The sequence below is a fragment of the Chelon labrosus genome (assembly GCF_963514085.1).
Source record: "Chelon labrosus genome assembly, chromosome: 1".
NCBI classification, from domain to species: domain Eukaryota; kingdom Metazoa; phylum Chordata; class Actinopteri; order Mugiliformes; family Mugilidae; genus Chelon; species Chelon labrosus.
The window spans coordinates 18,291,566-18,363,654 of NC_140337.1; the positions used below are offsets into that span (position 1 = coordinate 18,291,566).

General features: G+C 44.5%; 1 protein-coding gene across 3 annotated transcripts; it reads right to left on the bottom strand.

Annotated features, from left to right (window-relative positions):
• Positions 1-15,741: 15,741 nt before the first annotated feature.
• On the bottom strand, positions 15,742-39,685 carry serpinh2 (serine (or cysteine) peptidase inhibitor, clade H, member 2). 3 transcript variants are annotated; one of them, XM_084551749.1, is made up of 5 exons: positions 39,630-39,685; positions 37,966-38,606; positions 33,004-33,096; positions 32,203-32,435; positions 18,792-20,102 (listed from the first exon to the last, which is right to left on the bottom strand). In XM_084551749.1, the coding sequence occupies exons 2-5, from the start codon at positions 38,597-38,599 to the stop codon at positions 19,797-19,799; spliced, it is 1,266 nt and encodes a 421-aa protein (XP_084407875.1). In that variant the 5' UTR covers positions 38,600-38,606; positions 39,630-39,685; the 3' UTR covers positions 18,792-19,796. The 3 variants fall into 3 exon arrangements, with proteins under 3 accessions (XP_084407876.1, XP_084407875.1, XP_084407874.1); XM_084551750.1 differs by lacking the exons at positions 18,792-20,102; positions 39,630-39,685 and adding an exon at positions 15,742-15,831 and having other exon boundaries at positions 37,966-38,646; XM_084551748.1 differs by lacking the exon at positions 39,630-39,685 and having other exon boundaries at positions 37,966-38,646.
• Between the last annotated feature and the right edge of the window lie 32,404 nt (positions 39,686-72,089).

The window sequence follows — 72,089 nt, forward strand, 5'->3', positions numbered from 1 at the left end:
TTCCCCTTTAATGTCCACATATGAGGACAAAGGGTCTCAGGAGATTAAACATTGGAGTTAATCCACCCTTGTTTTTTCCCTTCATCACACTCAGTGTCTTCTCAAACATACTAATTATTTTAACCACACCATTTTACACCATAAGCCACTAACTCCTGTGGTTAATCCACAGGATGGTAGAAGCGGTAACAAAGAGCTCAGCTATGGTGACATTTAAAGGTGCATATACTGAGGCCCTATGTAGGTGTAAAAGCAGCTCGGCCATTCTGAGAGACTATCCTCTCTAACAGTGCTTCTGCTGTCAGATCACCGCAGCCGCACTCAGAAAAATAATTACACCAAATGTTTTGTTTGAGCCAGTGTGCCTTGATGTATTATCAAAGGAATACGAGAGGGACGGGGCAGAGAAGAAGACGATGAGGATGATGCCAAAATGAAGGCACACATAAAAGAAGAAGAGAAGAAGAAAAAGTCGTGCAACAGGGCAGAAAATGATCGTAACAATGAGAGTTCAGAACATAATTATTTAAGGTTAAACATTTTTGCCTTGGCCTGTGGAGCTGTCAATTGAAATGAAAAGAGCTGGGGTAATGAAAACAGTGATGGGTCCTTTTTATTCTACCCACTCAGTCTTCGGGTATTGTGACTCTGATGTCTGAACACCCAGAGTGAGCGGGAGGGAGCTGCAGTGGTGATGATGCTTTATCAGAACAAGAGGGGAAAAAAAAAAAACTAATCCAAGTGGAGAGCCAACTTGTGAAAGGACATTCTGACATGGAAAGGTTATCTGTTAATAGTGCGTCACTGACTTATCTATGAAGTAGAGGATTGCTTGAGTAAAGGACTTTGCTGTAGAGGTTTGCTGCTTCAAAGATGTTTGAAATATTCAGGCTGGACCTTATTCAGTATTTGGGCAGTTCAAGCAAAGGCCTCTGTGGTGAGACGTAGGCACCTTGTTGAAGAGGCCTCTGATCCCCTCACTGGTGCTGTGGTGGATGGAGTTGCCCCAGATGATGTAGATGACAATGTGATGCCGCAGAGGTGCTACCTGTCCAGGCTCAAGCTCTTCACATGCTTCAGCATAGACAGGCCGGACATGTTTCACTGCAGCAGCAGCAGCAGCAGGAAGCAGCCCAGGGCATAACATAAACACAAAGTGAGCACATAAGGTGTTGACCTACCCACTAGCTGGTAAACCTCAACAGTAATAAATGCCCTCCGTCTCCATCCATCTCAAACTGCTCTTTTTTTTTTATAAACTCTCTTATATAGTGTTGCAGGCTATCTGGTAATCTACAGGTATTCTGTGCTGTACCTCTAGTGACAAATGGCAACCGTCCAGCGCTACTCCACACTTCACATAAAGGAAACATTGATAGAGTGGAGTGTGCTCCTGCCCCACTGCCTGCTTTGACTCCTCCGTGCGCATATACTGAGACTTCACCCAGCATTCTTTACTGATGGACATCTAAATATATTATTTAAAAAAAAAAAAAAAAAAAAAAAAAGCCCAGCTTCATTCTCCTGCACACACCAAGGTAACAGTGGGGAATTTGAGCATTAGCCAGTGTCATCAGTCATGCAGTGCCTAAATTTCACATCCAAGCAGGAGCTGTTGGGCAGAGCTGGCCCTACAGTGTTAAATGGATTGTTTAGCTGGCAAGCCAACTCGGAGCTGTAAAGCACAGTGGATAACGCCTCAATATTCTCAGTTTGCTCATAATTCATCATGCTGTGCTTTTATGGTGCCTTTCTAACAGCCAATATTCTGTGCCGGCCTAAACTATGTGCTCTGCCACACTGCTTGATACTGCAAGCCACACTTTGCATGCACTTTGAAGGCTGTATTTCAAAAAAAGCAACCAAATACAAAGATGGTATGTTATTTCCTGAAACTATGAAATTAAAGAACATTTTATTCAAGGTGCTTTTGAGTAAGACAAGGCAAGAGACAAAATTGTGATTGCTCATAATTTTGGGGGAAATTTGGATTTCAGGAAATCAGAAAAAAATAACGCATCAGCAGTGAGTGGGGGCGCTGGCATTTACAGCGGCTCTGTGGAACAAGATGTTGAGCATCTAGGCTGTGTGCTGAGTTTTAATGCACATACTGCTGCCTGATGTAGGCTAGTCGTATCAGCCCGTGTGGGTAATGTGTGGGTCTCACTGCAAACAAATCTCAGACCACCCTCTGTAACCGGCTAGATGGGATTGTTTTGAAACCCAGTGTGAAGCACAAACTAACAAACCCTGGGAGGGAGGGGGACACGGCTTAGGAACAGCCTAGGTGTGAAAGCACCCCAAGTCAAACACTGCAGCCTTTGCAACACCCAAAATGTGGGAGAAAAACTTGTCTTGCATAATATTCTACCTAGACTGATGAAGAATGTTTGCATTTTTATTTGTTTTATAATTAAGGCATTATACATTTTTTTGCAATTAAGGATATTTAGAATCTGTACGGTAAAAGCTAAGTGTCAAAAAGACACGGTTACATTGTTTATAGAGCTGCAGCCTGTGTGCCTCGGGTGTCTGCAGGATGCTCTCAATCAGTTTTGATCCCTGGCAACACTTCCCCCTCTGGCTTTTGCAGCTTCTGACTGATGTGCCCAAAGCACAGCTCCTCCAGAAGCCCACTTCTCGCAGGAAGCAGGTTTATCCCTCATCCTCGCCCATTTTCCAGTCGTTTAGCAGCTCTTTGGTGTTGAAGTCACGGAGGAAAGAGAAGACAAAGAGGGGTAGGAAATCAAAATCGGACCAAGGCGGGTAAGGAAAGGCCAAAGTGATGCAGGAAACAGGAAGCAATGAAAGGTTAAAATAAAAGCACGGGTTGTTTAGAAATGGAAGGGGAGAGAGAGAGAGAGATGATGGAGGTACAAAGGGGTAGACAAAAAAAAAAAAAACGATGAAGAATGTGGATAGTTGAAGGTGAGAGGTGGCAGCCCAGTGCCTCATTAAATAAAAACTCTAAAGAGTCAGAGTCGGGAAGCAGATGCTAGAGCTTCAATGGTGTTTTGAACAGAGAATCACAGATCAAAAGATAAAGTCTGTGTGACCTTTTAGACAGCATCCCCAGAGAGAGACGAATGGAAAGACAAAGGCACCAACACACACTCTCCCTCTCTGTCTCTCTGCTGGCTTCTTATCCCTGCTGGCCTCCTCGGGGCTGTGCTGTAGCTCTTCCTCAGGGATGCACCATGTTACCTTCCTACATGCATGATCTGTTCCAAAATAATACAAGACGTTACACACCGCACGGCCGCGTCAAGCTTTTCACTGGATTACACTTAGGTGTGAGATAACGCAGATCGCGCAGAACAAAGGGCCGTGTTTCTTTCAAAATACTGAAGATGCTGTAAAGTCATGTAGATGTGTATCACCTCAGGAGAGCACTGATCTCTGAGGTTTTTATACCTACAAAGCGCAAGAGCAAGGAGCTGCATGAAAAATCTGGAGAGCATCGAGAGAGCGGCACTCTTTTAGGTTTATTTTGTGTCTATAAAACTCAAGAAAAAACCAGCTGTTAAAGATACACAGGAAATAAAATACATAGCTCGCTCTGTGCGCCGAGTTCAAATGGATTTCAATCTGCAACCCTCAGTGGGAGAACTCAAAACACTTCACCGGCAATGGACGGAGGACGAAAACGAAGAGAAAGCTCAACTCCAAAGCACTCTGCATATGCAGTATGGACCACAAGGTGAAAAACAACATCACGTAGTAACGGAAATGAAACAAGTGGGCCAGGAACAAAGACACAGGGGGACATTGTGGACGCTCATAACGGATAACGAGTGCACCGGTCTGACCGCCGCAGCGTCACAGTTCACTTCAGATATCAGTCCTAACTGAGGCATCAGCATAAGAAGACGGCTGGACGTGGTCAAACTTTTTTTTTTTCTCCCCTACCCAAAGACGCCACACATCCATTAGCCTTTAAACAGACGAGGTAAACAAGACGAGGACAGGAAACGACGGAGAAAAATAATGAGTGGGCTCGGAGCGCGGAAGGTGAGCACGACGGCTGAAGTGCACGTAATGGAAACCTCTAGGCAACATGCTATTTTTCCAAGCACCTGTCTCCGCCGAACGTAAACATATTTTAATGCGCGGACGCCGGCGTCCACGGATCCGTGCGCATGCCGCTGACCTTTGCGAGCCTGAAGTGAATGGACGAAGACAGGGTGATTGAGCCTCAGTCCCACTCAGAGCCAGGTAAGTGCTTTGCATGATTGCCACCGCTCACTCTGACATGGGAGTGAAATCAGTATACCCAGGAGCTAAAACGCAACTTGTGTTCTCAATTTACATACGTACTTATGCTGCAATCCTCCCATCTGAAGTCACAGGGGGGTAAATCGCTGTGACTGCTTTGCTAGCGAATGTGGAAAGTTCAGAATACATGTTCAAAATAAATAAATAAATAAAAATGTTTACCCCCGCGGGGCAGATTTGACAGTCAAAGAATTTTAAATCCCTTAAAATGCATTTGATTGTTGGTGTATTGACTGAAAACGATATTGCAAAATGAGAATTTGCAGGAGGCTGAGGGAATGAAAGGGATTTCTGTCAGGATTATCCAATCTTTGTCTGATTATCCAGGAAACATGGAGCTGTGTCAGGTAGAGGAGGTTGTAATTGTGGGAGAGCGGTTTCTGTTTACGACCAGTGTGGGTGTCTGCACATGCCTTTGTGCGCCTATGCATGACTGTGTGTGTTGCTTCCTTTTTTTTTTTTTTTGCACTGATTGAGATAATTAGCATGAGAATTGAACCATCACAACGCACCAGTATGCTGTATGATTACCTCTGTGCGTTGCTCGATTCGACTAGTCCGTTAGCGTTTACCTTCCCGGCTTCGCCAACAACAGAGAGCGTTTCTTTGGCTGCTACATTAAAGAACAACTCCAGATTGTGCCGTAGAGGTGTTTACCGTGGTGTGTGCGCTTTCAAAATGACGTTTCGTCAAAGAGGATGCCGTCATAACATTTATTGTCGTGCACCTTCTTCTAGTGGAAAATGTTTTTTTCACCAACAGGGCAATTTTTAGGTAGCTTTAGTGAAAGATTAAAAGGGCTGCTGTTAAAATAGACTGTCGCCAACATGTGGGATCTTTTAAAGGACTGAAAGAAAACCAGAAATGCCATAAAAAGGGTCTGGAGCAACACAGGGAAGAGTGAAATAGAGCTGAGATTCTGTTTTAAGATTGCACTTTTGGTATTTCGAGCGCCACAACACATTGTGGATGTGTCATGTCAGGCAGGCTATTATCACCACTACTCCTCTCAGTCCCTACCTCAAAACCAAATGTGACCCACCTCATGAAGTCCTATCTCCATTTTAAATCAAAGCCACAGACTCACGTCGTTAAGTGAAGGTTTTCCCACTGACTGAACAGTATATAGAGATGGATGAACCCTGCCTGAATTCACCCATAGGATTTCATTGTGGTGGCTCTGGCAGTTGCCACCTTGGCAGTGCCCGACTCCCTGCTAATTCAAAAAATGGGAAACGTGATGGAGTGTGAGTGGAGCCGAGGCGGGCATGTGGGGCTGAGCCAGACGGCAAACAACCTGTGAGGGCACCCACCCGTCACTCAAAGCGTCTGCTAGGTTAGTTATGTATAACTTTTAAGGCTGTGCAAATATTCCTCCCCTGTACGGTTGTTGTCCACTACTAAAGACGGACAAACGCTCTGTAACCCTTTTAGGTGTCCTGGAGATCAGGTTTGAAGCTCCAACTGTCAGCTCCCACAGTGACTACATCCTGAATTATGTATTAACATATCATGAATAAGGTAATAAGCTGCTTTTTGTACCACTTTACAGGTCTAAATACGTTTATTTCTGCTTGAAAGTTGGGTGTTTTAACATTTAGGTCTACGGGGATTCGTGCAATTGTGGAGCCAGCCTCAAGTGGACATATGAGGAAGGCATTTATGCGTTAGCATCATTTCAGCTCTAGTCAAGTCTCCTTTTAGTTTCTTCTCTCAAGTGTGTTATTCTGCATCAGTCAGTTGCTGGTTTCGTCTTTTAACTTTGTTTCTATTATTTTATTCTGTTTTTATTGCCTTGGCTAACCTGTCCATATGATTGTTATGTCTTTTTTTGTACTCTTGTTGTGTTCATGTGTCCCTCTCTTACTAAATTTTGTGGTTATCATGAAAAATATTTCATATTTACCGTGTTATTCGTTTTAAATAGTCTTGATTTGTACATATGTGTCATGTCCATGTGTAACTACACTCCTTTGCCTCATATAGGATGCATTTTGGAATGATTTCTGCGGCCTGCAGTAGAAACCTGCAGCAGACCAGCAGATAAAGAGCTACAGGACGGATCTGAGCTTCAGGGGAAGTAAGTAAAAATATTAAGAGATGATGAGGTGTGTCTAATGTTGCTAACATCATTTTTATGAAAGCCAAAACTTTACAACAAATGCCTTGTGTTTGACAGTGAACTGTCTCTTCCAATGATTTCCCCACCTGTGAGCCCGGCGAGGTATTAGCACATGCTAGCGGGGTAGCCGTCCTTGATGCTCTTTTCCCAGTAGGCGCTGGGGGCAACCGAGGGGGGCACGCAAACAGGTCATCTTGCTCGGCTCTGGGTGGGGCCGCACCGCGCTGTGCCAAACTGCACAGCCGCATCAAACATCTCCTCTGTGATTACCGTCCCTGACACATGGACATAGTAAGCCAGCTGCTCTGCCACCTGTCCATGTATAAAAGAAGCAGAGAGGACGGGAGAAATGAATCAGAGGCAGTGTTAGGGAAAAAAATAACACAAGGATAAAAAGGAGGTTGGGGGGGGGTTTGAGGAATTAAAGACAAGATAGAAAGGACATGGGATGAGTATTGAATGAGAAAGTGGAAAGAAGAAAGAGGAAAGAAATGGAAATGAGAGCTGAGAGAATGAGAAGGCAAAAGAGAAATGAAAGAGTGGGGGGGGGGGACACAAAGAGCAGGACCATAATGCAAAACTTCCAAAAGGAGCAATGCATGCATACACATCCTGAAATACATAATTAAATTGCGGCATTCAGTGATTTTCTTTTGTGATCTCTCAAAAGCAGGAAACCACCGCGGCCATGAAATGGGAGACATTTTTATTAATTCCTGTGGGTCTCTTTAGATGCAGCTCACTTGGTATTCAGGGACATCATTACCAAAATCTACAAAAGCTCTTATCAGTTATAATACTGCATAGCGTCCGCGCCCGCGTGTGCAGGGATGTGCGCGCGTGTCTTTGACGAGGCTTGGCAGCAATCTCTGCTTCACATCTTTCGGGCTTCTGAGGAGAATGGGCAGTCCGGCTTTCTCTACAGTGTTTTTGACATTTCCATTAGTCAGGATGAAAGCTAAACAGGTATCAGACAAGCCGGACAAGGCTGCATAAAGAGCCTGAACAAAAGCATTCGAACAGCCCTCTCTGATGGGGCCATGCGGATACATGCACACCAAACTGACTACACAAGGCTAATTAAAAAAAATAAATACAGTTTAACAGTGTCTCGTCCATTCGTACATTTGACCACTACTTCCTCTATCAAAATGTGTTCGCTGCTTGAACCTACTCATAGGAATTGAGAAGCCCCTACTGGGATTTTCAATGTCAGAACATTCATTATGGGGCTCGATGGGGCACAACTCTTTCATTAAGGGCTCCGCAACACATCTCACTGGGGTACAGTCATTATCTGTTGGTGCCGCACTACACGGCAGCTCCATTTGAGTGGGATGGGGTGGGGGATGTGACCTACGTCTGTGAGGGCTTGGAGGGTTCTTCTCGCCGAAATGAATGGGAATGAGACGTCCTTGATGGAGTTACACAGGAATGGGAATGATCCACAGAGCTAACACCATCATCTGCACAATTTCAAGTCTCATAACAAGAGAGAGAAAGTTGCCCATTCAATCACCATGGAGCCGTACACGCCACGGCGAACCGTCACGAACAAGTTTGCGCAGTTACACCCGAAGACATGTATCCCCCAATTATAACCGTGTATTTTATAATTGGAGAAGGTTACGTTCTAACTCCATGAAGCCCACCTGGACACATTCCTCAGCGGCAATATAAACACAAGACGCAGGTGGTGCCTAACCTACCTCCAATATTACCCAAATGATATCACTATGCAGATTATACAGGGAGCTGTCTTGTTGAATAACGCTGCCAGGCAGCTACAGGAAATGTGCATGCGCCAGTAGGTGTGTGCGCCGTCGCTGACCACGCTCGGCAGCTGTTCCTTTCAAGGGTAAGGAGAGCGCGCACGCATCCACACACACACGCGAACGCATAAACACTGCAGAGGAGGGATTATGGGTCAGCGCATGTAAATGCCAGCCGCGTGTTCCCTGGCAGACAGCGGTAATTAATTCTATTAATTCAATTGATGAGGGGACAGTGACTGTGCAGGTTCACTGAGCACACGCCAACTACCTCAACCTGGTCTCCATATTCTCCAAATGTGGCATTTTTTCCTGCTTTCTATTGCATTGAAATGGGTTTGCTCTTTTTTTTGTAAGTTAGAAAAGTACCTGTAAGGGAAGAGGGGCTTCAGAGGAAGGTTTTCATTCGCAGAAACTTCAGTAATCAGATTTGTCTGGGCCTTTAAGTGTTAGACTAAAAACACCATGTCAGAAGATAAACCTAGGTTTAGAGATCAGGGTCAACCCAGTTAGCAAGAAACCTAATTATATGACCATTTATAGCTTAACCAGGACTCTTAAAGGTATTTCAACAGAGCACATTGACTGGGCAAAAGCACCGTCTCGTCTTCTCCCGCTTATCCGGATCCGGGTCGCAGAGGAAGCAGCCTCAGCAGGGAAGTCCGGACAGCCCTCTCCAAAGCCACATCCACCAGCTCCTCCGGAGGAATCCCCAGGCGTTCCCAGGCCAGACGAGAGATATAATCCCTCCATCGTGTCCTGGGTCGGCCCTCGGGTCTCCTCCGGAGGCGCCTGGGAGGCATCCCCTTACCAGACGCCCAAGCCATCTCTACTCTGAGCTCCTCCCGTATGTCCAAGCTCCTTACCCCATCTCTAAGGCTGGGCCCGGCCACCCACGGAGGAAACTCATTTCGGCCGCTTTGTGTGAAAGCACTGTAATAATTATATTTTCTTATTTTAAATGATGAACTTTGAGATTTTTCTGCTGACATATTAATGCGATGCTTTATCCACAGCACTAATACCGTGATAACTTGTTCAACTCCACTTGAAGTTTTATTTCCAGAGCTTCACAGCAGGGCGTTCGTACATTTACTATAAATTCTTCATCCACTCCCTGACCCGATGACCTGTTGACAAGCCGAAATCAAGCCAGAGCTACAAAAGGACTCTCCCATGCAGGAATTTATTTCGGTGTCAAAAATCCAACACGTGTTGTACAGATGAAGCAAAAAAAAGTGGAGGGGGAGAAAAAAATAAGTTGAGTGAAAACAGGCAACGTTTTCTCATTTAATCTCTCAAAGTCATGTCACATTTGAGAATAAGATCAGAATAAATAGAGGAGTTTTAATGGAGTACGCTGGTGATATTCCTGTATTAAAAAAACACATTTAGTGCTAAAAGCTTAAACAAGCATCTGGTGACTCACAAAACCCAACCTGCGTTCAGTGCTCATGAAGCACGCTGGGGGAGTTAGTCTGATTGACGCAGCAGGTGAGTCTGTTTTCTCTGGCTTTGGATGATGAGAGCTGCTGGTCCATGTTCACAAACACCGACTGGGTCGAGGTAAAACATAAGAATAACTCAAGTCTCAAAAAGAGTGGCACGCTACAGTAGTTTGATGTTCGTCTGAAATGTAGATTATGGCGTTCTAATCCCACAGTGTCAGTGTTGGTGGTCGGGGGGTCGTGATCCTCAATCTTTCAATGATGACAGAGTTTCTATTAAACAGCTGATGGTTTTACCAAACCTTTCGAGCTCCTGTGGTCAACATCACTTTTACCTAATGTTTAAGGACACAGTGACATAGTGTATAGCTCACACTGTCAGAATAATCTACTCTCTGTGCTCTCTCTCTCTCTGTTTTTTTGCATCATTATCGCTTTTTACGGTGTAAATGAAAAACTAACCCTTGAGAAAAACACAGCTTACTTATACATGACACCAACTCTTCCGCAAATTCTTTAATTAGTGTTTTGCCTGATGGCGAAACCTGACCCCTGAAAAAATTTCCAAATCTTAATGAAAATAAAGTTTGAATTTTGATGCTCGGTACCTCTCACCTTCCGGCCGTGTGACTTAATAAGTAATCTTATCTCAGCGGTGTTGTTTTTTTTGTTTTTTTTTATACTTTTAAATTAGACTTGCAAATCAAGCATGTCGAGACTTTTCGCTAAGGTAAGACCCTGTCTTTCTTTCTAAAGACCCAGAGGTCACTCACACTGTTATCACTTGCTAGCTTGAACTATTTGAATTAGCTGTAAGTCGATATGAGCCAGGCAATAACATCCCAAGTACAGTTGGTTCAAACTGCCGTAGCTAAACTCCTGAGTGTCGGAGCGGGCTTTGGAGCTTTATAATGGTTACCTGTTAAAGAATTTTAATAAGTTGATGCATATATGCATGATGAAGCTCCAGCTTTTATAAAACATCTGTTGTACTCTAATGTCAGCATCATGACAGTTGCTTGGAGCGCTGGACAAACATCTTTTTTGTAGTTCCTAGATCCAAAAAAGGTTCGAAAAGGCAACTGGACTTGTAGTTTTTTTGAGAAGACTCATCCGAGTAGCTTCTTCAGTTCTAGGGGACTAGTAGGAAGTTTGAGGTTTAAATAGGAACTCCTACTGAAACTTGCTTGTTATGTAAACAACCAGAAACCGGTGCATCTAATTTCCATTAACAGTTGTGTACGAGGAGGGGGGCCTATGTAAACCTCAAACGTCCCACCAGTCCCCTAGAACTGAAGAAGCTACTTGGATAAGTTGTGAAACGTCTTCTCAAAAAAACTCTACAAGTCCAGTTGCCTTTTCAAACCTTTTTTGGATTTGCCATGACCTGGATGACTGAGAACCTTCACAGATGTAGTTCCTGGAGCTAGACTCAAAGACTCAATAGTGTCATTTGTTGTAGACCACAACTAATCACTTCTTGATCTACCAGGTGTATGTTGTGTTTAGACACACACACACACACACACACACACAGAGTCAGTAAATCCTTGTGCCTAGCCATCATTATCATTCACCTGGAGAACGAACTTGCTAGCAGCCACCGTGAGAGACTTCAGGCCATCACAAAGGTTGTAGCCCTTCATCTACAAACTAGAGATCAGACAAAAGGTCAAGAAACTAAACGTAGACAAGGAAAAAAGAAAATAAGAAGCAGCCTTGTCTTATTTCAAAGTCTCTTTGCAGTTTTCTAAATGACTATATGGTATTATGTTGGCGCTTATAGTTGCATGCACCTCGGCTCGTGGCAAACTCCCATCTTCCCTTCCGACTCCAAATCCTGGGATTGACAGCTGGGGCCTGTGGGGAGCACGATGAATAATTTGTGGGCAGAAAGAGCTGCAGGCAGGCGGAAAAATCTTAGACAAAAGTAATAAAATGGTGGAGTCAACAGCTTCATGAACTATTTATCTTTCTGGAACCGATATGTCCTCCTTCAGTCTCTTTCTGTACGGCTCCACTCCATCCACCTTACTTGTCAAAGCCTGCAGCGGTCCAAGCTTTATTGAAACTTTGATTCAGTTTCCCAAGTTGTCACTTTCTAAAGACTGCGCGCAATAAAGGAGACAGGTTATTGGGGAGAGGAACAGAGAAAGGGACTAATGAAAAAAGAAGCCTTTACTGGAAATAAAAGGCCAGGAAACAGCGCACTGCGGTGTGAGTGAGCTTGGAAAGACACAAACTTTGACAATGATCAATAACATTAATATGGGCTGCTACAGACAGTCTGCTTGAGGCAGATTAACTATCTGCTGGTGAAAAAGACAATAGACAATGGTGACAGTGTAAAGCTATTGTAGGATATTTAGCTGTCGAAAGGTGTTTGCGGGCTTGTGATTTGAAAGGATGATCCCGTATAAATTATAGTTCGAATATTTCATATTTCTGACACATGGGAAAACGTTAACAGATGCAGATTCCTTTTGTAAATATTAAGAAAGTGGACCGCCTCTGCTGGTCATGTTAGCACAACCCCAACTTTAAGCCAAGACTGCCAGTTCCATCTGACCGTCATTGTTTACAGTCTGGTAGCAACATAAGACGTAAGAATGTTGCTGGAGCTGAGCTTAAGTGTACAACAGTGCTTTTTTTTTTTTTTTTTTTAAGGTAAACAAACTCTTCAACTTTCTTACCAGCGGGGTAGTACAGAGCGTTGTGCTTCGTTTGCTCTCCACACAACTCTTTACCTGCAATACGTCTACAAATGGGAACCAAAATGTTTCTTCTACCAAAAAACTTTTCTCTTTAGTTCAGACTTTGAGGATCCATGTATACAGAGATTAGTCCACGTAGTATCTTACATTACAAAACCACATGAAAACAAGACGACTAAACCTAGCGCCGTGTGGGGGGGGAGGTGTGTGTCGTTATCCTCAAAATCAGCAAGAAAAATATATTATTTCCATGCAAGTCTGCATGCATTCAGCACTGTGCTTTGTCACAACAATAGTAACACCAAAATGGTTTCTCAGTCTAGATATAAACATAATTAACACGGAAAGAGAACAGGATTCAAGGATGCTGCTTAAGCACTGTGTATTGTACATAGCTTTCACTTGATGGAGTGAATATCTGACTAAATTACACACATTTATAACAACAACGGGGTGGCACAGTGGTGTGGTGGTTTGCACCGATGCCTCACAGCAAGAAGGTTCTAGGTTCATATCCATCGGCCGACTGCAGCCGATAGTTTGCATGTTCTCCCTGTATCTCTGAGTACTCCAGGCTTCCTCCCACCGTCCAAAGACATGCTTGTTAGGTTAACTGGTGATTCTAAATTGGCCGTAGGTGTGAATGTGAATGGTTGTATGTTAGCCCTGAGATAGACTGGAGACCTATCCAGGGTGTACCCCACCTCTTGCCCAATGACAGGTGGGATAGGCCCACGACCCTCCAGAGGACAAGCGGTTAAAGAAAATGAATGAATAATGACAATGACATTTTGACTTGGGGGGGGGGGGAGCTCACATTTAATATATTGAATCAGCTGAAGTCATATAACTCATTGACATATTACACCATTATTGTACTATTGGACATTATCATATTACTAAAGTATTACATAATATTATAAAAATGGTCTTTCATATTGATCAGTATGATCATTCATTCATGCATTCATTCATTTTCTGTAACTGCTTGTCCTCTGCAGGGTCGTGGGGGGGGGGGGGGTGGAGCCTATCCCAGCTGTCATAGGGCGAGAGGCGGGGTACACCCTGGACAGGTCTCCAGTCCATCACAGGGCTAACACACAGAGACAGACAACCATTCACACTCACACCTACGGCCAATTTAGAATCACCAATGAACCTAACGAGCATGTCTTTGGACGGTGGGAGGAAGCCTGGATTCGAACCCAGAACCTTTTTTGCTGAGAGGCATCAGTGCTACCCACCACACAAGTATACACGATTATTATAATGTGCATAATTAGTATAATAACATTAAACCTATGAAATAATTAATTAGCAACGTACAAGTTTTTAAATGTATTGTTTTCCTTCTGTTTTAATCACTTACAAATATCTTCTACCAGACAACTCAACAGTGTATGTATGTGTGTGATACACGTGAGACGTAACACACACAACTATATGCAAAACCTCCTATAAACTCAATGCAGTGTTAATACCCCTACGTTCTCTCTTATGTACTGTAAATGATCAGTATCCACCGTCTTGTTTCCCCGTCCTGTGTTTAGGTGTAAGGTTCCATGTTTTGAAAGAAAAAAGAAAAAACACAATTCAGCCTCAAATCAGTTCCAGTGACTGTCTCGCTTCAGACAGCATGAAAAACCAGCTTTCTTTAGTCGAATGCACTCATTTAGTCAAGTGGATTTTTTTCCTGCGATGACACATGCCACAGTCTGCTGTGAGAAAAGGTGCAATGTTGCATGCTGGTTATTATTTTACACTAACAATGACAAGTAGAGAGGAGAATTAAGTGATATGTGAGGTACACTTGTGCTTTTTCTTGACTGATTTGGGATTTTGGTTTCATTTAATTTCAGTTACAGCTTGATGAGATTGCATAATTCAGATGTATTAAGTGAAACATATATAAGTCTGAAAGTCTGTGTGTGACTTTATTTAAAATACTGAATCTTATCTTATAGGGGGAAAAAATAACAAAAATTAACATATTTTTACTGGATGCTGGTTTGTTGTTGTGTTTACTGTGTATAATTAGCTGTTAGCTAACGTTAGCTAAAGTTAGCAAACGCTAAACTATGATTAGCTGCCTCCTATATAGTCTTAACACTGCTAAACTCAAAAACAAATACTTAAATTATCAACTTTTATTTATTTATATTTTCTTTATTTAATTAATTGTGAACAACATGTTGCATTTTTATGTCCACAATGTTAGCCTCCTACCGAATGCTAATGCTAATTTGCGGAACAAACCGCTCCAAACATACAGATACGAGCTTCTTGGCGACAAATACGACGAAACCGAATCACAATAAAAATATAACAAGGTGACGAGTGAAGAAAACACATCACTTACCTGTTTAAAATGCCCCATCGTGTCCGGCTACATCACAACAACGGAACTTTCCCCCTGATTTGACAGGTGTGCTGAGGATGGCTTGATTCCATTAAGTGTCCCAGTGAGCCATGGCAGTGAACCAGCGCGCACAAAAGAAGGACCTTCACTAAATGGAACGCGGCCATAACTGCTTCCCCCTACTATGACAGCTCAACATGTCTGCGCTGGAAGGAGTCCAGGATTTCCCACTAGCACAAACGTTTCATGTGTCAAAATGCACTCTATATGAACCCTGAGACCCAGATTTAGGTTGGCAGGCTGGTGCCCTGTCCCTTTATTAAATGCATTTTCACAAATACTCTAGTTAAATTGTTGTAGGTGTCTATCATCAGGTTTGAGGCAGAGATTTAACATTTATTTATATCAGCCTTAGAAGATTTTCACATTTGTCACTAGTCTGTATTATTAGACATATTTTTTTTTGTACTGGCTCTCGGTTTGCATTCAGGATGTCTCATTTTTGTATTCCTGAATGCTCTTGCTGGGTTCGTTTTAGCTCAGATTTGATCTTTTATGTCCATCCCATTACACATGTGCATCCCAGTGGGAACAGAAATGGTCTGAAGCCATTCTCCAAGCTGAAAACATCTGCTTCCATGTATGGCATCTATGCCTCTCAGCTACGGCCCATCACAAGCTTTTAACGACAGCATGGCAAAAAAAAATAAAAAAATAAAAATGGAGGGACTCTTGTAGCATCTTTATCAGCAAGTTGACCCCGAGTTAAGCAGTCACTTCTGATTTCCTCTAATGGGTAAGTAGTGCACTGTACCTCCGATGACTCTGCTCTGAGTGCTCTTTCGCTCTCTCTCTCTCGTTTCTACCACTCGGATTGTCCAAGACTTGAACCCATCACTGGGATGCGGCGGAGAAGACAGTAAGTTCACGGTCTCACTTTAACATCATGGTTTATTTAAAAACGGCAATGAAACATTAAGTTCCCTTAAAACCTTTTTTTTTTTTTTTTTTCCTCCATGTGAGAGTCTACCTTCGGAGATGGTGTCAAGTCGTCACAGACTGCTCATAACGCGGCTCGCCTCGATTGCCTGTCCAAAATATTGCTGATTTCTATTTCCAGAGTGCTCCTGGGAGGAATGCACTGAAAAAAGAAACATAAATAGTCAGCAAATGTGTTTTTTTAAAGAAAAAAAAAGAAAAAAACAGCTCTCCTCAAAATACAGCTGGATTTACTTTAGAATCAGAATCAGAAAAGACTTTATTGCCAAGTATGTTTGGACAGTAAAAGTCTCATTTCTTAAACAACCATGTCTAAAGACACATCCTGTGGACGCAGAAAAGATGTTAGTCTGTTTGAGAAGGGTCAAATCATTGGCATGCATCAAGCAGAGAAAACATCTGAGGAGATTGAATAAATCACTAAAATTGGGTTAAGAACTGTCCAACGCATTATTCAAAACTGGAAGGATAGTGGGGAACCATCGTCTTCCAGGAAGAAATGTGGTCGGAAAAAAATCCTGATTGTTCCTGATTGGCGATCACTTAAACGTTTGGTGAAATCAAATTAAGAAAAACAACAGTAGAACTCAGGGCTATGTTTAATAGTGAAGTAAGATCATTTCCACACGTACAATGTGAAGGGAACTCAAGGGATTGGGACTGAACAGCTGTGTAGCCTTAAGAAAACCACTGATCAGTGAGGCTAACCAGAAAAAAGGCTTCAATTTGCTCGGGAGCATAAAGATTGGACTCTGGAGCAATGGAAGAAAGTCGTGTGGTCTGAAGAGTCCAGATTTACCCTGTTCCAGAGTGATGGGGGCATCAGGGTAAGAAGAGAGGCAGATGAAGTGATGCACCCATCATGCCTAGCGCCTACTGTACAAGCCTGTGGGGGCAGTGCTATGATCTGGGGTTGCTGCAGTTGCTCAGGTCTAGGTTCAGCAACATTATGTGCCCAAAGAATGAGGTCAGCTGACTACCTGAATATACTGAATGACCAGGTTATTCTATCAGTGGATTGTTTTCTTACCTGATGTTCACGGGTCATTCCAAGATGACAATGCCAGGATGCCACCAAATCAGGAGTGGTTCAGGGAGCATGAGACATCATTTTCACACATGGATTGGCCACCACAGAGTCCAGACCTTAACCCCATTGAGAATCTTTGGGATGAGCTGGAGAAGGCTTTGTACAGTGGTCAGACTCTCCCATCATCAATACAAGATCTTGGTGAAAAATAAATGCAACACTGGGTGGAAATAAATCTTGTGTCTGACCTTATTTTTTGGCCAGGCACTGTACAACCACAGGAACATTTACAGTGGGATGGTTGTGGGTTTGATGTGTTCATGGGGGGCGGGCTGGCATTGCTCAGCAGGCGCACTTCAGATGCGAAGAAACTGTTCGCCATGCGAGTGGTCCTGCACTCCCATGGATCGCAGCCGCCTGCCAGAGGGGAGTCTGCTAAATAATCCGTGTCCAGGGTGAGAGGGATCAGCCACAATCTCAGCCGCAGAGTCCTGGAAGCGTACAGCTCGTCGAGAGATCGCCTTCTCTGCAGAGCGAGCGGCACGCTGCAGTCTGCTCTCGTCCTCAGCAGAGGCTGCAGCGTACCAGGTGGTGATGGACTCAGCGATGGCAGTGTAGAAGTGCACCATAAATGTCTTCAGCTGCCGCAGGAGTATATTAAGCATATGTATATTATAAGTTGGTTAGTCTAAAAACATATTTCAGCTACTATTTTGCAGATTGGTGCATTCTAAAAACTTTGGCTTGGGACGTATCTCGGGTTAATGAGAACTTAAATAAAGTTTCAAACTATCAACCAAAGAAAACTGAATTCAGGATTGTGCCATAGCTTTAAAGCTGTGACCGCTTGCAATCCAAAGAAAAAGCACCATGATGGAGTCCCCCTCATACGGCTGATTTATTTCCATTTCATTGCAGCAAACTGAACACTGCGTTGTGGTCACTCTATAGTACCGACAGAATTGTTCAATTGTTGCTGAAGTGCTTTTATGAAAATAAATTGTTAGCCTTTAAAAAGATAGATCTATTCCAGCTAAAAACAAAAAGAAAGAAAGATTGCCAAGCATTTTGCCGAGCTAGGGTACAAAGAAACTTGTGGTATTTATTGGTGCAATGTCCTTTTAAAACATATTTTATAGCATTGGTGTACGGTACAGTACCTTCCCTTGTGCAGGTATAATATAGCCGCTCCACACCACAGAGAAGTTCTTTTCTTACCTTTTTCTTGTAAGTTATATGATGTCTGGCTACCTGTGAGCAGATAGTGGACATGCATGTGTTTGCCAGTGTTTTGAGCTGAATAAAATGTGAAGGTGAGCCAGCGGGGGAGCCGGTGTTAGAATAAGCAGGATTGATGTGCTCACAGCGGACGGCCGCGGATCCATCATCGGCTCGTCTAAATCGGGAGCGCGGTTTTGTTCAGCGAGGAGTGTACCCGCAGCATAGTGCCCTTTGCGGGTCCACGCTGCACAGGGGGACGCTGCAGAGGGCTGCCACTGAAGCGGGGTTTATTTACACACCAACCCACACCTGAGCAGCGCGCGAGCCGCGACAACGTGACAGTTGCCGAGCAGACCTGTGCGAGGGAGGGGGGCTAATTTAGGAGCTAAGCTGGAACACCGGAGAACACGTTTTGTTGAATGCTGTGAATCAGACGTACCAGCTGTGTGTCTAGACGTTGTTGTTTAGCACCGTAACAGGACAGATGTAGCGCGCGTTTACGCTTTTACCTTCAGGAAAATACACTGAAAATACACTTTTTTTTTTTGCCGATGTCTTACTAGAATCTCAACACGTTCGAATAACGCCGTCATATTCCAAGAGTTTTGAATGGCAAAACGTTAAAACCTCCCTTTTGTGTTTTATTTCTCAATCGTTCATTGATGAAAATGGAAGAAACGCGTTTTACCTGTGGCTATTGACTGCTGTCACGAACGTCCAATAACCGATGCTAGTTCAAGGCTTTACATCTACTTCCACACACCCTTGAGGCTTGGTGTCAGCCGGGTCAATTCAGGGTAGAAGTAAAAAAAGATATATAAATAGCCTCCTGTCAAAGAAAGATTGAGCTGTGGCGGTCCCCACGTATTATTTATTAATAGGACATGTTTGATTGATTTCTAGTATCAAGAGCAGGTCAAGGTATTGATACCCCAAGCTCAAGAGGATAAAAGTAAAAAGCACCAGTCCCTCATTATGGTCGTAAATATATATAAAAAAGTCTAATATACAAATGGAAATCAAATAGCTGTAATGCCTCTAAACGCCAGGTTGTTACATGTAAGTCAAGCGATGTCAGTCATGTTCGTTTCCAGCGGCATAACGGTGTCATCGATCCCCCGATGGCATTAAGAGATTAAAAGGTTCCCCGTCCCCTCCGTGTTGTTGACAAGCGCTGTAACGCATTGCAGCCATTAGCATTAAGCTGGCTCATCAATAAGCACTCGCCTGATCCATCAGTCTTCCTCAGATGTAGCCCAGGGGACCCCGTCACAGAGAGGCCCCAGCCAGCTCAGACTTGTGGCCACACGGGCACCCTTGATCCGACGGTCGACCGCTCGCCCCGGTGTTTGCCTGACGAGGAGGGGTGTGTGTGTGGGGGGGGGTTCGGGTGTCGCTGCGAGCTTCTGTTTGTTAAAGTCCTTTGTCGAGGCTGCTGCGCTGGTGTTGTGTCAGTGCAACCACTGCTTCTGCTTGTCAGCATGTTCGTCAGCGCGCTCGTCTTGTTTGTCATCCCGTGTTGACTTGATCATTGAGGCCTTCAATGTGAGCGCGGGTGAGCCTCTCAAAAGTTCCAGCCGCATCCGCCACCGCCGCCAGTAATGTCTCGTACAGTGTTTTCATTTATATGTGCCATGTAGGTGTTGCCGTGCGTGCGCGAGCGAGTGTGTAAGTGTCGGGTACCGCGGTGTCAGTGTCAGTCAGCGCGAGACTATGCGGTGTCAATGTATGACAGCCAGCCGCAGTCTGATGTGATAGTGCGCTACAGTGAATGACAATGTCTTGACTGAGGAACCAGAGTGTAGTCTTTGTGAAAGGGAGAGAGGCGAGAAGAAAAGGACAGGCGGCGGAGGACGCTACAGCTCGTCGTGCAAAGCTTCTCCCTCCGCGTGGTCCAGAGCTCCCATCAGCAGCAGGGCCCCGGTGGCGTTGTCCCTCACGAAGAGGACGAAGGGGTGGTCGGCGTAGAACAGCTTGGCGTTTTCCACGTGCTGGTCCTCCAGATCCGCGTCCCCTTTCCCCGCCTCGGCGGCCAGCTCCAGGGAGGCCCAGTGGACGACGCCACCGAGGTGCAGCTTCCCTTTGCTCTTGTCCGACACTCCAGAGAAATCCGCCACCTTCTGGTCCCAGGCGTCGGTCAGTCCCAGAGCGGACAGCTGTTTCTGGAGTTGGGAGAAAAAAAAACAAAAAAAAAACAGAGTGAGGGAATTTAAGGACTCGCCTCCGGGCCGCTCTACGCGGGGAAAACGTCCTGCGAGTGTGCGCGGCCGAGCAGCTGCCGGGACGCTGATCAATTATGCACGCGAGGAGACCAAACAACAAGTGGGAGGGAAAGCATATTTTAAAATTTCATGATGACATTCAGAAGTTGGAGGCAAACACTGCCCTTCCCCGAACCTCGCCGCAGGATTCAGGCAAACAGAAACATTCCCTCTCAAACAGTCAATCAGCAACTTTCTTCTAAAGGAGATATGTTTTTCAAAAAAAAAAAAAAAAAAAAAGAAATACCAGTATGTTTATTTACTCTGTGTGCCCACAAATTCGAGACGGTATGGAGGCTGACAGTTGCCCTTGTTGTGAGCTGGCAGAACAAAGTGGGCGACAGGCAGGGAGGAGACGGAAGGAGGAAGCAGAGGATGAATAATTTAAGAGTGATGCCCCGTGACCTCGGCACCTCCTTTGTTTTGGCTCTGATATGAATTCCACAGAAAGTCGTCGTCATGACAGGTAGTTTATCCTCCCGTGGCAGAGGGCCACTCACAGTGACAGGCTTCTCCAGGGGCCAGATGAGAGCATGTGTGGGTGTGAACGCGCGGCTGTGTGGGCTTGCGTGCGGATGTGGGAAAGGGCCGCGGCTAGAAACGACGACGAGTGGGTGACAATGCCGTTTCCTGGCGTTGTTTAAACCTTAAGCTGACTAAACTCTTTATTGGCAACGGCTTTTAGCGGCAGACAACTACAGTAAATCATTTGGATGCATTGTTTGGGTACGTGTAAACGCTCTGCGGGTTGCCACCTCACTGATTTCGGCTCTTCTTTAAAAACCACATTCTTATAGCTCTGTATAATTCAGCCTGGATCTTAAAACCACACGTCTGCCTCGGCCTGAAAGTTGAGATGTGCACACAAGAGGATGTTGCACAGTATCATGTCCGCTTCTGTCTAAACATGAAATAAGTAGATGTATATACAGATGTAGTCACCTGTCACTCTCATTCCCAGTGTTTTCATGCAAAGCTCCTGCACCACCACCACCACCGCCGCCACCGCAGAGACACACAGCACCTCCTCCTCTAATGCACTTCTATTGTCCTCATCCATTATTCCTCCACTCTTCCTCCACTCGCTACCTCTACATCACTGTCTTCCTCCGCTGCTCTGCCACTTCCCTGGCATCCCCATCCCTCATCTGCCCCACATGCCTCTTCCATTCTGTTCCTAACTCAGTCTTTTTCTTCCCCACCTCATTCTTATCTTTTTTTTATTTTTTTTTAATCCAGTATATGGAGCTCTTGTGACTTCTCCACCGTCGGTCATTTCAAGATTTGTTTTTTAGCTGACGATAAAAACGGAAAGTGCGTCTGTGAAGATTCTCGGTCATTCAGGACAGCTGGACAAAGACAGCTGGACAATTCCTCCATTTATGGGTTGATACAGACCTTAGTCATGTGAGTTTCAGGTTGGCACCATGAACAGATGTTCCAATTAAAAAACTAAGCTCCCCACCAGTCATTAAAAACTGAAACTGAAACCAAACTCCTTCTTTGAATTGGCTTTGTTCTTTTCAAAACTATTCTCTCACGTGACCAAGCTGATCTGGGGACTCAATGACAACTACACAGGGTACCTTCAAGAGTTTTTCTGTTTGCATTTGCACCGGCACAAGGAATGCTGAGGCATCAGCCAGCAGGTGATTGATATAGCAGCATCAATGAGCGACAACAACACAAACAGATTGCATTTAGGCTTCAGGGCTTCAGGTACCCCAACCATTCACTCGATTTTACATGTAAACAATGGTTAAAACAGCTGTTGATGGTTCATGACCAACCAACACACAAACACTTCCTCTTGTGCTGTGAAAGCGCCTTCTCTGAAGCTGGAGACGGATACGCCTCAAGGGAGATCTTAGTTCCTCAAACATACAATAAAGGGCTAGAGTCTTCTAAATGTACGACAAAAAGTTCCCGTATAGCAAAAGCACAACAAGTCCTTTCTCTCTGACTGCTGTCTGCTTGTCAAGGCAAAAGAAACTCGAAGCATAAAAGTGTAAAAATGGAGGGACCCAGGTGCAACCCTGTGGCAGTATGATGGGAAAGAGACAAGGGATGTCAGAGGAGTCCAAGGAGGGCTTGAGCACCGCAGAGGTGTGTCACCGCATTATATGGGGAAAGAAACCTCAGGGAGGTGCTCTTTGGTTGCCCTTTCTCTCTGACGCACCACATGAATCTTAGATGGAACAGCAACGGTCGGACTGCTGATGCCTCGCACGCCGCATCAACGAAGCTATTTGTCTGCGAGTGAGAGCCACGGGCATTGTCAGCTGGTGGTTTCCTCTGTGTGTGTGAGTGTGTTGGGGGGGCTTACTTGGCCTACAGCGGTGCAGTCTAACCAAGCCTAAGGTGGCATGGCATCAACCCTCAGGCGCGGAGCACTCAGTGTCACATTATTTCACCTCAGTGGCTGAGCCCACTAAGTAGCTTGTTGGGTGTACCTGTGGGGGTTTTCATGGGGACAGGTTGTGGCAGCTAGGACGCGTTACAGCTTCAACTGCGAGGGGTTATTAGAGATGATTTTAAAAAGGCAGAGTAGCTTTAATAATGGCAATGGCAAAACGGTAAGATGAAAGCAAAGGAAAACGAAATGAAACTACTGCGAGACGGTGCCTAAGAAACCCTAAAAAAAAAAAAAAAAAGAATCTAAGAGACAGAGATGTTTCACCTTAAAAGTAAAACAAGAGTGCAAGTAGAAATTTCATGAAATGCCATGTTTGTGATCGTGTCTGTTTTTTTGTTTTTGTCTTAGTGATGCTTTCTCTGCAATTTGCACATCCAATACACATTTCAAATGGGTAAATTCAACTATATTTCTCTCATTCTAATCCTGCAAGAACAAAAAACTGTGAAATCCAGTTCAAAACAAAAAGCTGACATCCATTGACATCCATCAAAAACAGCATCCCCTGCAAATTATTGCTAAAATTAGAGATTTAAATGCAGGAAAAAGAAGAAAAAACACTCAGTTTGGATGAGACAGGGCCAGAGGTGGACTTCAGCGGTGCCACGGCCCTGACCAAAACCTAAATAACACAATAAATCTCATTGCACCATTGCAATGGCCTCTCTGTAAGGCTCTTCAGCTGTCTGTCCTGAAGGAGTAGCGGTGTTAAAAGGTCTGTCAAAGTTGGTTGGCAGCACCTCAAGAGAGATTGCCCAAAGGATGTACGTGTAAGGGCTACTATCCTAGGAGTTTGATTGTGTTTTTGTTGCCAAGATGACCTGCACATGGCCTTCACTTCAGCTGAGTTCGCTTTTGTGTTATTTGACTTTACTTCTACCTCCCACACTTTACTCATCCATCACTGGTGTCAAACAGTCCCATGTTTTTGAAGGAGCTGTTACGCTCAGTTTAATAAATAAGCTTGCGTGGACTCATTTGTTGCACAAGGCTTGCAACACAAATGGGACTGAGGTCACTGGCAATAATTTAACTCAACGCATTATTGGCTGACTGTTTATTAGGGCTATGAAATGTCAGGAAAGTGTGAAATAATGGTGTTCGGGCTGCTTATTTTCTGCTACAGTAACAGTGCAAACCCCAAGACACAGAGAAGCAGAAATCTTCTCAAATAAGAAACTGGCTCTGGGGACTGTTTGTCATTTTTGATGAAAATCTGTGACATGATTAACCAATTAGCAGTCAGCTCACTGAGCCATTTATTACTTCTTCTATCATTTTACTAGTCCATCATAATTTTCTGCCAGTATTTTATTGTTTTTCATGCCAGGTGCTTTTTTCTTTTACACAGAACTACGAAAGTTGCAAAGAAAACGGGGATGCACATCCAAAAATTACAAAATTTGGGCAAAGACGCTTCGTAGGGTCTCATCACACACAAAACGAGTTCTTCACTGAACGCTAACTGGTCGATCTATATTTTATAGACACGTGCACATACTGTAGCTTGAAACATGGCAAGATGTATTCCTTTGTGGTCTTGTCATCTTGTAGGATTAAAACTACCTTCCAAAGTATGCTATATGAAGTCAAACGCTCCAGTTTCAACTGTAAATATCAAATATTGTAGCACTACAGCGGTGGAACGGTTACAGCTTGTACCTAACCACGAGCCTCCCCGGTTCAGTTCTGGCTGAGGAACTTAGTTGCATCTCCCTCTCTCTCCTCCTTTTGCATTAAATATAATCTCAACTAGAATAACAACCCTTTGTTGTATGACTCCACCAACCAGTCAAGTTGTAGTTTACTTCCATGTCCGCCTAGAGAGCCTTGGATTTCATAATTTCCTCAGGGTGATATTGATCACATCAGCAATAATGGGTTGGCTGTGAGTGACCTTTACCTCTGAACTTTAACCACCAAGATGTCTGTGAAGGTTCTCAGTCATCCAGGTCATGGTACATCCAAGAAAGCGTTTAAAAAAAGGTAACTGGACTTGTAGAGTTTTTTGAGAAGACGTTTCACCACTCATCCGAGTAGCTTCTTCAGTTCTAGGGGACTGGTGGGAAGTTTGAGGTTTAAGTAGACTTTAAACCTAGGCCTTACATCTAAGTAGGCCTTAAATCTCAAATTTCCCATCAGTCCCTTAGAATAGAAGAAGCTACTCAGGTGAGTGGTGAAACATCTTCTCAAAAAACTCTACAAGTCCAGTAATAAAAGCTTCTTCTTTGGACCACCAAAATCTGTTCAGTTCATCTTTGAAGCCAAATGAAAGTTTGAGACAACTGTGAGGAAATTCCGTCACAAATATGGGACAGTCAAAAGGATTGTATGTACGGACAACCCAACAGCATAATGCTTCGTGCCACAGGTGTCGCCAGCATGGACGCATACAAAATGTTGAAGACCAATGCGTTAAACACCTCCCAAACCACACATTGTACAGTTGCACCTTTGCACTTGCCGATCCACACCGGAACGAATTCGACCCGAACTGGTCCAGTCGATCGCGGCGGTAGCTTACACTTCATATTTCCCTCCTGGCTTACCAGTAACACTTGCTAAATCACTCTTTTAGGCTAACCTTAAACAACTACAAACATGTTCATCCTAATTTAACGCTGCCCTTATAATCCCGCGTGGGCGATTTTGAGCATGCAGTATGTGGCTCTGGCATCATCGCAGCTCCATTTCATGGACACATTTGATGCAGGCTTTAAAAAAAAAAAGAAAAAACCCTTTCCCTTTCTCTCACATCGTCAGCTCTCCTGAGGCTTCAAAGAGCCTCCACCTCTTTATTGAGTCTCATCAGCAATACTCCTATTTTCATCTTATTTACATGGGCTTTTACCTCTCCTGCACAGTCAATGCACTCAGTGTGTCTCATTCGCTCGTTCACAGATACACATGAGCAGCTCTTTATTCCACAAGGCCATTTCAGCACAAACAGAAAAAGGGGAATAAAAAAAAAAATCCTTAGCCTTTAGTGAGATGTTTAACTAATGGCCATGAAACACATCTGATTAATTCATATGATGCGAGGCTATGGTAGCTGAGTTAAAACAGCTGCCCCTCGACACTGTACACCGCGGAGTGTGCTCTTGTAAATATTTGATGGCCTTTTGACCTCATTAGCCATGATTGAGTGAGCTCTCTGGTGCACACTCATATGTCTTAGTCACCAATTGGAGATATAGCCAGAATGGAGCTCAAGCTTGGCCATTAGTGTCTATGTGAGAATGTGTGTGTGTGTGTGTGTGTGTGTGTGTGTGTGGGCTGGTCAGCAGTAGATCAGAGAGAGTGGGAGGGGGAGAGGGGGTGAGCGATGAGGGTGGTTTATTCAGTGACCTCTGGGCCAGGCTTGTTAAGAGGGTTCTCCGTCTCTGGCTACAGACCCCGACACAGTCTGCTCCTCACCAGAGGAAAACACCACAAATAGGGAGACAGACAGAAAAGAACAAACTCTGCAGCTATTTATAGTTCTTGGTTAAGCTTTCCACCTTGTCCCCAAGCAATCATTGACCCTCCGCTTCCAGCCTCTCCTGCTCACATGCCTGCTGAATGTCACTCCTATTCAGGTCAGCAGAGCCAAGGTGCAGACGCTCGGCGATACTGTATTGGAAGCACATGTGAGACCCACAGAAAGGATTCAGATCCCCGGGAACTGATACGACAGAGAGGACAGAGGTGAAGCGGGGAATGGGTGCGCTTGGACATGACTCAGATGTGCGTGATTTCATCTGTTCTCATTTCCACACAAGTGTTTTTTTTGGGGGGGGGGGGGGGGGTGCACGCGCAGATGCACGCACTGCTATGATCTTCTGTTTGCTCAGATGCCGCCCTCTAATCTCAGGAGTCCATGGCCGTCTCGAGCGCTGACAGATAGAGTGGTAAACAGCATTAATGCACGGTGATGAGCAATTATTTGTCTGACCCAACCGGGGAAAAATGATTGTCAGAATAGACATGGCATGCTGTCACTGGCCTAAAGGGTTGGGCAGACAGACGCAGCGAGATTGGAGAGGGTTGGAGGTTTGTTCAGGGCTTTAGCCCTTTCATAATGATTTCTCGAATCTTTTTCTTGAGAGAGCAAACTCCTGACGAGTCAGACAAACAGGGGCCAAAACACTGATGCGCTTATCCATAATTAGGTTACATAATGAGAGAACTGTGGAGCTACTTTTAGTTTATTTACAGGACTTTTTCCTTCTCCTGTCTGGTAAACTCCCTGGAAGAGACAAAAGAGGATTTGTGCAACAGCGTGTTTTCTGCTCTTTCCCTGGCAAAGTCATAGCCGTGTCAAAGGGAGTTGTTTCCAGCTTTAGTTCTAGATTACAGCCTCCTCCCCAGAGTGTCCTGACAATGTTAATGTCAAAAGCTTGTTCTTCGGGGCATGGCTAGCAGAAAAAACATGGCAGCGCCGCTCTACAGAGATGTTTGTTAAACCAGAAAGAGGGCAAAGAGGATTTCATCAGTCCATGATGAGGTTACAATGTGCATATGAGGAGGACATGGTAATAGGTTCCAGTCTGCGTAACCTGCCCTGGGGAAATGGATTTTACTGGCGTACCCTCTGTATCTGTCAGGTTCAACTAAACTCTCCCTCTCTACCCCCACCCCCCCTTTTTTTTGCTTACTATGTCTTTCTCACTCAGCCACAACCATTTTACCAACAACCAACTACTGGGTATTTATAGGGTGAATTCAGACTGATTGCAGTGCAAATATTAGAAGCAGAGTGAGCGTTAAGTGCAATGAAAACATGCTAGAAGATGGTGGGGTTTCTCCATGTCGTGGGAATTCAGGCAAAGACGCATCCAAGCATGTTGGAAAAGTCCTAACGTAAGCAAAAAATTGTGCCAGTACCGAGGTTGTACTCTAGGCCTTCACTCCAAAAATGTAAGGAGACAAGGAAAGGAAATAGAAATATTTAACACTAGGCACAGACTCTTTTCATATAGCTGCCAGTATGTACGTAGCTAGCTAGCAACAGTTTGTGCAACTATCTGTAAAAATTTGCTATGCATCCATCTGAACCCTCTCTCTACCTGATGGCTAACAATGAGTATCACAGATGTCCAACTATATGGTCAACCTAAGATTGTTTTCATCACGGCTAGCTAAAGTCTTAAATGTCAGTTCTTTCTTTACCGCTCTACTGCTCCTGCTTTACTTTATGACATCCAGCCCGCACATGTTAAAAGGAAAGACTAACAAATCTCTTTCTTCAGGCAAAGAGCAAGGTACAAAGTGTTCATGCGGCGGCCTCTTATTTCAAGCCACAGCTTTTACCAGTTTAAATGGCAAACGTCTCCCGTGAAAGGTCATTTCTGATGTCACATACACAAATTCCGTAAGTGACCTGATGATAGACCAAATTTAAACATGGCTGTGGCCAGATTGGTCTCCTGCCAAGCTACATGGAGAAAATACCAACACTACTGGGGCTTTTTCTGTAGTTCACACACCAAGAATGTGATAAGTCCTTTCTTTTAAAGGGGAACTGTTTTTTTACAACCTGGACCTTATTTCTGGCATAAAATACGATCGTTTACTCACCCATATAACTTTGGTGTTATTTGGAGTCGTTCGTCAGATATTTACATCCATATATATCCATATAGTGGGAGTGACTGGGGCACCGAAACGCAGCCTCTAAATAACGCATTATCTGCCACGAAACTCGTTCATTTCACCAATATTTTGTCATGATACGCTAGTGCTATTCCTCATCCGTATACTCTGGCTCAAAACGGTAAGGACGTCCATCATAAACAAAGTCATCGTCTACAACCTCAGAATCAGAAAAAATATTCAGCCACGTTGCAAAAAACTAGCAGTAGCAAATTACAGGTAAACAAGCTGCGCGGTGTGTCCGCGGCGCTTAGAGATGACATCATCCAGGTCAGAGGTAACAGTAACAGGTAACTCTGGACTCAACGGGGAATAGCACTAGCGTATCATAACAAAATATTGGTGAAATGAACGAGTTTCGCGGCAGATAATGCGTTATTTAGAGACTGCGTTTCGGTGCCCCATTCACTCCCACTATATGGACATACGCGGATCTAAATATCTGACGAACGACTCCAAATAACAACCAAAGTTATATGAGTGAGTAAACGATTGTATTTTATGCCAGAAATAAGGTCCAGGTTGTAAAAAAAAGTAGTTCTCCTTTAAGCTTTGAGCTTTTGGACCCTCAATATATGGATCATGTGGCCTGAGAAAAATAAGGTTGGCCGAATTTAGTAGTAATTCATTCATTCATTCATTCATCTTCTGTAACCACTTGTCCGGTGAAGGGTGTGCTGGGGGGTGCTGGAGCCTATCCCAGCTCTCATCAGGCGAGAGGCGCCAATGCACATTTTGTAAATTTTTTTGCTTCAACTACACTATATTACCAAAAGTATTCGCTCACCCATTCAAATGATCAGAATCAGGTGTTCTAATCACTTGGCCTGGCCCCAGGTGTATAAATTCAAGCACTCAGGCATGCAGACTGTGAAACAAGACATTTGTGAAAGAATGGGCCGCTCTCAGGAGCTCAGTGAATTCCAGCGTGGAACTGTCATAGGATGCCACTTGTGCAACAAATCCAGTCGTGAAATTTCCTCGCTCCTAAATATTCCACAGTCAACTGTCAGCTCTATTATAACAAAATGGAAGCGTTTGGGAAAAACAGCAACTCAGCCACGAAGTGGTAGGCCACGTAAAGTGACGGAGAGGGGTCAGCGGATGCTGAAGCGCATAGTGCAAAGAGGTCGCCGACTTTCTGCACAGTCAATTGCTACAGAGCTACAAACTTCATGTGACCTTCAGATTAGCCCAAGTACAGTACGCAGAGAGCTTCATGGAATGGGTTTCCATGGCCGAGCAGCTGCAGCCAAGCCACACATCACCAAGTGCAATGCAAGGCGTCGGATGCAATGGTGTAAAGCACGCCGCCACTGGCCTCTAGAGCAGTGGAGACGCGTTCTCTGGAGTGATGAATCACGCTTTTCCATCTGGCAATCTGATGGACGAGTCTGGGTTTGGAGGTTGCCAGGAGAACGGTACATTTCAGATTGCATTGTGCCAACTGTGAAATTTGGTGGAGGAGGAATTATGGTATGGGGTTGTTTTTCAGGAGCTGGGCTTGGCCCCTTAGTTCCAGTGAAAGGAACATTGAATGCTTCAGGATACCAAAACATTTTGGACAATTCCATGCTCCCAACCTTGTGGGAACAGTTTGGAGCGGGCCCCTTCCTCTTCCAACATGACTGTGCACCAGTGCACAAAGCAAGGTCCATAAAGACGTGGATGACAGAGTCTGGTGTGGATGAACTTGACTGGCCTGCACAGAGTCCTGACCTGAACCCGATAGAACACCTTTGGGATGAATTAGAGCGGAGACTGAGAGCCAGGCCTTCTCGACCAACATCAGTGTGTGACCTCACCAATGCGCTTTTGGAAGAATGGTCAAAAATTCCTATAAACACTCTCCTCAACCTTGTGGACAGTCTTCCCAGAAGAGTTGAAGCTGTAATAGCTGCAAAAGGTGGACCGACATCATATTGAATTCTATGAGTTAGGAATGGGATGGCACTTCAGTTCATAGAATGAGTAAAGGCAGGTGAGCGAATACTTTTGGTAATATAGTGTATTTTATATTATTTTATTTGACTAGATTTTTATTTATTTTTATTTAATTTGTATTTAATCTAATTTAACTTTAGATTTTTTTGTATTATTTTTATTTTTTAACCATCTTCACCTGTTCTTCTTTTTACTAGCGGTTCTCAAGAGCGTTTTTTTTTTTTTTTTTTTAATGTGCAACTGAGCTACTGTGACCAAGTAATTTCCCTTGTGGATGATTAAAGTCTGTCTAAGTCTATTTGACATATGACAGTGACAAAAGTTAACTTTTACTGCAACTACTGTGAACACCTAAATACAGAAACTTTCCCCCTCAACAGGATGTTCTATATATGTGGAAGTCCATGTGGGTCCTTTTGACCCCGATCAAAGAAGTGCTCTTCCACCAGCTTGACAATTCTCTTACCTTCCAGTCAGCAGACCAACTGAGTGCAGTTTTACCTGTATGAACACTAACATCCCCCAAGAACTCACATTAGCATCAGCTGCCACAAAGCTGCTTCCCGTCAGCCTGGCACTACTTCTAGTCTCCTCTCTCCTGACTCTGACCAGCTACCTGCTGGCTCTGGGGGTAACAGGGGCAGAGATTGAGACTACCAGCTGATCTGAGGCGTAACCTTTGTGCTCTTGTAAAAGGAGGTGTGAGGGAGGCTTGGGGGCCCCTCCAAGGAGGGACAGGTCATGGTCATCCGCAGACCACTCTTAGCCTCCTAGCAGCCAGGGTTGGATTCACTTCAGAAAGCTTTTAGAGCCTGACGCTATATGTACATCTGGATGCTTATCACATCAAGGGAGAAGAGGGAGGGAGACAAATGGGAAGGAGAGACATTTACAACTACCCGAGTCAGCCTGCACTGAGCTGGAAGGAGCAGACCGGCTCACCGCTTCAGTTACTAAGAGCACTAAAAGGAAGTGGAAGTCACAAAACTATGCAAGAAACAGGGGGTCACAGGTGCAGAATGCATGTAAAAGAAATAAAGGGGAAGAACTGACAAGCGAGAAACACAGCCCAACATGGAGGAGGCCGAGCCAAGTGAGGAGGAAAGAGAAAAGACATTCTCTGCATATGAATAGAGGAAAAATGACTATTGAAGAGGGTATGCTAGGAAGAGGAGCTGGCCAAGACACAGTCAGTGAATAAAGAATAATAGATGTAGAAAAGGAAGCAAGGAAACAGTGAGGATGATGGCTGCACTGCTTCGTAATATGTCTAAGCATATCAGGTGGAGTGAAAAATGATGGCGAGCCAGGGCACAGGAAATGAATGAACAAAGAAACCGCAACTGAGGCCGCGCGCCGGCATCCCCTCTGTCAAATTCCACAACAGTATTAAAGAGATGAGCAACAACGTCGGCGTAGCACATTCAAGGAACTGAAAAGAAAGTCAGTCCATTCTTCTGGGTACAAATGCAAAGAACACAGAGCAAAGTAGGAACTAAAATTTATCAGACAGACACAAGACACAAGCGTATTTCTAGGGTAGCTAAGGTGACTCTAAAAAAAGAGGCTAATTCAATGTGGGCCTCATCTGGGCTTCATTTGAGGAGGATGGTGCACCTGGTAGACCGCGCTCACTCCGAGGATTTGCCAGAGGCAGCACACGGGGAGAAGCCCCAGCTAATGAATGCAGCAGCCCCAGTTAATGTGGACATGCTGCAGAAGCGTGCACGTCCACTGGGAAAGGAGAAAGGAGGGGACAACCAAAAGACCCGATCTAGAAGATAAAATAAAGCCTTTGTTCCATGACGTGACCCTAAAACGAAAAAAATGTGTCGCAGCGACTCTGATCAAGCCAATCTTCTATCAGCACGTACATCAGAGCTGCTAGAATCACGGTGTCCTATGGCTGCCACGGAACAGAGGCATAATGAATCAGTGTGAACCATGCAGGACTCAACAGTTATTCAATTGTGAATTAATAATGGTTTACCTCGATCCTGTACCAACCTGCAGACTGAGCGCGCTGGTGATGTTGGCCTTGGGCAGAGAGACGGCCACGCTGGTGACACTGGCCTTCTCCAGCCACTTGGAGAGACGCTCCAGGGTCAGCAGCTTCTCCAACCGAGCCAGATCTTCGACGTGAAAGGGCAGCAGGAGCACGAGGCCGGCCTTGCCTCCCCACAGAGGCGCCTCCAAAACCTGCACCATGTTCTCGACGTCTTCGTGGAGACGGAACAGACCTGCAGGAGAAGAAGCCGGAAGAAGCCGGCAGGAAAGACCAAAGAGTCGAGGAGAGGCGTAACATTTCAACTTTTCAGCAGCGGTTCAGTGGAGTCGTTCTGCTCTGAACGGCACTTCTCTTGGATGTGAGCTCAGACTTGCTTTCTTTTTTCCAGCTGTGTCACCGCAGGTCACGTGGCGCCGACTGCTTAAATGAGCTGAAGTTGAGTTCAGCTTCAGCCCTAAATTGAAGGAAGGCCGCGACAGGTTGACAACAGATCACTGCAGCGATCACGCTCATGAATCGAAAATGACATTTAAGTGTCATTTTCACAATCTCGACAACTCTTAGCGCCGTCAGAGCAGAAGTTCCCTCAGCCTCGTTGTTTTTAGACAATGCATGAAATATGAAAGGGGTGCTCCATAAATCATAAGGTACACAGGGATAAATAAGAGAGAAGCAGATTGGACCTTACAGATGTTCAAGCCATTTCGGAGCTTGATTCCTTTTTCGCTGCATTTATTTTCTGGCAGGAGAACAGCGGTGACAGACTGTGTTTTTTTTTTTTTGTTGTTTTGTTTTTTTACCTGCTCTGTGCATCATCACCACTCTGGTGTATTTCTTCCCCAAGAAGGTACGACGGTCTGCGCTCTCCTCGCTGAACTCCCTCTCCCACAGCCCTGCACAAAGACAGACGATTTAAATACGGACCGGTTGATGCGGGAAAACTGTAAGAACATAATCAATGATTGAAAAAGGTGAAATAGTGAACATGAGGTTTAACAATGCCATGTTCACGGAGTACCTATAGGCCTCACACACACTGACACTGGCTGACACTGCTCATAAATCATCGATATGTGCTGCCCATTTAAAAATGTATACTGTTCTCACAGCTGCCGAGCTGGAGCGCTATATCGAGGCAGCTGTGAAGCCCTTAAGGCCGCCGCATCCCAGTCACTGCTGAACACGTCCCACTTGGCCCCGCTAACCCCCCGACAGCTGTCAGTTTAAGAGGGGCTAAGAGTAGTGGAATTACTGTTGCAATAACCTCACGACACATTCTCAAAGCCGCTGGTCCGTTCAATAGAGCAGGGCCGCGCTGGATGGAGCACTGAGGTCGACAGATTATGACTTGTACCCATTCAGCTCTTTGTGAATGAGTCTGGCCGCGGCTACGGCTAATGATGATTCACACTATTGATTAATAATTGAAAAGACCGCGGCACTCAGAACACAAAGCTGAGGTGCAAGGAGGCCAGAGAAGTCAAATGCTCAGATTGCCAACGTCTGGAGAGTGATTGCTACTTTTTTGATTAAATACTTACATTGAAAAAAGTGTGAAGTGTACTTTTTTTGCCCATGTTGTTCATAACTGAACTTAAAATACACTTAAACATGTTAATCCTGTTTGCCAAAGTTCTGCCTATAGGATGACAGCAAATGCTCTGACTTGGATTTTGCAGATGAACACCTAATTAGATGTTCCAACGAACCAATGAACCATACTACCCCTCTGAACCATGCTGCTAACAGGGCTAAAAAGAATGGTCCAAATCCTAAAACCTTGATTACATTGTTTTGTTGTTTTTAAATACATTTTGTAAAAGATAGTCCAACATTTAGTGTTTGGAAGGACTTCTTTCAACGTCTAAAGATGAGAAGGCGTCAAGATGGGTGTGGATCAAGAGGGGGCGATCCGTGGACCACACAAGCTACCTAGACCCGAGCCGGGGACTGATCACCTCTGGCTGGGTCACCTGGGCGCGGGTGTATGAAGTTGAAAGACCCGAAGCACCCGATGACCGCAGGTTACATCACTGATGATGTGTCTAGGTTGACATCGCAAGGTGTGTCTTGAACCTGAGAACCCTAGAACCCTCCAAACCATAGACTGTATAAAAGATGGACGGCGGAACAGCTCCTCTAAAGTGAAGCCAAAGCAAGTAGAGCTCCCCCTGGTGGCTGGCTGCAGTATAGGTCATAAGCTCCGCCTCCTCCCATGTTAGTGGATGGGACTTGGGTAATACTAAAACACTGAAACATTGTTTTTCAAGGATGGTTTCTGTCATTTTACGTAGTTAATATAATGTTGATGCATGTTCATGCGACAATTGTTTGGACTAGTTTCGTTTTAGTTATTTGACGCTATAGAAACAGGATGTGACATAATGGCAACTACCAGTTGCCATGCCAACCACTCTGTGAAGCGATCCCGTACGGCCGTGAGAGTTGTAAAAAAAAAAAAAAAAAATGACAAACTTGTAAAAACTTGTATAATCCAACATTTCCTTGTAGCTGGTGGAGGTAGAGCAGAGCGTAGTATTAATTAAAGAAAAATGCGAGGGAGTCTGGAGGAAGTGTGGTCGTTGATATCATGGCTCCACTCTCGGACCGTACTGCGCAGACTCTGGCTCCAAAATCGGAAGATAGCGCTGCCCGTATCCCCGGGAAAATAGCCAATGCAAGGAAGTGGAGACACTTTGTCCATATTTATATACAGTCTATGCTCATAAACACACTGAAGGAATATAAATGTTGTTTTTCTTTTCCACAGGCTGACTAGCGCCGCTTATGACTAATGAAGTGTAATTAAAGAGCAAGACTGCTGCTACAAATCGTCCGACAGATCATCAAATTTGACTTTGATTCATTTTCTGTTGATCAATTAACTAATTATTTCAACCCCAGTGTTGCCTTTCAAAAACAAAAATCCTCCCAGGCTCTGCTGGAGCCCGGCCAATCACAAATCACAGCAACAGCGGCATGAGATTTTCCCTCCCCGGCGTGCTAGCACACGTCTCAGACATTCACTCCGCTTCCCGTGGCAGACCAGAGAAATCTGATCGCCCTGGAATTCAAAGACGACAGGCTGAAGGTGACCCGAAGTGGCAACCGTGTTGCTGAAATGATGTCACGACGATGAACAATTTTCCCTACAGCGCGGAAAACATGTGCCGTAAACCGGAGCGGGGATTTAATGACCTCACCGGCGCGCACAGCCGAGTCTGTTGATCTCTGTGTGTGGCTGGTGTAGCGCAACGCTGCAGCAGAGAGTTCACATGAAACCCGAGTCCATTAATATCCATCGGCAATGAACGATGAGACAATTGCACCGCTCACACTCCTCACCAGACTGGTACTGTAAACTTCAAAACCCAGAGCACAGTCGACGGCCGGCTCCCTCTCCTCCCTCTCCTCCCTCATCAACTTTTGATTAGTTGTGGTATTTCAGGAGCCATTATTAGAGGTTAAATGTGCTCTGCTTCTTTAGTCCCCCAAGTTGTCGCGCTGCCCTGTATAAATTCCTCCGTTCAATATTATTTTCTTTTCCTGTTAGTGTTTGTTTCTCGGAGACAAAGCCTGAATTAATTAACCAGTGTGGACCGGAACTCCCAAAGCAGGCCTTTCACATGCCTCCACCACGTCCGTCAACCTCTTTCACCCTCTCTCTCTCTCTCTCTGTCTCTCTGCAGGCTCTTTATCCACATTTCTTTGTCCCCCCCCTTTTCCCAAACAGAAAATGTCTCCTTTTACCCGTCTTTCTCTCAACTTTTAAACATTTCTCTCTTATAAACATGTTCCACGACCGACCGGCCCCGACCTTCCCTTCGCCTGGACGTCGTGTACACGGACGGCAAAGAACTTTTTAACGAAAGTTAAACAAAACGAGAGAGGAAAGCGTCAACTGTGAGCCAAAGACAAAAAAAGTTAATAAAAAAAGCTGGAACCATCTCAATAGCCACACTATGAGCTGCTTTAGGATCCTTAAAGAAATAAAAAATAGGATAAAAATGAAGTTTAAAAAACAGAGTATGGTAGTAAGAGGCAAACTATGACCGTTTTTAAATTATAAATCAAAACTAAAGGAATCCAATTTTCTGTAATCTAATTTGTGTGCTGCAATCTACTGTATAATCTAATTTGTATGTTTCCCCCACAAAATTAATGAACCAACCAATAATAATAATAATAATAAAAAAAAAAACTGTAATGAAGTCAAAACATCAAACAAAGAAAATTAATTAAATTGCTTATCAATATACTTTATAATCTTTTTTTTTTTTTTTGGGAGGGCTGCTTTCTATCTGCTGGCAACCTGTTTTCACTTCAGCAGCCGCGCCGTCTTCGCGCCTAATAAAAGGAGTACCTGCAGGAGGAAACAGAAGGAATAGAGGCAGATAGGCGCAGATAAGGATGTGAGCAGAGGAGACGCGCGAGGGGGGGGGGTGGGGTGGGGTGGAGGAAGAGGAGACGGGGGTAGATTAGACTCGCGATAAACGATGACAAAGGCACGAAAAACAGAGAAAAGAGGAAGACAAAACAGGAGGGATATATTTAACACATCATCATCTTTTGTGGCGACTGCAAACAAAGATGAGATTCCGCGTCAGCCGGCATACAAATGTAAGCTCGGAGAGATGGTAGATTACATTCCTAAAAAGTTATGAAAATGGAAAATATTACTCATGACGAAGTAGTGGGAACAAAACCCCCGCCGGGCCCTGAACGAGTTTAAAAGTTGAGCTTTAATAGCACCTTTAGGGCGCGGCAATGAGCCCCTGATAAGAAATAGATGGATATGTTTTTGGGATGAAACCGTTAAATCGCAGATGGAGGCTGCATCCGCGCAGAAACATTGACTACTTTCCACCGCCGCAGCCTGTCACAATGAACAGAACCGAGCCAAGCTGTGCCACGGCGGACTTGGAGCGCTCCGAGCACAGATGTTAGGCGTGACACCGAGGGAGAGAGTCTGGACACTTGTTACTCAATTATTTAAGATGACACATCACCACCAAACCCCCCCGTTGGAAGATGAATAAGCTCTCAGTGATGGACCCCGGAATCATCCTTTATCCGCTGTGTCCACCAGCTGGAGTCCGACGCATCCACGCACGCGGGAAACACACACAGGCGCGCGCGCGCGGACGCACAAGCGGGCACGCTGGCACGCGCCACGGAGCGGGCAAAGTGGCTCTCCGTGCTGTGTGAACACTAGAAGCGGCGCGTGCCAGATTAGCACTCGAAGATTTCTCATGCAAAGCGGCAAACAGTTGTAGAATCCCAAATGAGTCCGCGGCTGAAATCTGATCTATCGTGTGTCACGTCTGCAGCCAGGCAGCTACGGCCTTGAAATATTCGCCGAGACGCGATTTATCTGCCGCTTACAACGCGGCCTTAAGTTTGACCCCCGCTCACACCTCGAGTGTGACGTGTCCGGCCCTTATCTGGTTCGTTTGAGGGCCACTCATCGGAGGAAAGGGTTAATCTGATCACTTGACCATTTGCTGGCCTTCTGACTGGTCTGCTGATCACCAACCACATGGCTCCTACCTGTGCAAGTCCTCACTTCCTGTGTTACTGTTGCTAGATGGGGGTTCGTTCCCATAGAAGAACACTGAAAACCTTCGTTAATAGAGTCCAGGGGTAACGTGGATGGAAGACAGCTAACATTAGCAGCCTTGCTAACACTCACATTCAGTTAAATCGCCTAGGTTCTCCAGGTTTGGAGACACTGATTGGTTAGTATTTTTTAGATATTGTACCTTTAAAGTGCAGAGCATTTGCCAGAATCAGCGCTCCAGCCTTAGCCTTGATTTCAGCCCCCAGAGGAGCTCCCTCCAGCCCGCTGAGCCCAGCCTTAGCCCAATCATGGAGCTGCTTCAGGTCGGCCTTGCCGTCTCCTTTCCCGAGCGTCTGCTGCTGCAGCCTGAACCTGGTCTGGCTCTCCTTGGCGAAGGCCTTGCTGATCGCCGGAGCCTGCTTGGCGAACACGGCCGAGGACGCGCGCAAGTGAAAGCTGGTCCCGTTGGCTTCGGCGACGCTCTTCAACGCCGCGGAGAGAAGGTCCCCGAGCTGCGCTTCTGCTTTGGAGGAGGAGGACGGCGGCTTGAGGAGGTCTTGCACCTGGCTGGCGGTTTTGCCGGCGGAGCCTTCGCCCAGCGCTCCAAGCGAGGAGGCCACCAGCAGAGGGGAGAAGACGGTGTTCACGGCGCTCGGGTCGGAGCGCAGGGCCTTGTAGAGGCGCAGGCCCAGAGCCCAGCTCGGGTCGCCGAGAGGAGGAGGCGGCGGCGGCGGCGGGCGCGGCGGAGGATGGATCTTGGTCGAGTTAGTGGAGCTGCTTTCCACCGGGAGGAACGGCAAAGAAACCAGGAGGAAGAAAGGCAGTCTGGGCAGCATGGTAGATCTGGAGGAGAGCACAAAGAGTACGAACATTTGCTAGCAGTTATGCGCGCATAATAATGAGGGCTTTTGAAGAGAGCGCGTTGTTTAGAATGCAAGCAAAGACTTCGGCTGCATTCAACACAAATACGCTCATTTGCCAGTTCATTAGGTACACTAGCGAAAACAAAGCTTAGCTTCAAGAAGGGTGTGGTATTAGGCGATTGTTTCAAATAAACAGAGAGAGAGAGAGAGCTGTTGATTCAACTGTGTTTTCACTGTGGAGGCTGTGGTTTGTAGTATGATTGAATTGCGCACACAGTTTTAGTCGGATAACAAACACAGTTTAACGGCACCACAAACTGCATCCTCCAAAAAAACGATCATGCAGTTGAATTACCGCCTTCCTGACGCTGTTTCGACATAAACTGAGCATTATAACAGCCGTGAACTTAGGATTTAGAGCAGGGCTGCTGCATTAGAATGAATTATTTGACACTGGTGTACCTTATGATTTGGCTAATTTGTGTATTTAGATTTATATCAGCGTACTGGCTGCTCCTACAGGTGTTTCCCCGCCGCTCCCATCCGAGATAAAGCCACGTAAACACATCCTCAGGGTTTCCTATCTGCTGTAAAAGCTCCTGCTTGTGTAAACCGACTCAACTTGATTTTGTTAATTCCTCCCCACTTGGCAACGTGTCTCGCCCGCTGCGCAAAAAGCGGTGTGTGACAATTAACTTTGATGGAGTTTCAAGGAAGCTTTTCAGTCTGAACGAGCGGATGAAAGGGAGAAAAATAAAAAAAAAAAAAGGAAAGAAAATAATAATAAAATAAAAAAAATAGAAACGGTCTGCCTCTCTCTCTCTCTCTCTCTCTCACACACACACACACACAAAAAAGAAGAAAAAAAACGACTCATTGATTTTGCCGACAGGAGTGACGGGAAACAGCTGCCGTCTAGTTCAGCCCACTCTGGTATGACTCCAGCGAAAGAAAAAATAAATAAAATAAACAAAAATAAGTAAGCATTTGTTTATTTTTTTACCGTTAATTAATTTACGTGTGTCCCTCTCCTCCACCGCTGTCCTTCCACAGCTGAGCTCCAGAGGAAGTTACGCAGCTGCCGGGTTCAGACGTGGCAGGAGGAAGTCGGACGTCTCCCCTCAACAACTTCACCCCCCTTTTTTTCCCCCTAAAACTTCCAGAAACTTCCATTTGAAGCCAACACAGTGTGCTGCGTAACCGGCAACTTGTGCGTTATTATTATTATTTTTGTGGTTCGTCGTGTAACCTCGTTTATAAGTGCACTTTTACTACACATCTAAAAAAAAAAAAAAAAGTATTTAATATCCATTAAGTAAACCTATAACGCGGAAGAGGAATCCAGTATCTGTATCCAAATGGTTTTAAACAGGCATAGTACATTTGTGCTCTACAAAACCATAATTAAATATCACCAAATCCCTGTAGGGGTATATTGTAGCCGCTCCCTGGGAGTTTGGCGAGGATTATGTGGATGTAGAGTTATTATTTTTTTTATTTTTTATTTTTTTTATAAACGAACAAGCATTAAAGCAGAACTCGGAGCAGCTGAAGCGTTTCTCCATACACTGGAAAGAGAGCTCTGCGGGTTTGCTCCTGCTCCTTCTTGGCTCAGTCAGTGGGAGCTGCAGTACAGGCAGTCGCTCAAGCGGGGGCGCTAATGTTCTTCTCATGTCCTCGGCTCAGTGACCCTTAAGAGAGAGGCTGCTGCTGCATGTGGGCCAGGGCCTCCCAAAACTTGACACCCCAGCCCTCCTCCTCCCCCGCTTGGGAAGCACACACACACACACACACACACACACACACCGCAGAGGCAGCAGCCTGACGGCCTCAGGATGCTTTTTATTTCACTTTTCGACTTTAAAACCTGAGCGCATTTTCCGGCGCGTTAATTGTGATGGATGGAAAGACACAAAGCTAACATGTTGGAATATTTATGCTTTATATTTAAGGTAATAGAATAAAATCTGCAGGCGACACATTACCATTCTAACGCGCACCTCGCTTTGCAGTAGCTGCTGTCATGGAAAACTAGGCCACACCATGAAAGCCCGCGTTATGTCTGACCCTTCCCAAAACGTCCTCATTATGTTTTCTGCTCGCGCCGCTTCCCTGCGTCGTACCTGCCCTCTTCCTACAACAGGACAGGGAGTGGAGAGCGGGGGAAACTTGCGGGCCCTCGGCTCTTTGGGACAGGGATTATCCGCTAAATTTAGGGGGGCGGGAGAATGGTCATATAGGGTCCTGATCGATAAATGTAGAGATACACTAAGGAGGCTAGAGGAGGATCAGAGCGGGATATGGAGGAAGATAACTGCTCGGGACCACCGATGCTCGGCAATCAGGCCGAACATGACAGCTTGTAGACCCAACCAATTATTTACCCCAGCCAAATCAATAGAGCTCTCTCCGAAAGATAGCCATCAGCAGCACTATCTAGAACACATTCGCAGCAGACAGCACAAGCCCACACTGAGCACTCACTGCCACTCTCACTCTCTGTCTCTTTTGCGAGCGCGCGGACACTTGGTTATCCTGAGAAATAAAGGCACAAATCATTTAATTATTGGACATCCGCACCCGAGCAAAGAAAGAAGCGCATGTCAAAAGTAGAGCTAGGGCGACGTGAAGCTGCATCCGCCGAAGCCTCCCAGAGAGGACGGGGACGCACGGCGGTGGCGATGAGTCGATACGCGCAACCACGAAGGTTGTAACCTTCACCAGAGGAGTCACCGACCCCTCCTGGGACCCCCACCGCCCCCTCGCCGGAACCGCATCACAGTCGGTCTGGTCAGTAATGAGCAGGAGCACGCACTACAGAGCAGGTGATTCATAAAAAAAAGCAGGGCTTGCACCGCAGTTAAACGAGTCCGGGGGGAATTGGATTGGAACGCGAGAAGCTCCTCAGTCAGCGGATTGCTCTTGTCGGGGGGTTTTAAAGGCACTTAAACCGCGGCGCACTCTGACACCTTTCCCTTTTTACCGACGCCTCGAACGGTCTCACCTGCACCTGCCCCGCTTGTCCTCACCTCACAACACCTTGTCATCCATTTGCTAGCCCCAGATGTCAGTAAATATTGTAATTCGCTTCGTGGCGCGCCGTCCGTTCACGCGCCACTGTTGTCGGGGTTAAACGCCGCTGGCTCGAGGGCCGAGAATCAGCACCTTGCAACGAAAGCCGTTACGGCCACTGCCAGCTGGCCTAAAGCGATCCACTCACCCCGTGCCCTATTTTCGCTCTCATTTTCTCTGTGTTTCTCCTCAACGCTCCTTCGCTCCTTCGCACATGCTCCAGTGTTTATTTTATTCTGCCATTCTTTTTCCCCTTTGCTCTTTCCAGAATCAACCGCAGCGGCTTCATTAGACTCCCTCTCACTCAACGATGTTCATTTCCTGTTACTCTTCCTTTTCATCCGCTCCTCCACATCAATGTGTATGTTTACACGGACAACATTTCTGCAGCCCAAACCGAAATCATTGTAATTAGAGAGTCCAACTTAACTGTTTACATGGACGCTAAATGAAGTGATCTGTTAAGATATACGTGTTTACACAGACCCAAAACAAATAACTCCTCGAGGAAGACGGAGAAGTTCCTTCCCGACAATTCTGGCTTTCGTTTATCTTTCGTCTGGACAACGCTGTTTTTTTTTTTGCAACGTCCATGTTTCTGTCCATCCTGGATATGTACCTGTGCTGTATGACATGTATGACTACATCACTGTTGCCTATCCAAACCATTTGACTTGCTAGGTAGATCTTGGTCAAAGCATCATCACTTTCCACTGGAGAGGTTCCAAACCAACTTCCCGCCGCAAAAACATCTGAAGGCGTGCAAGGTGGTCCAAGTAAATCCAGTGTCTCTCTACTCTCTACATGTGGGGCCTCCGCACTCAATCCACACACCTACCTTCCTATTTACTCTCCCACAAGAGAACTGACATCAAGCAGATGGAGACACTTAACCATTAAACAATATTCCCTATGAATATGTAAAAATGTCCTCCTGCCACCTCCACCTTCTCTCCTCTTACTCAGCGTCAACCCGCTTCCGCTCGGCTTCGCGCCTCCTCTCGTTCCCTCACCCCTACTCCTACTCGTTTTCCCATCTCTCCTCCTTTCTTGTAAATCTCCCAACGTGTTTTGGAGTCCGCACAGAGCGAGCTCCTCGTCGTTTCTGGCCTGCGTGCGCCGTGTCATCAGCTCTGGTCCGTTTCAACCGGACCCCGCCAGGACAGTCCCCCGGGATCCAGCTGGTTTCCGTCAGGTTCGCATTGTGGTTCTTTAAAATCAGGCCTCTTACTTAATGTCTGGCTGAGCAGCTAAGCTGCTGAAGCATTGCAGTAACACGAGCACTAACCTAGTTGGAGAAGCCAAACCTTCATAATGAGTAGAAATCTTTGGGATTTGGAGATTTAATTTTACTCGATTTTTTATGTGTCGTAAGCAAACACGGAGAAGAAAGTCCTAGAAAAAAGAAATATTCACGAATGAAGCAATGATTTCTGAAAAGCGAAAAAAAAAAGATGTCAAGCGCGCTTCACTGAGGATCTAAAAATACACATTTTGGATGGGATTTGGGGAGTGGGAGATGAGTGTGTTCCCACCTGGGACGCTCTTCTCCCTATTATGAATCTGGGGCAAAACTTTAGAACGCAACAGGAGGTATGGGTGGACAGATGGAAAGAGGGGGGGATATGTGTTTTTAATCGATGGAGGGAAGAGAGAGAGAGAGAGGTTCTGTGGAGGAAAGGCGAGCAGGGGCAGGCCAACCACTGGGGGGTCGGGGTGAACGTGTCGAACAGCGCCAGAATCAAAGACACATCTGCTGTTCATCTCCGAATGTTTCCAATAAGCTTTAAATGTTTCCTGCAGACCTGTGAATGTACACCGAGCTGCCAAGACAAAAAAAAAGAGGGGCTTTGTGTTTGACTTGTGTGTGTGTGAGAGTGGAAGAGAAGGTGGCGTCTCGCCTTTTTTTCATTAAACGTTTCTATAAATTACCCAAAACTTCGGGGAGAAAATCTACAGAAGTACAAAAGAGCGCGAGCACATCTCTACAGGCGCAGCAAGAAAGGCAAATAAGTGGCTTTTAATGTGCTCAGTGAGTCAGACAGGGAAGCAAATGCCAAGCACCCACAAGAGTGCACAGCTGCTTCAAGCAAGTGTTGACAACTATCTTTATAGGAATTAAATATTGCTCCAAACCCCACCCCAAGTTACCGCCACACACCTGTGACTCAGATCACTCAGACGACTCCAGGACATTAAATCAACATGTCCACTTTTTGACGAATCACGTTGCACCTAATGTGCCTCACATGCAAACACACACACCTAAGCTTGTCAGAGATACGGACACGCACCTTGAGAAGACAGATATGTTGACACCATCACCCATCCCCCTGCTCCTATACACACACACACGCACTCACAAACACACACAGCTTATATCCTCTGGCTGTGAGTTTGCCAGCAGCCAGCTGGTACTGTCATGTCTGATAGGCTGGAACAGAGACAGAGATGGAGACGAGGCTGGGAGAGGAACGAAGGGAAGGAGGGAGGCAAGCTGGGAAAATGTCTACAGCAGAATGTATTAGTAAGACCCTGTCTGTCTGGATGAGTGTGTTACTGATTTGGGAAAACTGTATCAAAGCCTGGCAACTCATTACACTGTCTCATTTGGGTCCACGGGGAGCTTCCCCCCATCCCTCATCCCAGTCCTCGAATCTACACAGTATTGTCTGTCTGCAGCTCTCGTCCTTTCCTTGAATGACCTGCAGAGTGTTTTCGCTATAATTTCAATTGTAACTTTGTGTGATCGCAAAGTTTCAAGGATTCAAGGAGTTTTATTGCCATTTCAACACATGTTGGTACATGAGGTGGAACAAAATTAGTTACTCTGGTCCTGGTGAAAGCCAATAGCAGAAACTGTAAAAAGTATAAAATAGAATAAAATTAACTACGCTAACTAAGTATATATATAAAAAAAATCAAGATAAGTAAGTAATATAAATATAGAAAAACGCAACAATATACAGCAGAATTTAAAGCGACAATTGTAAACTATTTGGAGTCTGTGAAAAACTCCAAATAGTGCACAATTGTCACTTTAAAGCAAGGCAGCAAGTGCACTGACATTTTAAATTAGCGAGAGATTATGCCTTTTTTGAACAGTTTATTCAATGTTGTTTTTAATAAAAGAGAAATATTAAGTCCAGGTTCGTCCATAGACTGTATAAAAAGTGGACACCATGACAGCTCCTCAAAAGTGATGCCAAAGCAAGTAGAGCTCCCCCTGGTGGCTGGCTGCAGTATAGGTCATAAGCTCCGCCCCCTCCATGTTAGTGGATGGGACTTGGGCCAAACTAAAACATTTTTACTTTCGATGATTTTCCATTTAAACGTATTAGTTTGGTTTTAGTTAGTTATTTGACGCTATAGAAACAGGATGTGGCATCATGATGATTGACAGTTGGCATGACAACCGCTCCGTGTATTGGTCCTCGAAGGAACTTGAGAATAAATAAGTCTAGATTATTATGTTTTAATAGATCAACTAAAACACATCCAAAATTAGAGCTGTATTCAGATTTTTTCAGGGGCCTTTGGAGACAAAACATAATTAAATAGTTGCTGATCGAGACAAACCACTCATTTGTTGTGCAGTGTGATTTCTGCCTTCCACAAATGAGCTCACACTAATGCTAACAGCCAAAAAAAAAAACCCTCAAGTTAAAAAATAACTCCAATATCTGCAATGTCTGTACTTTCCCCCAGGTTAGACAATAATTTTTGCTTGCACTTTGAAAAAGTGCTGTTTGGGAGTCTTCCTGGTCACACGGGCTGAAGCCGATAAAGGTCACAGACGTCTCAATGTGAAAACCGAACTGTCCGCTGAAGACAAATGTTCCTGGGGATTTCAGTAGGAAGTGCCATTGTCCTATTTCCAATAAGATATATCGAAGTTTTTGCTGACGGCCAATCAGAAGAATTGTAATCTAAAGGTATGTTTTTTTTTCAAAGCTAATAATGTTATGCAAAAAGTTCCTAATAAGTTGATCCTCTAGTTTTGAATGCCTCACACATCATTAAGTTAAATAAAACTCCTCCACACAGCTAAAAAGAGCATACACTGCATAGTGTTTGAGTAATGAAGGTCAGCTGTCCTTGGTTTCTTCTTAGAATTAATTTATATGCGAGAAAAATAATATAAACAACACTAAATACCTCCATATTTAAAGACAGCAGTGCTTCCAGCTAAATTCTAACACAGAGAGTGGATATTTAGCAACTCTTAAGTTTATCCATTTACTGTAGTTAAGCGTATTAGCTTGATAACATTTGCTAATAAGAGCTGAGACCGACTGTCATTTATACTAAGTACTTTAAAAAACTAAATCTTTGACAAAATGCGAGTAGATCGCCAAACTTAAGACCGCTAAAGAGAAATGTTCCAATGCCATAGTCCAGTTTCAGTATTTTAAAAGGATATGTTGATTCATTTTGATGGCCAGTTTAATCTAAAGGGTATGGGATGGATTTAGAGAGCTAATAATGATATGCAGAAACAGGCTGATTCTTTAGTTGGGCTCAAGTAAGAAAAAAAACAAATGCCCCGTGCATCATTAAGTAAAATGTAAAATTGAACTCCCACACACAGCTAAAAAATAGCATATGCTGTGTGCAGTGTTTCGGTAATGAAGGTCAAACAACCAAAATGAAACGGCTTCTCTTGAATGACGCACCAGAACATCAGTGAACTCATCCTGAGGGGAACGCGAATGCCTGCTCCAAATGCCACATCATTTCTCTGACAGTTGTTAAGTCCTTTCACTTGATGCCACAAACATAGCAAGAGTCAGGGTAACACCAAAGTCACTAGGGTATATCCTGTGATGACCATGAACATCTGCAGCAAATTTTATGGGGATGTTTATGGGGGTGTTTACTAGACATTTCAAACCGGACCAAACAATAGAACTGGTAATTAGAGGCAAAAATGTATATAAAAATACCTCAACATTAAAAAATATAGACGTATATTAACATTATAAATGTATTTATCGCTTTAAGTGCCAAGTTCTCACAACCAGGTCGCACCCTCTCCCACATTACCTTGGCATGGCACCATATGTTCCTCGCCACTTTCTATTCTTGCAGGCGTTACGTGACGCTCACTTGACGTGACGTTCTCGTGAAAGAGTAACGCCACGGCCCAATGCCTTCGCCCCACCAGACTGTTTAAATAGTTTATAACGTTTACAGAGCCTGAGGGAAAAACTGGACATTGAGCACGGTGATGGATAGGTTTTTAAAATTTGTGTGACTCGCTAAGTTTGATAAATAAATTCTTGTTCACGGTAGCAACTCAGAACGGGATTTGTAATAATTTGCGATACACACAGGAATAATACCTGAATAAGTAGACCAACCAGCACTTAATTTGTACTACCTAATATATTCCAGCTGTGTTAAGCAGGTGTGTCCATAGACTGTATAAAAAGTGGACGCCATGACAGCTCCTCAAAAGTGAAGCCAGAGCAAGTAGAGCTCCCCCTGGTGGCTGGCTGCAGTATAGGTCATAAGCTCCACCTCCTCCATGTTAGTGGATGGATGTATGTTCAAGTGTCTATTTTACGTATTACTTTTGTTTTAGCTAGTTATTTGATGCTATAGAAACAGGATGTGACATCACGATGATTGACGGTTGCCATGACAACCGCTCTGTGTATTGGTCCCGAAGGAACTTGAGAATAAATAAGCACAATGTATACAAGTCTAGGTTATTACGTTTTAATAGATCAACTAAAACACATCCAAACTTAGCGCTGTGTTCAGAAAGTTGTGAAGTTTTCTTATAAGCAGGAAGTAACTTATGGCTACCTTTCAAAGGATTTTATGGTTTTACCGTTTAAATTAGATCACCAATCTCCTTTACAGAGACGGAGCACGGGTTTATTCTAAAGTCATTGTTATTATAATGCGATTCCTATCAGAAAGAACAGTCGTATAACACATATTCACTTTCACATAACCCGCAGCAGAAAGCACTGACATTTGAGCAGGATATGGTAAAGTCCTCACAATCACAGCCAGGTAACGGCCTCGGAGATTAACATCCATAAAGAGTACCGTCGCCTGTTCCATGTTTTATTCACAACCCCTCTCCGTGCATTACCATACATATTTATAGAGATAACTGCATTTACATGTACACGGACACCCTTGAGCATGCGTGCGCACACACGCGTACGCGCACGTGCACACAGAAGTTCAGCCTATCCCCGAGGGCTGAAGCTGTCATTTTAGTCCTTCACAGCGGTTACTGTACGCGTGTGTCCCGCAGAGCACACAAAGACCTCCATTGTGTGTGTGTGTGTGTGTGTGTGTGTGTGTGTGTGTGTGTGTGTGTGTGTGTGATTCAGATTGACTGATAGATGATGGCTGCAGGGCAGGTGGGCACTGAGTCATTGCCGGGTGTTGGGAGGTGGATGGATGGAGGGGAAATGGGTGGAAAATTTCAGGGCGGGGAGGGGTGGAAGAGATGAAGTTCGGCAGAGGTAGACTGCCGGTCAGGCTGCCACTCAGCCTCATGGGAAACTTGCTCCAACCGCCGCTTAAGGGCACGCTGATCGACGGAGGAAGCTGGAATAATGTGGGAAAGGGAAGCGAGGCTGGAGGGGAAAGGGTAAAAGGTCAAAATTTGGGGCACGGGAGGGGATTTGGGTGGCTTGGAGATGCAAATGAATAGTGTCACTGCTTTAATAATCACTCCGCCTGGGAAAGGTGCGTTAGATGCAGGGGAATCGCGCATTAAGGTAGGTACAAGGGAATTCTGTGAGTAATGCCGAAGGAACGACAGACGAGGTGAGCGGCGTGCACAGGCAGAATAGAAAAGGCATATAAATGTAAGGAATATATCACCCTGGCTCCGTTACCAAATCAACAGGTGATGTCATCTGGTTGAATGCAAAACCCCCGCCACTCTGGGTTCAGGGCGACAGGTTTGAGACGGGTAGGAAGGGGGGGGGGTGTAACTGCAACCTTGTGAAAGAGGAAAAATCTGCTCTCTCCGTTCTCATTATCCCATCATCTCACCCTCTCTCCCCAGTCCATATCAAAGCCCCTCTGTCTCTCTCTCTCTCTGCTAAGCCGCTCTGCTATTCGCTCCGGCGAGGCTTAAGATGGAGGGATTTTGCCCTCTTCTCCCACCGTGTCAGTTCATTTCCAGTACAGAGCGCTATATGTAGAGCCTGCATCTATCAGCAAGGAGACATAAGCTGCTGTGAATGTCAAGGGTCAAGTTGTGATATTATTCCGCTGTTAATGGCCCACCGTGTTATAGGGCCTCTAATACCCCTGGAAATGACTGCTCACACGGCCGCGTGGTCTTGTGTGTGTGTGTGTGTGCGCGCGTCACATCAACGGGCGCCGAGACCACCTTGCACCGAGTCACAAGACATCAACTAATTACGGCCTTTTGAATCAGAGGCCGGCTTTTCAAACTCACAGAAGTACTTTTTGTGGTCTCATCCGCGAACACTTTCAACTCGTTCGCTTGTTCCCGATGCCAGCCTCTGTTTTGACCTTTAGTTTACAGTTCCTCTTTAGCCCTTCAGCTTCCTCTAAAGAGCTACAAACCCGGTGATTTTTATAAAAGGAAAATAAATGTCACTTTGTGGCATTTAGTCAAAGTGTGCGCACGTGTTTGGGGAAAACGCGGGCACGTACGGAGTCGGTTTCATCAAAATTACATTCGTTTCAGCCTCATCCAGCAGCGGGAGTCAAAAGATGTACACCGAGAGGCTTGTAAATATTACTTCGCCGTAATTCCAAAGCGGCCACAGGTGCAGCCCTCATGCATTTATTAAAAGCACATTTGAATTTTTAAACTGTTGAATCGCATTGTGTCGGGATGCCGATCTGCAGATCCAACTCGTGCCTCAACCCTGCTGCCGCCGCAACAAACAATAAAAGACTCACAGGACATTTTCAACGAACCCCGCAACGGCAAGTTTAAGAGCAAACCTTAGGACGTATATCCAGCAGTGTGAGCTTAAAGTATACGTTCTTTTCTTCTCGAGACCCACGAGCGCAAGATTGCCGGTTCCACGCGGAGCATTTGAATCTCAATAATTTAGTGCTGCATTAATTTTGAGACATAAAAGCAATTACCATAAACAGAGAAAGACCACAGCTGAGTAGAACAGCAGCCTCTATTGGTCTCTGTGCTCCATAATACACTGTCCATGCAACAAAAACTAACAGCAATAGTGGGCAATGTGGACACGTTACTATCGTCTCAGCTGATTAAAGTACCCAGCTACTATATTTTAGATGCGTGCTTTAGTGCCGTCGTTCAGGAGAGAACACTTCTTATTTTATAGCTTTTGGATTGACATTGTTCCACCAAGCTATAACAGATGTCACAAGGGTCTATCCGATTGGGTCTGAATTATTTCTTTTGTCCTGAAGTGCCCCGACGTTGTCCTCCATCCAGTTCTAATTTAACAGGCTCTGTTTTTTCGTTTTCATTAATAACAGAGTGGAAAGAACAGAGGTGGAAAAAATTATGTAAAAGTAGCATTACCGCAATAAAATAATAATAAAAAAAACTTCATCACAAGTTCAAGTCCTGCATTAAAATTCAATTCAAGCGGACAGATGTATTAGCAAGTTAATTTAATTTAGTACGAGTACTCTTTGTGAAGAACGGCTCCTCTCCGGGTATTACATTATTAATGAATTAAAACGTACGCAACATTTTAACGTTGCCAATCAAGTTGGAACCAACTGTTTTGGATGTAGTTGTGCAGTTCGCGCTATCGCATGTATTATGCAGTTGATTTAAAATCTATCCGCCGTATCTATAGCCATCAGTGGAATGAGATAGAAGTAGGTCACATGAACTGAAAACCCTCAAGTCTGCCCATCATTGGGGTATTACATGATACCAGAGAGAGTAAAGGAAAGGACCACAAACAAGATTTTGGACTTGTCAGTTGCATATCGTGTTTAAGGATTTAGCACATGACTCTAAAGGCTCATTTAAGGTACTACGCGGGACATAAACGCCGTAACCTACGGCGGTGCGAGCCATTTATACTTGTGCACTCGTTAGTCTGGCTCACTCTGTAAAAACGCCACCCAAACCAGTCGGGTTAATTTTTGTTTCTACTTCCTGCTGCCGGAAAAAAACGCTACTACCAAGCGGACCAATCGCAGCTTTTGCGGTCTGCATATGCCCTGCACTGTCGCCGTAGCTACGGCGTAAAATTGACGCAGAAGCCTAAACTGCCTATAAATGGGTAATGTGTACATTTCTTTTTGGTTTAAACATTCAAAACCGAACTTCATTTTTCAACGGGATCTGAAGCAAAACCAGCCCTGGTGTTTACATCAAAGAAATCTACTGAAGTTAGCATGCTAGCTGCTAGTCTGTCCTGGAGCATATCATGACTCCAGACGCATCAGTGAGTCAGGTGTACAGTTCAGTGCACTCTCATTTTAACAGAACAGGAAGAACAAGTAGGGCTACCCAGAGAGTATGTTTTTCTTTTATACAGTATAATCTTTGATCATAATATTAGATTCATGCTTCTGCATCCAATCCATGCCATAGGTACATCTTAGCTCTGCTCTCTTTGCCGTAGCCTATGCCATAGCTTGACGTGCACTTCCCAATAATGCAATGCAAAAATGCATGGCGACCCAAATCGCATCAACTGTGTTTGGTCTAAAATGTATTCCCTTGTCTCCCAGTTACCCTCTGCCCTGTACACACCATGTGCCCGGACGTCTTCTCTCTTTTGTGCGTCCAACTGCTGTTCAACATGTATGAACTTTAAACGATGACCATCAAGCAGAAACTCAACACAGCTGACTAGACAAGAAATGTTTCTGCATGGTAATTACAGAACAATGTACACAATTATACACACACCAGCACACAATTATAAATGCAAATGCTTATAACAGCGTGGGCTACCCACTCAAAGGCGTACACCTCCACAGAAATGTAACTACGTGTCACAGTGACGTAGGCTGCAAGAGCTGTGATTGGTCCACTTGGTAGTAGCGTGTTTCCTCTTTAGTATTTCAGGCTGCTTCTCCATCTCCACAATCCTCGAATCGATCAATAAAGATGGAACACATCGAGGAAAGGTTAACTGAGGAGGTTCGGAGGTAGACTAGGACTCTAGCCCTATATACTCTACTTTAGGCTACGACATAGGCCCTGCATAGATCCGTTGCAGGAGTATAAACCATATATAACCTCCAGTCAAGTGATGTTGAAGCACAGATAGTTCATGAACGAAACTGGGGCTGAAGCTCTTAGCGAAGGACTGAACGGGCTAGCTATCTAGGGTTTTTTTTTTTCTCCAGCCTTTAGCACAAACCTCCATCCTCTTGTTGCGCCACCGCTTCTTTGATCACTGCTTACAGGGTTCCCTTAACCACCCTCCAACATCAGGCAATGTCTAGCCCCTGCCACAAAAGAGACCATGTACCTTATCCAGTGGATAATCATGTATCATTACGCATTTCTGCACCATAGTAGCGTCTGGAGATGATATACGTGAACACGGACTGCTCCTATGTCCCTTTCTTTTAAAGACAAGGAACTGAAAATAGCTTTGCTTGGTGTAATCAGGAGTCAGGTGTAAGGAGGAGGGAACAAAATGTGTAGTTCTGAAGCTAAACATGAAGTAATCTGTCTATTTTACAATGATAAAGTCTTGTATTAGCAACAATCCTTGTATCAGTGTTCAAAAAAACATCAAGTCAGTGTCTCCAGAACATAAGAAAGAGAGTTTTAATGGCCAGTACGGACAAGAGGGATGATTAAAGCAAGAATATACTGTTTCATGCATCAACACAGTGACCCTCATCCTGGCTCAAAGATGGTCTCGACCTCCTTGATCTTTTTAAGTCCTCTCCTCGTCAGTTCCAGCTATCTGTTTGTTGTGTTCTCTCAGTCCGGGGTCATCACTTTCTCAACGACGCTAAACACTTCTCATGTTTTTCATTTCTTCTTGAAGTGGTGTTACAGCAGAGACGCGAAGACGAGACACGAATCGCAATCCAACCTCCTTTTTTCCACCGTCTTCCACGGTCTTCTTTCTGTGCGGTGCATAAGCCGATCCCGAGGCCACCTCTCAGGACACGGCGCGACAAAAGGCAACCTTTTCGGGAAAATGACAGCAATTCTGGTTTTTCTTCGCCCTCAATAACCCCCATCCAGCTCCACTACCTGGCTTGATTTACGGTTGTCAAGGCAACCGCTCCATTATAAGCCTAATAGCTCCCGCAGAACAATGCACGTCATAATTTCGACAAATTTCTGTGTGGCTCGCCGGAAAATCATTGTCATCGTAATTGCGATTACATGTGTGTGCCGCAGCATGAGCGCGTACCTGGGCACCTGGTGTGTGTTTTTTAAATGGTCTGGTTCTGACAGCCCAGACAAAGAGGACAGAGCAAGCGCCATACTGAAATCTGTTCTATGCCGGGTTTTATTTTTTTCCTTCCAGACTCCTACTGTTTGCTGTTTTCCTTTTGAAGGCGGTTTAATTTTTTTTTCCCCCCCTTAACAATTTCTTATTCAGACAGCGGGAGGCTGACACAGTGGCACAAGAGAAACATTCTGCACGGTCGGGACTCCAGAAGCTGTACAGATACAGGCCGGTGGAATTCAAAGGAAGCAGCTCCTTTGCAGGGGGATCATATTCCTACTTTGTAGAAGTGATGAGAGCAGCACACAGACACGGAAACAAGACTGTGGTCTTAGCTGCGCCGAGGCCTTCTGCATAATGAACGGTGTAATTTTCGGCGCCCGTGCGTTATTATACTGGACGTTAATTCTAACAGATGAGAGCTCAGGTGGACAGAAGGCAGTAAAGAGCAGGGAGGCAGGGTTTAGTGTGCTCTGGCCTCAGCTGTAATGAAGCAGGTGGATGCGGTGGAGGTAGAGGAGGGAGCTGTAATCTGGAAGCCTGTCTGCTTTATCACCCCTCTGCCCCTGCCATGAGGACGCCGCACACAAGAACAAGAGCAGGAAAGACAGAGAAGGGGGAGAAGAAGAAGAAAAAAAAAAAAAAATAGAACAGAGCGAACAAATTTGAATGTGTGAAGTAGAAAACCAGAGGGGGAGGTAGGGAGGAAGTGGAAGCAATCAGCCGCCTGGTCCCAATCATGTTCCACTCTCTTTCTTTTTCGCTGAAGCCCTGCTCCCAGCTCCGCATTTGGACACATTAAGTTGCCTAAATTATTTCATAAGCATCTCGGCCTTCACCACCAGAGAAGGGAGAATGCAAGGGAATGATGTACAAGCCACTGATTAGACCTAATTATGAATCCTGATTAAGGCTTTTAATTAGTCGAGCCAGCACTTCAGCTGGAGAGGGCGGCAGAGATGGAGAAGACAGTGGGAGAGGAGGGCGGAGGGAGGGAGGCTCTGGGATTTGACGGAAAGTGGAAGAGGGAGGGCCTGTGGAGAAAACTGAGGTGAGGTGCAGCGAGAGCATGCACTAGAGCAAATGAGAAGGAATATTAATATAACATTGATAAGGGTGAATATTCATCTGAATTATATAATACTGAAAAGCAGAGCGTAAGTGACACACCAGGAGAAAAGTCTTAGGTACATAGGACGAGAGCTTTACTGGGCTTCAGACATTTCAGCCATTTCTAAGACATCCTACTCCATTTAAAAATAGTTGACACTGACTTATGAAAGATACGGATCTAAACCTTTTTGTCAATAACACTCCGCAAGCAATTACTGAATGGGGATGCGTAAAGAGGTGGCTCAGTTCAATGTCAAACCCAAATCAAGGCTAAATATAAAAACCCTGGTGCAGCTATTTTTGTGAAATGCTAAAACGGTAGTTCACTGCTGTGCATGAAGCTGAACCTCGCGGTTGATCCTGGACCTTTTTCCTAGAAAAGAAAATCAACGGTTGATTGTAAGCTTTACGCTGTGAGCCATGATCTTCATCAGCAGTCGGAATTTGCTCAGTTGTCATGAAGGCTATACTTATCCCCAGAAACAAAAAAAACAAAACATTTTGAACAAGTTCAAGCAAACAATGAAGTTGTGGCGATAAGTTCGACAAAATATACTGCTCAAAAAAAATGAAGGAATACTTTAGAGTATAGCATCAGGTCAATTAAACTTCTGGGATATTGTTCTGGTCAGTTACATAGCAGAGGGGGTTGTTCAGTTAACTAGAGGCACTAGAGGGGCAACAATGAGACGTGCTGACATAAATTTAACATCAGCATGAACGGTTTGGTGGTGGGTCAATGATGGTTTGAGGAGGCATATCCATGGAGGGACCCACAGACCTCTACATTCTAGACAACGGCACACTGACTGCCATTAGGTATCGGGAGGAAATCCTCGGACCTATTGTCAGACGCTACCCTGGTGCAGTGGGTCTTGGGTTCCTCCTGATGCACGACAATACCCTGCCTCATGTGGCGAGAGTATGAAAGCAGTTCCTGCGTCTCAGACTGTCCAGGAGCTCAGTGGTGCCCTGGTCCAGATCTCAGAGGAGATAGATCACTAGATCCCAGACTGATCAAGTATCTGTGGAATGATCCACAGAGGGCCCTCCCCTCAACCGATAGGACCCACAGGACACCCTCAGAAGGCCCATGTCCATTCTCTGATGAGTCCCAACTGTTTTGGAGGAACAAGGGAGTAGTATTAGATTAGATTATAATGTTCCATCTGATGTATATTAGTGTCAAAAATCAACACAGACTGTAGGTGTCAAAAGTGTTTCGAATAATGAAAAGCTGACGCTTTCAGTGACAGGTGAGCGCCGACACAGGTGGACAGCTGCTCCACGTCTTTGCCCACTTTTTGTCGACAGCTGGAGACACCAGACTGAGGAACGGGTCGGTCCATCTTTGCATATTGTCCATGAATCAAAGCTACACCGATCCAGGTCTTGGTATATATCCAAACAACAAGCTGAAACATGGGTAACTCAACTTTCTTGTCGACATTTCTCCACCCAACTGAAGAAGCTGCTGGGATGAGCTGCGAAACGTCTTCAAGAAACCCTAAAAGGCCATTTGTACTTGTTCAGCCTGTGGTAAAAGATCTTTTATGAGTGAAACACGTTTTAATGAGCTTGCAAACATCCGTTTACTGGCGCCATGTAAGGAACACCTGGCTCAGCGTCTACCAGTGGTGGAGATTCAGCTCGATCATTCCGAGGCCAACCAGTTTGGGGCTAAAGCGTGTACAGTCAGCTCAGTATACTTGAGAAGAGAAAGAACTGTGCATGAATACATTACTGCAAAATATCTTTCTACTAAAAATGAAAAAAGCATAATGTACACATTTCTTGCTTGTTTTGAGCATTTTGTAGTGTTTTAAGGCTATAAATTGTATGAGTGGTACTAAGTTAAACAGTTAATTAATATAAAAGCCTATTCCTGCTGCAGGGGCCGCGTGAATTAATAAACACTTTCAATTGTTAAACCACCACATGCTGCTGGAAATTGCAGCTAAGCTACTAGCGGCTCTGCTCATCGCCCAAACGGGGGGTAGAAGTATATTTTCCTAAGACATCTCAGTCGTCGACCCCGACCACGCCAAGTCCATGTGATCAAGCAGTCCCACGGGGCTTTTCTCTGTGGAGCGCAGGGACATATGTTAAGTATGAGAAACACATCTGTGCCGTTCACCAGAGAATAGCAGGGAGATGCTGATATTATCTTTCGACTTCCCCGCCAGTGTTCGGCATCCATCCTTCTGATCTCCCTCTGTAGCAGAGCCCTGATTTGCCTCCGCGCTGTTGATCTTCACGTTTTGACAGATCCTCGTTACAAACATAACCTCTCAGTTGTTGCGTTCTTCGCCTCTCATCTTCCTCCTTTCCTCGTTTTCTTCTGCTTTTCCTTTGTTCTACTTCCCATCTGGCTTTTTTTTTTTCTCTCTCTCTCTCTTTCCACAAAGTACTTCATACGCTGTCTCCCTCTCTCCCTCTACTGTAGACCATTTGGCACAAACCTCATCTCTCCTCCTCTCATCCCTCGCTCTCACCTCAATTTTCGGCTGTTGCATAATTAATTAGCAGCACTGTTCACTATCAATGCAATTACTCCAGAGAATGGAGAAAGAGAGAAAGGCAGAGAGAGAGAGAGAGGGAAATAAAATGGGAGAACAGGGCCAAATGGAGATGCCATGAAAAACATGGAATAAAAAAGGAGGAGAGAGAGAAAGGGAGGGTAATTTTAGCCCTTAAAGGGATGAAGTCAATATGGGCTAAAATCAAAGTGGTAATTTTGACAATGCAAAATCCATTTGCGGGGATCCAGATGGAGACAACACGCAGGTTCAGCTCAAAATGGAATATTGTACAAATCCTCATATTAAAAATTTACTTCATCTCCGAGCATTTCCAACTTCATCTATATATTCATCACGTCCAAGACTTCAGATTTGTTAAATTACACTCGTTCTCGTGGTGCCATGCTAAAAACACGGCGCGGATCCCTGGCTAAAGACCTCCCTAAAAAGCTGAAAGCCTCGTGGCAGATTTATACATCTGAGTCATTATGAGAGTGTTTGCATGTGCGCAAGCCCAACGCCCATTTCCCAAATTATTCATAAATTTATGTCAACACTCCCTTGTTTAATCTAGTTTGGACAGAACCCAGACTCACTCCACTCTGGGCCCGGTGCTGCCGATGCCTGTGCGCTACACACAACCATATGTATTAGTCAACTGAGCATTGCGACCCGTAGCAGCCCACTAATACCAATAATTGCACACACTGACGGGTTAAATTTGTGATTGCTCCGCGCACAGTACAGTATCATTTGGGTGGGGGGGACCACATATAAACAGTTTACACAAGCCGGAGTAAAATCGCACTTGCAGAAAGACATGTTCACTCACACGGCCATAAACGTTACGGCCGCCGCTGAAAGCTATGATGTCATAAAAAAAAAAAAGACTGTGGTTTCAAATGGAGTGTCACATGTGGTGCGAAGCGTGCATGAAGGTATGCACATTTTTCAGCAATAAATGCCAGATTCAGTGTGGAAAAAAAAAAAAAAAAGTGGAATTCTTTAGACGTACATCTGGGTCCGCGGTTTTATTTATTTATTTTTCTTTTTCATATCACCGTGACTTGCCCAAATGGAGGCTCTACAATTACAGGTCAAAACCAGGTGGCGTGTTTGTAAGTGAATGACCCAGATAAGTACGGCGGTATTTACTGGAAGTGACATTTTCTGCTTTTGTCTGGTTTGTAGCGGGGCTTATCGGCCGGTGTATTGTCACCGCGGAGAAGGCATTTCAATTTACTTGCGGTAAAACCTACAGTATCACCAGGGAAAGGTGACAAATTATTTATTATGTCAACAGCCCCATTTTCACTCCGTGCCATTTACTAAAAGCCCGGGACTGAAAGCGAAAAACACCACCACAGAGAGTGTGTCACTCCATGTAGGAACTTTGATCATTCACGAATGTTTTTTAGCAGCCAAGGCCCATTATTTACTCTGCGTCAATTAACACAAAGCATTCTTCGAGGATCGATGCCATTTGTCTGTCTTTAATTTGTTAGCCCGGCATCATATTACGCCATTAACGCTGGAGTCCAGTGTTTCATCCGTGACGGAGGGATCTGTGTGATGCATATGGAGAGGCTCACCATACCAAATCACCAACGGAGAGAAGATATTCTCTAGAGCCTAACAACCCGTAAATGACAGATGGACTAATACGACTTAATTCCTTCCGCCTGTAATTCCTAGTCTTCTTCGTAACAATGTAATTGCGATTGGAGACAGGATGTATCCCACATACAACAAGTGTGCTTACATGCTATTCTTGGCGCTCGCTCTCCGTCACGAGCTGTCAGGTCTGTTTGATTCAACGCAGGTAGTCGTCGTCGTCTTTACATTGAAAATAACAAACAGGACAAGTAAAGCGAGAGAGACGGACGCGCGGAGGAAGCTATTTCAGCGCATCCCTATTCATCCGCAGCTCCATTCAGCCTCTTTGGATTGTAGTTTCTATGGCTTTACTCTCCGACATCCATTACTGAAATAGCAATTCTATGAGCGTTAATGAGCGAGACGCACAAAAGGACAGCAAAGTGGGGAAGAAAACTGTTTTAAAGGAATTTATTAACACAAAACAAGCATGTAATCATTTGTATGCACGCGGGCGCACAAACACACACAGGGAATGAACCTGGAAGGTATTCCTAATTACAAGGATATGTATTCAATGATATTGTTGCCGCACTTTATCATCAGCGGATGTGATTTGCATTCATTACTTTTTTTTTTTTTTTTTTTTTGCTGTTGTGTTAATTGTTTACTGTGGGCTAATTAAAGCCCGCATGTCATTAATGATGATCACTGCTCACTGCAGATGGAGGCAGTGGTGACAGACCCCGACAGAGGGAGGACGGGAACAAAAGAGGCTGACGGAGGAAAGGGAGGGGGGGTGGAAAGTGGACATTGTGGAGGGATCCATGTGAGGCCTTCTTTATTCTGGCTCAAGGGATGGAGGGATGGTGGTGTCTATCTGTCAGTCCAACTGCTTTGTCCAGACTGACTTATCTTAATAACTATAGGACAGACTGACAGATGACTCTTAGTAAGGATGAATCTTACTGAATATGGTGTCCCTACGGCTTTTCCTCTAGCACCACAATGGGATAGGGTTTCATTTACCCTGAAAAATGACTTTATTATTATATTCTGACTCAAATGTTTTTGCGCCCTTTTGGAATTTCTATATTTCTATTTGTATAACTTAATGTTAAAGGGGAACTAACTTTTTTTTACAACCTGGACCTTATTTCTGGCATAAAATACGGTCGTTTACTCACCCATATAACTTTGGTGTTATTTGGAGTCCTTCAGAAGATATTTAGCTCCAAGCGCCTAAGCACCCGTATATCCATATAGTGGGAGTGACTGGGGAACCGAAACGCAGCCTTTAAATTACGTATTATCTGCCGCGAAACTCGTTCATTTCACCAATATTTTGTTATGTTACGCTAGTGCTATTCCCCGTTGAGTCCAGAGTTACCTGTTTTCTATTTGTTGTTCTTTGGCCAGCTGTTCTGACCTCTCTCTGCCTCCGCATCCTCTTTTCAACGAGTCCCTCATCCGTATACTCTGGCTCAAAACGGTAAGGACGTCCATCATAAACAAAGTCGTCGTCCACAACCTCAGAATCGGAAAAAATATTCAGCCATGTTGCAAAAAACTAGCAGTAGCAAATTACAGGTAAACAAGCCGACCGTTGCGGGTGTGCATCATAACAAAATATTGGAGAAATGAACGAGTTTCGCGGCAGATAATGCGTTATTTAGAGGCTGCGTTTCGGTGCCCCAGTCACTCCCACTATATGGATATACGCGGCGCTCCACTGGAGCTAAATATCTTCCGAAGGACTAAAAAGGACACCAAAGTTATATGGGTGAGTAAACGATCGTGTTTTATGTCAGAAATAAGGTCCAGGTTGTAAAAAAACGGTAGTTCCCCTTTAATTCATCCAATTTTTATCCTAACGCATAAAACTACAACAGCTTTGACTATTTACATCGCACCTATCCATAAACCAGTATTGTGGTGATGCCTCAATCTTCATTATTCAAGTCAAAAATTATCAGTGACTAATTTAGCATAATCTACATTATAAGATCACTGCTGGGTATTATGATGTCTAGAGTGTAAATTAAAAAATAACTGTATAGATTTAAAAAAAATAACAACAGGGAAATCAGATTTCACTCTGAGATCACACCTCTCATCTTGTATTTAATCTAGTTCTTATCGTATCACCCGCAGCAGACTGAAGCGCACACATCAATCTTTTACAAATACCACTTTTTCATGTGGAAAGCGGTGCATGGATGGTTTTTCGTATCTTGGCATCGATTGTGCATCTGGCTCCGGGATCTCAAACTTGGAAACTGAAATGGAATTCAGTCGCTATCGACATTATTAATTACGCACATTTTTATTTTATTTTTTTCTGATGTGAGAAAAATATAAACTGCTGAGGGCTTGTTGTCTGCCATGCTAGTGTTTAGCTCAAACCACCTCTGTGACTAAATGCTGCCTCAAACAGCTGCTTCTTTGTGAGTGTATTCATCTTGTGTATTTAAAAACAGTTTTAGCTGAATTACCGACGGAGATCATTATGGTGACAGAGTGGGGTTTATCTCGGATGTCGTCACTTCGTGATTTTATCCTGTCACAATTAGACATGATTTGTTGAGTTTGGCCTGAGTGACCTTTTACCACCAAATTATAATCAGCTCATCTTTGAGTCTAAGGGGACATTTGAGGCAAACTTGAAGTGCTTTAATGGAGGCATTCTTGAGATATTACGTTGAAAAGAATGGGTTGGACGGAGAAGGGACGGATGACACAACCAGAAAACATAATGGTTCTTTCTGGCCATGTCCAACATGGGTGTGGAGACATAATGAAACTTGACCGTACAACTTTTGTATCTGAATTAAATTACACCACATTGGAAAATAAGCAGTTCAGGTCCTTAACCCTTTGTAGAGCACTCATTGAAATACTTGGAAATTCTAAATTTCAACTCCAGAGTGTTATTGTAGGGCATGAGAAGACTTTTTTACTTTTATAAGATTTACACATTCATTTTCTGTCCTACTGGAGGGTCGCGGGGGGGCTGGAGTCTATCCCAACTGTCATTGGGTGAGAGGTGGGGTACACTCTGGACAGGTCGCCAGTCTATCAAAGGGCTAACACAGAGAGACAGACAGCCTATGGCCAATTTAGAATCACCAATGAACCTAACGAGCATGTCATTGGATGGTGGGAGGAAGCCGAAGTACCCGGAGAGAACCCAGCCCCAGATGGCCAATGGATTTGAAACCCAGAATGTAGAAATCCAGATCAATGAATTTACCATATATGGTTCCTTCGCCTTAAGCGGTAAACACTAGCACTAGCGTATCATAACAAAATATTGGTGAAATGAACGAGTTTTGCGGCAGATAATGCGTTACTTAGAGGCTGTGTTTCGGTGCCCCAGTCACTCCCACTATACGGATATACGTGGATCTAAATATCGTCCGAACGACTCCAAATGACACCAAAGTTATATGGGTGAGTAAACAACTGTATTTTATGTCAGAAATAAGGTCCAGGTTGTAAAAAAAGTGGTAATTCCCCTTTAAGGTGACACATTTAGTGGAATGGCTCCCATTGTGGGCATCCATACTCAGACATACAGCAGGTAAAAATATTCATTTATGACACTGTGCATTCATTCCATCATCGAATCCACCATTCATTCAAAGTATCTTATCAAAGCAAACACTTGATAACTGATGACACTAATTCTTTTGTATTCATGTACTATTATAGACAGCTCAGTCACATAACCCTAACCATGGCAGATGGATATACTAGTGTACAATTAGCTACACCGATGATCTAATTATTATCCTCTGGGAAACCTGAGTCCTGGCATTTATGAGGATGTTACTTTGATAGCTGGACAACGTTTCAGACCAAGAACAGCCCCATGGCTACGTCAAGGAGGTGTTCCTTGCATCCTGGTGCCATGTGTTCCCCAGCATGCCCAAGTGGCGTACGTGCACCCATCTATCTACACGATGTACAAGAAAATCTGACTTATTAGACCAGGTCGCCTTTTTCTGATGCGCACATATCCATCGTAGCTTCTATCTGCAGTGGACAGAGATCAGCATTAAATCTGTCAGCAACTTCAGCTACAGTAACTTCTCTGACGGGTTACACGCCAATCCGTATGCCAATTCCCCTCTTTTCCTTACTTGGATTACTTTTGATAGATACTGACCCTCTGCAAACCATGAATACCCATCAAGAGCTGCAGTGTTGGAGCTTCCCATCATCAGCTTTGAAGGGACAATGTTCACCTACCACCTCATGCATCATCCCATCCACTGACAGGAGCCGTGATAATGAGATAATCAGTGTTATTCACTTGAACTGTGATTGTAACTACACGGTCATAATGTTATGGCTGATTGGAGCACAGTTAAAAAGAGGAACGCGTGAAAATTGATCTACAAAACGTTCGTCGAGTGTTTCTTGGCTTAATAAAGTCTGGCCTGGGCTTTTATTCAGTGATAAACACAAGTGGCAGCAGTTGAAAGGGGAAGCGCTGCATCTTTTAAAATATTTAAACACAGAGCGTGTGCGGTTGTTGTCGTTGCCGTAGTAATAAAATGTGTGGCGGGAGTTTGGTGCGCCGCTCTCGTTTCTCCCCACATCGGTACGTTTCTGCAAGTCGGCCCTGTTTGCTTTGTTGCTGACTGGGTGTTAAAGACGGCGGCCTGGTGTCAGTCACCGTTAGCCGGAGTGGATGTGTTTGTTAGCGCATGTCTTTCTCCATCACAGAGTGTCCATCCACATTAGATCCCATGGCAGGATTAAGTGGCACTGCTGAAGGTACATGGCGACCAGGAGTGGTTATATCTTCATTTACCGCTGGCAGCTGGTGATTTGTTCCTGTGCACATCTCACAGGTGTGTGTGTGTGTGTGTTGTGGGAGATTAGGTGTGTGTGTGTCGGTATGCATGCATACACACGGACTCAAGAGTAAATGGAGAGTGAAGAGATTTCAACTCAAGCTAATCGACTGAGTGTATATCACATGTAGTGAGGTGTGTGTGTGTGTGTGTGATGAGAGAACAGATGGAGTGATAGATGGTAAATGTGAGGAGAAGGCTAATCTCTATTGATAAGAGAGGAAAGATCACAGGTGAAGGTTGCTGATGTAGAATTGATCAGAAGCAAGCAGGCCGGCTTCATTCGCTTAAAAAAAATAACATCCTGGGAGGAGACACTTGGGAAAGCAACTTACAAATGAAACCAGAGACGGTTGTTTGTGGAGCGGTTCCGCTCTTTCAACGTTAAGACTCACCCCAACTCAAAGCCAGGGGTCTGAACTTTCTTATTAAAGGATCAATCCAGCAGAGTGATTGTGCACTTTGATAAAGCTCCACTGAAAAGGGATGAATGGGTAACCTTTTGTGGGTCTTCACATTCATGAACAGGTGAAGAACCACTCAGCCGGCACTTTTGTTCGCGAGGCCTTGGGCTGCAAACTTGAAGAAACCAATCACACTGAAAAACACAGCCCTTACATCTCTGAATAATTACTGAATTAAGGATCTTGGCAATACTTACAATAGTAGGTTGGGATGTTAAAGAGGAAGAGGATGAATCTGAAAAGGGGTTCAAATTCAAATCTGAGAGACCAGGAGCATTTCCACCCCCAGGTCAGTTTGATTGGGCTGATGGGAACACAGCACTTACTTTTATTACCAGAGATTACAGGGCGTATGGAAGCGCCAAGGGTTGGAGTTATAATCCGAGTTCTGTGCAGGTCTAACGATGCCAAGACGTGAGACCGACGTGTGTCCAAGTCATGACGCAAACACATAAAACAGCACGGTTCTGGAGCAGCGGTAGAGATCCATTAGAGGCATTTATTCATTCATTTTCTGTAACTGCTTGTCCTCTGCCATTGGGCGAGAGGTAGGGTACACCCTGGACAGGTCTCCAGTCTATCGCAGGGCTAACACAGAGAGACAGACAACCATTCACACTCACACCTACAGCCAATTTAGAATCACCTAACGAGCATGTCTTTGGACGGATGGGAGGAAGCCGGAGCCCAGAACCTTCTTGCTGTGAAGCATCAGTGCTAACCACCACACCACTGTGTCGCCCTTCCATTAGAGACAGCTGCTGTTAAAATATTCCACTGCGCCCCAGATGATGTCGGGTTTGTCGGCCATGGAAACCCATTCCAAGAAGCTCTCTACGCACTGTTCTTGGGCTAATCTGAAGGCCACATGAAGTTTGGAGGTCTGTAGCCACTGAATCTGCAGAAAGTTGGCGACCTCTGCGCACTATGAGCCTCAGCATCCACTGAATATTTAGTAGCGAGGAAATTTCACGACTGGTCTTCTTGCACAGGTGGCATCCTATCACAGCCCCACGCTGGAATTCACTGAGCTCCTGAGAGCGACCCATTCTTTCACAAATGTTTGTAGAAGCAGTCTGCATGCCTAGGGGCTTGATTTTATACACCTGTGGCCATGGAAGTGACTGGAACGCCTGAATTCAATTATTTGGATGGGTGAGTGAATACTTTTGGCAATATAGTGCAAGTTCGGATCTGGAGACGCATGGTTAAAGCCACGTCTGAACACACGTACCTAAAGCTGGTCGCTTGCGATGGGATTGCCCGGGACGGATGTTAATGGAAGGTCTGCCAAGACATTTGAGGTGCAACCACATTAGAAAACAGACTGAAACACTAAATCCGGTCCCGTTTCAGGACCATCTGCTTCACTCCGTTGCAGAATGAGTTATTTTAGAGTCATGTTCCATTAAACCACAACTGCTTCATTTTTTTTTTTTCAAAGTATAAAAACAACCAAGTTTTTACATGTTATTAAGCTTCAATGGTGCAGGTAGCTCCGTTTTATTACTTTTGGACTGAGCCAGACCTTCTGGTTCCGGCTGTAGATTCATATCTAGCTGAACGATATTAAAGAGGCATTAATATTTTCATCTAAACCCCATGACGAGAAAGCAAGGAAGCGTATTTTCTACAATGTGGAAATATTAATTTAAAGCTGGGATTGGCGTTCTGTTTTAAATACTGCAAATCTCACAAACATGTAAAAGTGGTCGGACCGACGTCACTTGTCGTGTTATTGCGTGACAGATTCAGTTTTTATTTGCCGTTTCTTGAAGGTTTGAAGGTATTACACATCCCACAAGACAAAAAAAGAAAGGCACAACTGCTCCTGTGCTGCTACATATATATATATGTGTGTGTGTGTGTGTGTCTTTGTGTGTGTTCGTATGCATCTTTAAGCAGGAGACAAGAATAGAGACACAGGCACGGATTGTTTTCAGCCATCTGCCAATTTTACCGCCCCACGGCAAAAACAAAATGACTACACATAAAATAAGTACAAAGGAATTAGACGCACTGATGTGGGTTATAAATTACACAGTTTGCAGCGTGTGAGCCAGCCCATGTTAATTTGGACCCGGCCATGCCTACCGGTGTATGCCCTTCCTCGGCCAAGCTCTCGCCGGCGCCAGCTTCCACTCGCACCTGCTTCCTCCCCGCTCCTGCCTGAGCAAACCAAAACATTTTCATATCAGCATCGGGTTCTGCTTGAATTTCTTCCTTCTTAAGGGAAGAATAATTGCATGTGGCAAACAGGAGACTAACAGCAATTGCGGAGAACTTATCTTTAAAAAAATAATAATAAACACAATTTGTACCAAAAAAAAGGCTGTGCAAACTTCATTTCCGGACTTAAAAGCAGCTGGGTAAACTATGTGCGTTTACTCTCGATCGGTGCCAATCAGCTCTTTGTCTGTCTCGCTGCCCCCGGGGTCCCTGGCCCATATGCCTGCTTGGTCTGCAAGCCTGATCACACAGGTCAGGACCCTGCCAGCGTCACTGGGACATGAGTATGTGTGTGTGTGCACATCCATCTGTTACAATGGAGGGGCTTCGTGTGACAGATCACCCCTGACCTAATCCCTCTGGGAGAGAATGTGTGCGTGGATTGCTCTTGTTACTTACTACACATGTAGCGCCGGCTCATATGTGCAGCCTCGGAGCATGTACAGAACTGTGAGCTTGCACGAGGCTCCATATGTCTGTATATACAGTACATCCAAAGCGTGCCTGACCCCACAACCGCCGACATCACCACCCCAGCTCCTTTCAACACATACCCCTCCCTTCACATATCAGTATGTTCTGAACCAGATGGGGTGCCAGGGTCACCTCTGACCCCCTACTGCACTGTGACTGATGGGACAGCCCAGCCCCGTCAAACCCCGCTATTGTGCCCTGATGGGCATCTGACACTAGTCGGACCCATTCATTAAGAACACTACCACCACGCACCTGAGCTTCTTAATAAGTCTGCCAATCAGCGTTGTTCTATAGGCGCCACGTTTCAATAAGTCTTTGTTGTCGCAAATTTCTCTTAGTGGCGTAATCAGTCATTTGTCGTGTGGCACCTGAACTTTATTATAATGCTGACAATCAATGGATTAGGCATTAGAAAGCAACTGACCTGTCGTTAAAGGGTCAATTCACACAAATTACAAAAAAACATTGGCACTTATGGTCCTGAGCCATGCTGGTCATGTAGATTTGATTTGCGCTGGTTTTGCCCGTAGTGAATAACGCAAAAAAAATTAAATAAAAATGCCTTTGCAATGCCGGATATACCAAAACTTGCATGTGAACATAGAGTATTTACGCAGATCTGTCTGAAAATCAATGTTATTCTTGGTGTCTTTGTGAACCACAAGTGTAATTTATTCACGTCTGTCAAATTGGGTTACAACAATAAATCTTCTATTTTCCCTTTTTGTCTATTAAACCCTGCAATATTTACGCCGTCAACGACAAAAATGACAGTAGTCTTGTTTTGTAGACGCATTTTTTGATCCAATGATAAGCGGTAAGTGCCAAACAATGCAACAATTTCCTGCGTGTTTTGCCAGTTAAAAGCTTTTAATGTGAAGCTGAAGAAGAAGGAAATGTCTGGTTTGCATTAGCAGCAATCTCTGAATCCATTTAATAGTCTGTATTTATTTCCATGTATCTGTTTATAGCAGTAGCTTAATACGGCATTTATTCCAGGACACCCAGTTCACAGCAGGGCAAATATACACAGTAAATAAAGCAATATTTATAATCATGAGGGCACAGGCTCAGTTGCCATTGTGTTTCCACGGATAGTGGCTTAAAGGGGAATTACCATTTTATATAACCTGGACCTTATTTCTGGCAAAAAATACGATCGTTTACGCACCCATATAACTTTGGTGTCATTTGGAGTCATTCGGACGATATTTAGGTGCACGTATATCCATATAGTGGAAGTGAATGGGGCACCGAAACGCAGTCTCTAAATAACACACTTTCTGCCGCGAAACTTGTTAATTTCACCAATATTTTGTTATGATACGCTAGTGCTATTCCCCGTTGAGTCCGGAGTTACCCGTTATCAGCATCTGTAGATTGACATACTAACCTCTGACCTGGATGATGTCATCTCTGAGCGCCGCGCGCACCCCGCGCACCCCGCGCAGCTTGTTTACCTGTAATTTGCTACTGCTAGTTTTTTGCAACATGGCTGAATATTTTTCCGATTCTGAGGTTGTGGACGACGACTTTGTTTATAATGGACGTCCTTACCGTTTTGAGCCAGAGTATACGGATGAGGAGGAGAAATTTAATGAGTTTCGCGGCAGATAATGCGTTATTTAGAGGCTGTGTTTCGGTGCCCCAGTCACTCCCACTATATGGATATACGCGGATCTAAATATCGTCCGAACCACTCAAAATAACACCAAAGTTATATGGGTGAGTAAACGATTGTATTTTATGCTAGAAATAAGGTCCAGGTTGTAAAAAATGGTAATTTCCCTTTAAGGGATATTTATCTAAATGGAAATTAGAGACTTTAAGTCCATCCATGGCTTCGTAATCACGCCAAAAGAACTCTTTTAGCATTTACAACAAACGCCAAAGGACGGTAGTTCAGTCCTGTCTGTATATTCTGATATCTACATGCCCTCGATGCGTCCGTCGCGTGAACTCTTCCCGGGATATGAAGCGTTGCTATTGTTGCAGGGTAAAGTGTAAATCATACACCAAGCCCATCGAGGGGAGGTGGATGTTTGTCTCCCAGGATCTGATGGAACGCCTCATGCTAACGCTCCGAGACAAATTAGCATACAGGCTCAGCCGTGGCTGTTGTAAATCCATTTTTCTCTTTGCAGATCCGTAATAAACACCTTCTTTGGTTACGAGGACGAGATTTTTTTTTTCCCTTGTGATGATTGCTTTTTTTTTTTCTTCCCGCCAGTGTGCACCTTGCATTATTATGTGATTGCTACAGCTTGCTGCAATATTAGTGTATTGGGTGTGATTCAAATCATATGTTCGCATGGGCCCAGTGGCGTCTAAGTCTCTTCAGGGCAGGGGTGATAAGGTCGCTCGAAGAAAAAGTTATTTCTTTTAAAATGCCACGGAGGTGCAAGAGGTCAATCGGCTTCCCTCACCGAAATAAATAAATAAGTAAAAAAGATTACCTCTGACTTCTGAGAACGAGATTACTGTCTCCATCCATTACAAAAGTGCAATTTTTTTTTAAAGTGTATTAGCCCCTGTGTGTCCATGGTGCTCTGTTTTTTTGTTTTATGATTATCTTGAACAGATGCAACGGATTTCCAGGGAACGAGCAGAGAACAACACAAACAGATGAGATGAGCTGCACACACTATGTGGGGAAACAGCAAAAGTATTGTGATTTCAACGCAATTATACTTTCTGCTTGTCAGTAAAGGGAACTGAATCAGTGGATTTTGAAGATAACTCTGATTGTCTTATTTTGAAAATCCAAATCAAGTTTCAAGCCCGACCGAGACCACGAGGGAAAAATCGAAAATGAAAACAATCCAAAAAGCCATTTGCCATCTGCAATCCATATCCTTTGGGGAAAATGTGCATATGCAACAGTGAAATAACTGAAACAAAACATTTGAGGCTTTAAAAGGTCAAACGTTGGCCGTGAAGCGCTGTCCACGCTCAAACGTAGCCACTGGGGCCTCAATTCGAAGTGAGCGTTTACAATGAGTACAGTGAATAGCACAACTAGTCACCTCTCACATTGTGAAGGTTACATTATTTAAAAAGGGCACCCTGTCCCGGAACAAAAGGGCTTTCGGGCCTGCGTGCCACATACAGTAGTTCTTCAAGGCCTTGACCGAATGTTCTGACTTGTGCTGAAGGTGTCATTTAAGGACCCTTCTTCAGTTTTAACCCTCCACCGGTACACTTGACCTTTACCTTCCAGTCCTGCTATACAGCCACTTGCCAGTTCATTAGATACACTAGTGACTGCATTATAATATAACTGTCCTGCACTAAATTGTCGCTTCATGAAGGTTATGGTATTTAGAATTTATTTAAAAGATGTTGATTCATCTTTGTTTTCATTGTGGAGGCTGTGGTTTGTGTTTTGTAGCGTTTTAGAATTATATTTTATATCAAAAGACCATAGCAGAATGCTGTCTGAATCTGAAATATAATATAAAATATTACAGACTTCCTTTTCCTTGCCAAACATAATCATCCTCCTCCACTAACAACTGGACTACTTTGTTATATTACGTTGCTTCGACTAAAGTTCACATCTGCAGCGTGATAAAACTGTTTTCCATATGTTTTAATGTGTTTGCACTGGCAGATGTTATATAAGTCAGGGATCTAATGTTTCATGTGGTGCCTTTCCACTACATGAACAAAGTCTATGTCACTCTAATTTTAACCCCATGGATTATTTCTGGAAATGACAGAAACGTAGCACACATGTACACTAATCAGGCATAACATTATGACCACCTTCGTAATATTGTGTGTGCCTCCAAAACAGTTGGGACTCATCAGGGAATGGACATGGGCCTTCTGAGGATGTCCTGTGGAGGGCCTTTGGGTCCTATGGGTTGAGGGGAGGGACCTCTGTGTATCATCCCACAGATATTTGATCAGTTTAGGATCTAGTGAATTTGGAGGCCAGGTCAACACCTTGTGCTGTTCTCCATGTTTTTTTTTTTTAGTTGTTCCTAAACCTTTTTTGAATGTGTGTCTGTGTCAGGCTGCATCCTGCTGGGCATGACTGCTGCCATCAAGGAGTGTCATTGCTATGGGGTGGGAGTGCCTGTTCTGGTCTAGGTGGGTGCTACATGTCTAAGTAACATCCACATGAATGAATGCCAGGTCCAGAAGTTTCCCAGCAGAACATTGAATTGTCAATACATGGTCAATGTTATTTACTTTTCCCATCAGTGGTCATAATGCTATGCCTGATAAGTGTATGCATGTGCAGGCTTCCTGTATTTGCACCCAAGTTTCTATCGAGCGTCCATTGCGCACATACAACAGTCTTTGTAAGCCGCAAAATAAATGCCCGCGCAAAATAAAACGAAGCCAAATTAATGAGAAAAACTATCAAATGATCACAGTGTTTGGCAAAATATTCTAATTTCCGATGGATTTCACAGATTACAGGTATGGCAGATTAATAAGGAAGAAGTTCTTGTGCAATTACTACAAATCCCAAGTCGGCCTCGGGTGATCCAAGTTCTGTGCAAAAGGCGAATTATTATGATGCTAAGTAAACAACTCCTTCCAAACAGATTACTCTGAATGTTATGCTAATTTTTATCTACAGCTGTAATTAACCTTTATTCAGGTTGAGTTAAATGGCTGCAACTCTAATCTAACAATCAAATAAATACTTTGGTTGCTGCGAGGATACCGTCGCCTCAGTGACAATCAGCGTCTTTGTTTCACGTGGCTCCATTTGGATCTTGAGACTTGACTTTGAGGAAGCGGATGGAGAACGGCGACCGTGAGGAAGCTACGAAGTTAAAAACGGATCAGCAGTTTCCGTTTTAGTAAAAGCACTAAAGGGTCTTCCACGCATGTTTTATTACTTTTATTACTTTGACTGGATTGTTTTGTTTTTTTTTTGGCTTCAGATAACATTAAGCACCTTCCCAAATGTTTGCTCAGTGCGAGAGGGACATGCAATTAAAGCAGGCATTGGATTTTTCTGCAGCTCCCGCTGTACAACTCTGGGTGACCTTAACACGTCCCCCCCACCATTCAATACTGCAAAGGCTGTATGCACTATAAGATAGCACCGCATTGATTGCTAAGTGCTGTTTGTAAGCACAGAAAGCACTTCCAAATGGTGCCGGATGGAAGGCCTGACTGCCTCTGGCCAATTAATTAGTTGGTGTCACACATGTCATCAATCCTGACACGCAAAGTGACTTACAAACTCTGTTCTACAAGCTCTGGGGCCTCATGTAGCGTACAGTAAGTATTAACGTAATGAAATACTGACAGTGACATAGTAAGGTTGTCAGTTTGTTACACACACAAGGGCATTAGCCAGTTTTACCCTTGTTTGCCACTTTCCTCCGTGTTAAATGAGCTGCTGTACAAATGATGAGTTGGGATTCAGCAAGCCTGAAGCAGTCCAGTTTATATTGCGTTGGTTCTCTTTGTTCAGTCTAGTCGTGACATTGCCGTTTGAACTCTGGTGGCTTGAAATAACTAGAAAGTAGGGCTGGGCGATACGGCCCCAAAAAATAAAACTAAAAGCCTTCTCCAGCTGCACTACAATCTTCTGTCATATTTTGAGATGTTTTGACGTAGCAGGGAAATGCCAAATCTGCAAAAACAGGTGCGGCTTGACAGTTCGTAATGGTGATCAATTGTTTTGTTCAACATCCTTACAAACACTAGATTTTCAACAGTGTAAATGAGTTCTGTGACTCTCCCAATGCAAAATGCAAGAACTT

What these genes read in the sequence shown, in the direction of transcription:
- serpinh2 (XM_084551748.1), bottom strand. Translation starts at nt 38,635, where the DNA reads ATGTTCGTACTCTTTGTGCTCTCCTCCAGATCTACCATGCTGCCCAGA. An exon ending in AAATGCTCTGCACTTTAAAG is followed by an intron (nt 33,097 to 37,965) that starts GTACAATATCTA and finishes GTCTTTGTGCAG; the next exon opens with GGCTGTGGGAGAGGGAGTTC. An exon ending in GGTGATGATGCACAGAGCAG is followed by an intron (nt 32,436 to 33,003) that starts GTAAAAAAACAA and finishes CTTCTCCTGCAG; the next exon opens with GTCTGTTCCGTCTCCACGAA.